This window comes from Balaenoptera physalus (genome assembly GCF_965194825.1).
Source record: "Balaenoptera physalus genome assembly, chromosome: 10".
Classification (NCBI taxonomy): Eukaryota; Metazoa; Chordata; class Mammalia; order Artiodactyla; family Balaenopteridae; genus Balaenoptera; species Balaenoptera physalus.
This window is the reverse complement of record NC_138889.1, coordinates 9267611-9339081: the sequence shown is the minus strand read 5'-3', so window position 1 is coordinate 9339081 and position 71471 is coordinate 9267611. Positions and strand designations below refer to the sequence as shown.

The following is a 71471-nucleotide window of genomic DNA, read 5'->3' as shown; positions in this document are numbered from 1 at the left end:
AGGTGAAGCCTGGTACTCAGGCCTGGCCTCGGGTTGGAATCACCTGGGGAGCTTTCAACACCCGCCCCCGCCCCCCCACCAAAAGCCCTGGCCACACCCCTGACCAATTAAATTAGAATCGCCGGGGATGGAACCTAGTTACCAATACTGGAACTTGCCAAGTGAAGCCAAGGTGGGGACCACTGGTTTATGGGATAATTTATGTCTCAGGTTTGCAGGGGAATGGGATGGCTAAATGCATGACTATTGTTGGTTGGTTTTTTTTCAGATTGAGCCTGCTTATTCACACTTTCTAGGGAGCCATGAGAATTGCTTTCTGGATTTGGGTCTGGGAGGAGCAGGAAAAGGGAGGAGGGAAGGCAGGAAGGGGGAGGGGAGAGGAGAAACTTGGGGCTGTGGCATCTAAGCTCTTAGTGGCATTGTCACAAACCACGCCTCCCTTACTGCCAGGACCTCCTGCAGAACTCCCCCAGTTCCATGTCTGGAGTCTCCAATAACCCCCAGGGGATTGTGGTCCCAGCCTCAGCGCTCCAGCAGGGCAACATCGCCATGACAACTGTCAACTCACAAGTGGTGTCAGGTCTGTGCAGCGGATTGTGGGGAAAACCCCTGGGAGGAGGCCGGGTGGCCCTGAGGGAATTCCAGGGTTGGGGGGCAGGGCACTGAACAAAACGTCCTAGGAAATGGGAGAGGTGCCCCCTGCCAAGGGAGGGGCTTCCAGCTGAGTTTCTTGACTAAAGTGTTCTGTAAGCTTATAGATGGTTAGCAAGACCTGATGGTGGTGGTTTGGAACAAATTTGGGTCAAAGTCTCATAAGCCCGTCAGAGACCCTTCCGCCAAACACACAGACAGACTCTATTCTCTGGACCCCATCCCCATCCCACCCCTCCTCCACAGGGGCTGAATGCCTCCAGAGTAGAGAGTGTTTACACGTGAGTGCCAAGGCCATTGGGAACCCTGCTTGCCCTCACTCCTACCCACCCCTATGGCAGGGGACTCCAAAAGTGGTTGTCTCCTCAGGTGGAGCCTTATACCAGCCGGTTACCATGGTAACCTCCCAGGGTCAGGTGGTCACCCAAGCAATCCCCCAGGGAGCCATCCAGATCCAGAACACACAGGTGAGTGTGTGTGTACAGTGTAGGTGTGTGCACATGTGAATGGGTTTGGGGGAGGGCGACCGTACGCTGTACTGCCTGCTAGGCACTTTACACCAGTAACTCCTTACATCCTCATTATTCCTCTAAGGGGTATCATTACCCCCACTTGACAGAAAAGAAGGTGGGTGTTGGAAAGGTTTTATCAGCTGGGATTTTGCTGCCTCTCGGGGTTACATCGAGGGATCCTGCACTTCCTATTGCTGGTCTACATACACTCCGAGCCACTCTGTAGCTCAGTGAGGTAGAGCGTACACAAGGGGGCCAGGGTGGGAGTGAGAAGATCTGAAGTCAGAGGCCCGAGATCTGACATTAACTCTGCCATCTCGGATAAGTCACCTAACCTCTCTGAGCCTCTGAGTTTTTATCCATAGACGAGGGATTAACACCAGCTGCACACAGCCCCAGCAGCCTACAGAGCTGATGTGAGGGCTGACCACGGCAATGGATAGGAAAGCGCCGTGCAGACTCTAATGTACCCCAGGAACGCTACTAACTATTGGATGGTTTACGGCAAATCTCTCTCTCCTGTGCCCTTTGCATGACCCTGTTTCCTCTGTCTCCTCTCTCATCCCCTTCTCCCCCTCCCCTCTTCCTCCTTCTTCTCCTTCTTCCCTTCTCCCATTCTCCGAGAGGCTGGCGCTGGGTGACAGGAAAGGGAACCTCCCCCGGGCCCTCAGAATGAGTTGGGAAAGGGGATTGGCAGCGAGAGGCTGCCGTCTCTATGGCAACAGGTCCCTAGCCGCTGGCCCGCCAGGCTGCTGATGCTGGTTTTTTCTCCACGTGCCCTGAAGGTTAACCTTGACCTCACCTCCCTCCTGGACAATGAGGATAAGAAGTCCAAGAGCAAACGAGGAGTCTTGCCCAAGCACGCCACCAATATAATGCGTTCTTGGCTCTTCCAGCATCTCATGGTGAGTGTGTGTGTGTGTGTGTGTCGGGGTGTGGAGCTGCAGCGTGGGATACGAATAAGCCCTTGGGCACCAGGCCATCCTCCCTAGATCTGCAGAGGGCGTGGCCTCAACGAGAGGCCCTCTGATAGGGATACCATCTTCCAGAGGCCAGGGCAGAGGGAGGCTTAAATGGGACCTACAGCTGGGAGTTCCAGTGCTTGCGGCTGCTGCCTCAAAAAAGTGTGGCATCGATGAGGGAGTGGGGACAGACGCATTCTGGAGAGAACGAAGTACTGGGCAAGCGGACAGGGTGGTCTCAGGGACAGGGCGAGACTCCGTGGGAGCCGGGGCTGTGCTCACTGGTTCAGGACCTCCCCCCGCGGTCGGCCATGCTCACCCCTGCCCTCTCCCGTGGAAGAAAATGCTGATTCTCCACCAGGACTCTTCTGCTTCCCGAGTCCGCAGTGCTGGGGGAAGCAGAGGGTGTGCGTCCATTTCCCTCTGATCAGAGGAGGCACAGGCTGGGGAGCCGTGGGTGAGCCCACCCCCCGGGGGAGCAGCCCAGGCCGAAATCCTGGCCTCACGTAACCAGCCGAGCTCAGAAACGCAGAGCAGCTGCTTTCATGAGCCTCTTTCGTAAAATGACGACACAGCCTCAGATTTAAGTATAATGTTTATAAAGCACCTGCCGTGTGCACCTAACATGACGGTAGTTGTGTTTGTGTGCAGTGTAAGTTGCAGCAGACAGGCCTTGAATATCAGGAGTGACTTCAAAACTGCGACCTCCTAGTATCATTCAAGGGCTGGAGCAATAAAGAAAGCCAGTGACTCTGTCTGGGCTGAGTGTGTGTGTGTGTGTGTGTGTGTGTGTGTGTGTGTGTGTCTGGGGTGGGGAGGTAGATTCTTCGAGCACAGGCGGGCTCCCAGTGGTCTGCAAGCTCTTGGCCTGGCACGAGTAATAGACACACAGACAGAAGACAAATACCAAGCTTGGGGCTGTAGATATATTGGTCGGAAAAGTGTGGGGAAGAATCAGGAGTTAGGGGGACTCTTTCTTCAGAGAAAAGGAGAGAAAGCCAGTAGATCGTGGGAACTAATTAATCAGTCAATCATCAGCCCTTTATTTGAAATGGAAGTGCCTCCAAAAGCCAGGGCGCCCAGGCCCAGGTGCTCCTAGGATCTGGGGATCTTAGGATCTCCTGCCCCCCAGCAGATGGCCAGAACTGCTCTGAGGTGCTGGATGTGGCCTGAGCTCTGCACCTCCCACCGGTATGTACACCCTCCCCGCCGACTCTGGGGAATGAGGACTCGGGGCCGCCCCAGCGTTTGCTGAGGAAGCACATCTTGAAGGCACCACCTTGGGAGCAAACAATAACCAAATTTGGAGAGAAAGCGCTGGAAGGCTGAGGGTTAAAGCGAGGAAAGGAGGTTAGATAGACTCCCGGAGCCTAGTGATGAAACCAGGCCCAGCCTCGGCCTCTTACTCTGACTCAGTATCTGGAGCTCGTGGTGGGGATGCCCAGGTCTCCTGCCTGTTCTCTCTTCCATGTTGTTAGAGAGCCAGAGGGCTCGGATGGACTTGGTGGCCCTGAGAGCCCAGTGTCTGTGAGAAGCTCCCAGCCCCAGCGCCGGGAAGAGGGCCTCTGTAGGGGAGGTTCTGTCTCTGTGCACTGACCCGTAACACCCAAGTTGGGGTCACCCCGGCTACCTCCCTGGCCCCAGCCATGGACCTAGAGGAGGCCATGTGTTATGCTGTGATGCTGTGTAACTGTAGGGCTGTGGGTTTGGTGGAAAGCTCGTGGGCTTTTGAGGCAACCAAACCCAGCTTCACATCTAGGCTTTCCCTCTTCCTCTGTGATCTGGCCACACTCACCTCTTGTGGCGATCATGACAGAGCAGTGAAATGAGTGCAAAGACCCTAGCACACTGGGTCTTATTAAATGTTCGTTCCCTCCCTTCTCTTCCTTTCCCTACCCCCATCATGAAGACTGATGTGAACACACCTACAACCTTACTTCTGAGGGGAGAAAAGGCAAGTATAGGAGGGAGAGGAGCTGGGTGTCCAGGCCAGGGCCCCCCACTGACTCCTGTCACTTCCGGTGCCTCCCGCACCCGATGGCAACTCACCCCTGAGTTAGGTCTTCAGCCTGAGACGGAGGGTCACACTATCCATCCCTCTTCTGACCTTGGACTCAGTTCATGTCCTGCCTCTCGCCCTGCCCTTCGCCCCCCTCCTGCTGAGCCCCCTCAATAGCTCAGGGTCTTTCCCTTCCACTCCACAGCCACCTCCAGCCAGACGTGGGAAGGCAGAGGAAGGTGGAGGCAGGGAAGAGAGGGTGTAGCAGCTGAGCACAAAGCAGAGGGGAAAGAAGGACCCAGGTTAGAGCTGCAGGAGGGACCTGGAACGATGGCGGGGACCTGCTGAACAGCGTGAGTGAGGCCGTCACCCGCCCCAGGCCCTCTGCCTCTCAGAGTGCACTCAGTGTGGATACTGTTGATAAAGCACTTGACATTGGCAAGTCCTCCGCCACTTAATGCCTTCCCCACAGAGGCCACGGAGAGAGGACAAGAGAGTGACCCGTGGGCCTTTAAAGTCAGAACTCAGAACTTCTGGAAGAGGGGGAGGAAGAAGATGGGGAGAAGTCCAGGCTCTAGGGACTTAGCATGACGCAGTTGTCCCCTGCAGGCCAAGGCTGGCTCCCCAGATACAGGTGGGCACACATTTCCCCTAAACCCCAGCTCAGGAAACAGCCTGTGAAGGCTCTTGGTAACAGGGCACAGTGGAAAGAAGACAGGCTTTCAAGCCAGACAGACAGGAGTATGAATTGAGGCCCTTCCACTAGCTGGGCAATCACTTTATTTCTTTGAAAAAGGAGATAATACCCATTTTCCATGGTTGAGAAAACTAAGTGAGATAACTTATGTAAAGAGCCATGCCTGATATACAATCACACTCAAGAAATGTGAACTTTCTAGAACAGCAGACCAAGAGCAAGTTTTTGAGGCCAAGGCCCAACATCTGTGAAAGTTATTTAGAGGTAGATGGCTGTTGTTCTGTTGTTCTGATCTGTAATACCTCCTGATTATCCCATCATTTGACCCTAAGAATACATTGACTAATACTGTTACTTACCTGTTCTGTGTGTATATGTGTGTGTCGAATCTACATGTTGTATATCTCTGACTCAGCTGTCAATTGTTTAAGAATAGAGATCATACATGATACCTCTTCTCTTCTCTGGGCCCCAAAGCATTGCTTCCCAAAATGGGTACCTTTATAGGATGTTATAGGTGTTGCTCCCAAGAAAGGGTACCCTGATGAAACAGATTTGGGAAAATCTGGTTATACGAAGTTTAGCTTATTTCTTTACCCTTAGTATACTAGGGGGGCGTCATGAATTTGCAAGAGGGGGCATGGCTTGAAGCTTTTCCCAAATATTTGATCACTCTGAGTCACTCTTGTTTTCATTGTTGCTCTGAGGAACAACTCTGAGACTGTAGTTCTTGGAGAACCCCACTCTGTGGCAACGTTGTATTAGGCACATAGTAGCTGTTCAGTCTTAGAAAAGGTATGAAAAAGGGCAGATCTCAATATCAGTCGATGTTCTCATATCCAGTGCAGGGGAGACTAATCAACTAATCTGTTGATTGTTTAATTAGAAAAGTTGATTGAAGAAAGAAACAACCATTAAAAAGATACATTTTATTTTTTTAATTTATCTTATTGAAGTAGAGTTGATTTACAATGTTGTGTTAATTTCTGCTGTACAGCAAAGTGACTCAGTTATACATATATATATTTACATTCTTTTTCAGATTCTTTTCCATTATGGTTTATCACAGGATATTGAATATAGTTCCCTGTGCTATACAGTACGACCTTGTTGTTTATCCATCCTAGTTTACATCTGCTAACCCCAAACTCCCAGTCCTTCCCTCCCCGACCCCCGTCCCCCTTGGCAACCACAAGTCTGTTCTCTGTATCTGTGAGTCTGTTTCTGTTTCATAGATATGTTCATTTGTGTCATATTTTAGATTCCACATACAAGTGATATCATATGGTATTTGTCTTTCTCTTTCTGACTTACTTCACTTAGTATGATAATCTCTAGGTCCGTCCATGTTGCTGCAAATGGTGTTATTTCAGCCTTTTTTATGGCTGCGTAGTATTCCATTATGTGTGTGTGTGTGTGTGTGTGTGTGTGTGTGTGTGTGTGTGTGTGTGTGTATACCACATCTTCTTTATCCATTTATCTGTCGATGGACATTTAGGTTGTGTCTGTGTCTTGGCTATTGTGAATAGTGCTGCTGTGAACATAAGAGTACGTGTAAGATACATTTTATTTTGATTTAAAAGACATACATAATATATTTGTTTGCTAATGTTTTGATATAAGGACAAGGTCATTTTCTGATTAAAGTTTGTCATTTTACTTGCACAAACTTCTCCTATAAGATCTGTAAATTTCATCTTTACTTAAAATGGAATAAGAACTTTGGCTTTTGGGAAGTAATCTGTCTGCAGGATATTTCTAGATTTTTATTGTGTATCCCAGTCTCTTATACTTGTCTCACCCGATCTCACTTTTAAGCAAATTTGAGTCTGGAGTCTTTCCAAAGCACTCCACTTAGTTTTCTTAGCAACAGCTCTTGCTTTTTGCACTCATATTTTATTGGTTTACAGAATAAAGTTACATAATTACAGTAACACGTATAACTGGCATAAACTAGTCAACACAAACACTGCTGACTTTCTGACAAGCACATAAATTGGCTAATGAACATTCTACAAAGTAACCTATTCATCTCAAGCCTTCAGGACACTGTAGACAGCAGTTCTAATGGTTGACAGCAGAAAGGGAGAGCGTGGTATAATCTGCAGACTTGTTTAATAGAGATCGGTTATTAGAACTTCTATTGTAGATGCTGGCTTTCCTGTTTTCTTCTTTCCCTCAGGCAGAAGTTAGTATTCTTTGATTCCTTTTGCCCTGGGTCCGAGGCTTCTTGTGGCACTAGCAGCTATAGAAATGTATTCAGATGACAGCGTGCTCCTGAGATGGAGGCTAAACCCCAGAGCCTTTTTGCTGTTAGGCTGCAGTGAGACTGGGATGGTTTCATCCATTAGTTCCTTGCTTCTGGGTCCCTGAAGAATACAGTGAGATTTTCTTGCTACTGCATTTTGGCTGAAAGCAGCTAAACTCCTGCTGGAAGCAATCATTCCATTGTAAATCCAGATAGGGTGAGAAACCCTGGCAGAGGGTCCTCTCCGTGGAGGAGAGAGGGAGGGGGGCAGCTCAACCCCCGCTTCTGCCCTCATCCCCTCTTGTCCAGATCCCAGCCTCCCCCTGTCCTGCCTGGGTGATTCTGTTTATTCCCATCAAAAATGTGACTGTTCTCTGTGCTGCTGTTACCCAGGCACAGGAGCAAGTTTACAGAGTATTTTCTGTGTGGGGGGAGAGGGTTGGGGGAGCCTAGAGAAGAAACCAAGCCCCAGCGGCCCTGCCACCATCAAAGGAGCCCCTCCTCCCTTAGCTACTTCCGTGTGCCAGGTGCGGGCCAAGCATCTTCCTGCATCATCTCGTTTCACCCGCCCAGCCAGCGGGTGAAATGATCCTTGTTTTACCAATAACAAAACTAGGCTCCATGAAGGTAACGCATTCCCCAAGGTCCCGCAGGATTTGAACCCAGGTCTGTGTGGCTTGAGCCTCTAATGTCTCACCCACTAGGCTGTTACTGCCTCTGCATTGACGCAAGAAACCACAGCATCTCTCGGTTCCCGTGCAAAGTCTAGGTAAAGCAAAGGGGGACCCCGACCCTCAGCTGAGGCCCAGAGCCCCGTCCTGGGACAGCTGCAGGATTTTGATAGCCTGGCCCTAGTTTCAGATACAGTGAGGCTGTCTCACTATCTCATCCCTTCCTCTTCCTTCCGTATCCATCACATTCACAAGCCTGGCACGCATCCAGCCAGGGTCACAGTTGCACTCTGCTTGCAGCCATCTCATCCCCGCCCCACAGAGCTGAGGACCTTGCTCCAGGGCCCTCGTATAAACTCGGCTATAGTCACAAAAGCTGAGTGCACAAAAACACCAGGGGCCTTCTCTGTTTGATTCTTTTGGTATTGAAATATAACTCACATGCCATAAAATTCACTCTTTTTAACTGTACGATTCAGAGGTTTCAAGTATATTTACAAAGCTCTGCCATCATCACCACTATACAATTCCAGAATATTTCATCACCCTGGAAAGAAACCCTGTACCCATTAGCCGTCACTCCCCTGCCTCTAGAAACCAGTGATCTACTTTCTGTCTCGATGGGTTTGCCTATTTTGGATAATTCACATGAATGAAATCGTACGATATGGAGTCTTTTGTGACTGACTTCTTTCATTTGGCGTGATGTGTTCAGGGTTCATCCATATTGTACCATATAGCAGTGCTTCATTCCTGTGTATGACTGAACAGTATCCCATTGTGTAGATAGACCACATTTTGTTTATCCGTTCATCAGTTTATGGACATTTGGGTTGTTTCAACTTTTGGGCCTTGAGTGATGTTGCTACACACATTCGTGTACACCCCACGATTCTGAGCCCGTCCTTATCTTTGAGATTCTTTGTCAGATTCCCAGCCATCCTCACCCACAGGGCTAGAGCCTCACATGCTGGGCTCATCCCCGCTGGAAGAAACAGGGTTGCTGCACAGCCGGGTACAGCGTGTGCCCTGCACACAGGCTCCCAGCCAAGGAAGGCTCGTGGAGGTGAGATCCAGTTGGTTGCCTCTGCGCCTTGGTGTTGCCTTCAGTCACTCAGCAAACATTCTTGCCCCCTTCCCTGTGCCTAGCATTGTATTAAGCTCTGAAGGAAGCATGCATCTATCCCTGTCAGAGGCCCACGTACAGGCTTCATCGACAGCTGACTTAGAACAGTGGTGGCTCTCACAACAGAGAGAGGCAGTCTATGGAAAGGGCATGGTACTCGGAGGCAGGATCTAGATTTGAGTCTCACTGCCCCCTCTACGTAGCCAGCAGACCTGCGGTGAATTGCTTAACCTCATTAAGCCTCAGTTTCCTCTGCTGTAAAATGGGAATCACGATACCCAGCTCAGAGTGTTGTTGTGAGGATAGAATAAGATGATGGATGTGAAGGTACTTTGTCCTGATACAGACACAGATGCTGCTACAAATACCCACAGTCTCCCTCCAGGAATCCCCACAATCTGCCCTGCCTTGAAAAACGCTGAGAGAAAACTTGACACTTCCAGGGAATCCGTGGAGGAAAGTAAGAAACCTTGAAAAGCAAGAAAATGGCCTAGGGAGACTGAACCATTCTTGTTCCAGAATACCTTGTCTGCTACTTTTTCCTTTAACTTCATCACCTTATCTGAAATCTCACTCATCAGAGACCCACTTAAAATTATCCAATCCTTGTCAAAATACCTACAGCGAGGCCCTGAGGCCATCACTCCTTCACAGCTTAGGTATGAATTAGTCCAGAAGCTTGGTTTTCTATACCCACTCAGCTAAGATCACTTTCATGGGAAAAGTGCCAGTGCTTATTATTGGTAGAAGATGAAGATTAGAACATTTTTAAACACAGCATTTTGAGGAGGTAAGCCAGACTGGGGTGCCAGAGGAAAGGTTCCTAGCAATTGTTTTCAACCTCTTCTAGGTCCTTGACCCTTTTGAGAATCTGATGAAAGCTTTATCTCCATCATCATGAACATAGTTGCAGGGGATTTGACCGTGAAGCCCTAGAGGCCAGAGGCCTCCAATTCAGGAAGCTGACTGTAGGATAACATGAAGACCCGGGGACTTGTGAGAGGGGTGCTGGAAAGAGTCAACAAGGCACCAAAAAGGGAGAAGCTGACAAAGTCTGTGCTCTCCAGTCTCAGCGTTTACCCAGGTCTAGTTCTGTTCCCTGAAAGTAGAGGAAGATCTCTTGTTTGTTCTTCCTGAATCCCGGGGGCTTCTCTCCACCAGAACACAGATCTTTAACTCAACTGTCCACTAACACCTAAGCTTCAGGTAGGAGACATGGTTTCAGCACTCAAAGGGCTGATAAATTAATCGGGGGAATAAATCATACACATACTATGAGCGGTCAACCCATGATGTAATCAAGTGCTGTTACACAAACACACACGCAAGGGGTTGGGGAATAGACGACTCGATAGAGGTGAGGGGGCTTTGCCCATCCTGCTGGTCAGACACATCCAGCATAGTGTGTCCAGGACTGAGCATCAGATATCAAAAGGTCCTTCGACAAGTTGTGTCCAGAGAAGGGCAGCCAGGATGGGGAAATGTCTGTTCAAACGACTTCGACAGGAAACGTGTCACATGATGAATGGTTAAAGGCTGGGGATGTTTGGTCTGTAGAAAAGATTAGTTCCTTTAGGGCAGCCTGGTACAGTAGAAGGAACAAGGCTTTGGAGGCAGACAGACCTGAGACTGAGCCCTGCTCCATTTTTTACTGACTATATGACCTTGAGCGGGTCAATTAACTTCTCTGATGTCAATTTCCTCTTCATAAAATGGAGATAATAATACCTACCTATGGTGAAGATCAACAATATGTTAAAAAGCACAGTAGCTGACAGAGGTGGAATGGACGTGGTTAAAGATACAGGGGGTGTGGGTCCCAACTCTGCCACGTACCCCCAATATAACCTGGGGCCAGTTTTTAATGCCTCTGGGCTAGTTTTCTCATGTGTAGAAGGTACCCCCCTCCCCGTCCCCCTTCCCCCACAAATATGCTTCAAACAATCAGTTGTGGGAATAGCACTGTTAATACGTAGGCAGCCTGATACAAGCTAGAATTCCCCCACCCTCTCCTACGCATTGTCACACCCACAAACACACGCAAAGGGAATGGTGACAAGTACCAGTTACCCCCTAGGGTCCTATGATCGGTCAATGAAGACATACTGAACACTCGGCACGGGCCAGGCATTTTCCTCGGCACCAGTGAGGTGGGGATGAAAAGACAGGTGTGGACCCTTTTCTCAAACATTGCAGCCTGTCTGGTTGGGGTGAAAAGCAACAGATCATCCTTGTAGTGTGTGGAATCCTGGGTAGGGTGAGGGCTCAGAGCTCATGGGGGGGACTTAAAGGGTTGGGGGCAGGTTAAGAAGGACCAATCTTGCTGCCTTGAGAAGGATGGATTGAAGAAGAAGCCAGAGGGAGGGAGAGTGGTTTTGTAATTGCAGGAGGGTGAACATGAATGTGATTGTTACACAGAACAGCCATAAGTGGATCTCACACCATACTGTGGAGTGAAATACTGCATGCTATATGATTCCATTTATATAGAGTCCAAAACCAGGCAAAACTAAACCATAATGGTTAAGGATGTAACATAGATAGTAAAACTATAAGGAAAAGCAAAAAATGTAATTACCATAAACATCAGGTTATCTTTGGGGAGGATATCTTTGTAGGTAAGTGATTGGGAGGGGGCAGAAAAGGGGCTGCTGGGGTGCTGGTAGAATTCTATTTTTTGACCTGGCGGGTCCAATACATGGGTATTTGTGATACTACACCAAGCTATGCATTTCTGTTCTTTGTGCTTTTCTGTGTGTGCACAATTGTAAGTGGGGAGGGGAGTTGAAAAGAGAGAGAAATGGAAGAGTGGGACATATAAGCAAGGGCAGCTACAGCAGGAAAGGGAGGGTCCTTGGGTGACTTGTGTGCTCCTCTCCATCCCAAACTGCTCCAGCATCTCTGAAGTCAGGGTGTGCCCTGCATCTCCGATGTGATGAAATGTGGTTGTTTCAGGGCCCGTCACCATCCTGGCTGCCTCCCTCCATCTGGTCTCTGGCCCTTCTAGAGCAGCGGCCACGCTATCAAGCTGTGGCCGCAGCAGATCACGTGCCCACAGTTGGTCAGGAGCGAGAAGGGAAGGAGGGTGTGTTTGACCCCAGTGCAGGAAAGTGGGAAAGCCAGCTCCAGGCCCTGCTCCAGCGGCAGCTCCGACTCACACCTGCAGGCCGCTGCTTTTCCCACGCGCTGTGTCCCTCCGGGACGCGGCCGGCCTCCTGCTGGTCTTCCTGGGCTAGGAGGTGCGTGCACCATCTTGGGTGGGCTTTGAGTGAAAGACGTGGCCGGGGGCCCATGGGCCAGCCTGGCTGAGCTGCTTTCAGACCCGGGACACTAGGGGGAACCCGTAGTTCAAACTGAGAGATGCCTTCAGCTTCAATTTAGCCCAGATGAGACTTGAGTTACGGGGCCAGAAGGGGGAGGTGTCAGGGAAAGAGTTTGGTTAGACGTCAGAGGAGCGTCCTAATGCCAACTGTGGTGTTGTGAAACGCCTGCTCAGTACACATCCTGCAATTCCCTTCCCCAGAGACTAAATATTCAATGATACCATGTCTGGGAGTCTTCGCCATGTGGCGCAGAGTGAGTCAGTGCAGCACACGTGCTTTGCCTGCATCATTCATTCAATCATCCCTGAAGTCCAAGGAGTAATCACCATCTTCTCATTTCTATTTTAAGCCCAGGAAACTGAGGATGGCATACATCGAACGATAAATTGCCAAGGTCACGCGGCTGGTTAAGTCGTGGGTGCAGGACTTGACCTCTGCAAAGGCCATGCTCTTAACCACCAGGCAGCACTGCCCGGTCACCTGAGGCTCCCTGCTGGCCCTGAAAAGGAGCTGTAATTTTCTGGTCCATCCTCTGTCTCTTCTAGAGGGCTGCTGTCTGTGCCCTTCCCTCCCGACTCCAGAGGAGTTCCTGCAAATAGTGATCAGAGAGCAGCTGCCGCGGCCTCATGGCTCACCACCGCCTCGCTGGACTCCTCTCCCCGTCCCTGGCCTCGAGCCGTTCCGATGGTGCTAAAAGTAGCACTGACCAAATCGAGGGCTGTCCAGGGGCCAGGACTATTTTGACTCTGTCCTCAGGAATCATCTGGTGTGAGGCGTAGACAAGCTGGAGGCATGGACAAGCTGGAGTGCTTCCATGAGCTCTCAGACGTGGCGCCAGGAATGTTCTGGCGACACACCTGTCCCCAAGGCCGTGCCAGATGCTGCCACTCACCCCATGGCCTCCCCCGCATGCCTTACGAGACACTGGTCCCAGGAGCGCTGGGTGGTGGGACTTGCCCCCCAGGAGGATAAGGGCTTTGTATCCCTACCATAAGAGGACAAGCAGCCAGTTTCAGGGACCCTGCCTCTGCTCCCTCTCCATTAATTGGGAGCACATTACTCTGTGGACTGATGGCATCCACTCAGAATGGCGGCCCGCACCAGAAGCCTCCTTAGAGACAGCAAACATTATCTGGGTGAGCCTGAAGCATTTCCTTCTCTGGAGGTTTTTAATGGTGGACGAGATTTGCATCTGACTGACTTGAATGTAAGTCCCAGTGCAAAGCCCCTGTCTGGAATGCCCAGGTCCTCCTTTACTGGGATGGCTTGGCCATTCTTCAAAATCCAATTGAAGTCCCTCCTCCCTAGGGAGGGCTCCCCTGGCTTCTCTTACCACCCGATGGGTACTTACACACGACTTTTTTTTTTTTTTTGGCTCCAGAATCTGAGCTCTTTACTAAGACAGTTTACAGACTGCAGTGCTGAAGACACACTACTTTCTAATAGAGGCTTTTTCCTTTGCCTGTAGCGTTTCCCTCTAAGCTGTGAGCTCTACGGCCGGGTATTGTTCGCTTGCGGGCACCTCTGGGGTAGCAGCTTCCCAGCGTTTGTGGTTGATGAACCGGCAGAGTTGGCGAGGCTCTGGGAACAAGTTAGCCATCTCCTTCTTGTGCTGGTTCACTCATCTGTGTCATGCACAAACGCTGAATATCCACTCTGCCTGTTACTGGTCTGGACACTGGAGATGCAATGTCTAATAAGACTGGGTCCCTGCCTGAGAGCAACTCCCAGGAGAGGGGGAGATATCTATCACCATGTAGTGGGCTAAAGGCAATTATTCAAGTGCAGCAGTGACTAACTTTGCCCCGGGGAGCTGGGGGGAAAGGCCTCACAGAGGACTGGACCTGTGAAAGGTCTTTGCAGAAGCTCAGAAACGCATGCAGTGGAAAAGTGTGAGAAAGAGCATTCCAGCAGAGGGAACAGCATGTGCAAAGGCGTGAAGGTATGAAGGGCCTAGTGGGGCCCGGGAAGGCCAAAAGGTTACTATATTTTTGCTGTGTTCTCAGACCGGTTGCCACGGGTGACAGGGAAGCTGCTCGGCTCCTTATCAGGGCCGCTGAGCTTGGAGCTCCACGGGGCAGGGGAGGAGGGCTGGGCCACCACCCCTCCCGGGAGGGTGTCAGATGCATGGAGCCCCTGGGAGGCTACAGTCTCCTCCCCACCTCCCTCGGCTCCTTCCCAGTTAGATGAAACGGGCTCCTATGACACTGACGTGCTTTCCTTCTTGTCACAATCATATGGATCACGAGTCCCGGCTGCCCTGGCGTTGTGGTCAGGGTCAGAGGTGTGGATTAAAACAACACACGACCCTGACTGCTTCAGTCAAGGGGCCCTGAGGACACCGAAGAGGTTCCTTTCCTTTGTCACCCATAATGAGAGTCTGTGGAGGTGGTTGGTCTCAAGTTCATCCCATAGAGAGCTTTAAGCACCTTGCCAACGTTGTCCAATAATAGTATGAAGAGCGATCTCTTATCGAGCGCTTTACAAGTATAATTTCTTTTTTCTTTTTTTTTCTTTTTTCTTTTATTTATGGCTGTGTTGGGTCTTCGTTTCTGTGCGAGGGCTTTCTCTAGTTGCGGCGAGCGGGGGCCACTCCTCATCGCGGTGCGCGGGCCTCTCACCGTCGCGGCCTCTCTTGTTGCGGAGCACGGGCTCCAGACGCGCAGGCTCAGTAGTTGTAGCTCACGGGCCTAGTTGCTCCGCGGCGTGTGGGATCTTCCCAGACCAGGGCTCGAACCCGTGTCCCCTGCATTAGCAGGCAGATTCTCAACCACTGCGCCACCAGGGAAGCCCCCGTATAATTTCTTTTAATCATTAGATGACTTTATGATGTGGGGTTAAGTGATGGGCCTGAGATCTCACAGCTCTTCATGATAGAGCCAGAATCTGAGTCCCGGTCTTCAGGACTTTGGAAAGCCCAAGCACCACTATCTCATACCACCTCAATAAGGGGATGATTCTGACCTGAGGACAGCTTGGCCCTCTACCCTGAGAGCTCCCAAACCTCCCGTAGCTGCCAGGGCAAGGCTCTGACCCATTCAGACGCTCATCACACCTGTATTGCAAGCCTGCTGGGTGCCAGGTGTTATGCAGAAGCCTGGGAAAGACACACAGACACATAGACCCAGACATCATGGGGCTCACCACCCAGTGGGATCCAGAAGGTCCCCTAACCCACTGCCACCCCAAACTTTCCCAGTCTTTAATGTGACCTATTCAGCCTCCCCGGCGCTTTGGCCAACACCCACTTCTCCTAAGCTTCTCTGGTGCTTGTTACCCAAACCCCGGCACCTACCGCCTTGTTTCTGCTTTCTTTTGCTCGGCAGCCATTTGTACTTCAGGTACATGTGGCGGGTGTTGGGGATACATTAATAAGAGCTGGTCTCTGCCCTCATGAAGCACGATCCAAGAGAGAGACAAACGTGTAATCAGTGCAGGACTGAAGGCCCTGCCCCACGTCCTCACTCACCCTCACAAAGACACTGACTCCGTCTCACAAAGTGGCAGCATGAAGTGATGGGGGGAGCCCGGACCAATGTCAGAACTGAGTTCCGAGCTGATGCCGCCATCTGGGGGACAGTGGAGATAGTCCTTCAGTTTCTTCACCTAACCTGCCTCTTACCAAGTTTTACCGATATGCTTTATTAAGTGAAATTAAGTGCATGAAAGCATTTCATAGGCTATAAAGTATGACACAAGTCGTAGTTATCATTATATTTATCTTCTGTCTCCTAGGATGCCTGCATGAATCTGCACACGTAGTAGATATTCAGTAAATGTCAGTTAGTTTAAATTAAATGGATTCGTTCACCCGTTTACCACCTTCTGAGAGTCCTATGGGCTTTGAGGCCATTGTCAATCCTAATGTTGATAATGCCTGACCTGCCTGTTTGGGGGTGGACCAAGTGAGAATGTGACGCTGCTTTGGAAGCGATCAGTATTGAACTGTACCGACCCTTGGGAAACCACTTGGTCCTCCGCCACGGGGGGCTGGGCTCAGGGCAGGTGGCCCTCCTCAGGCACAGAGCAGCCTCCCTCCAAGCCCTTGGCCGTCCTTTCTGGGGAACAACATTACACTTTCCCCTTTTTGGGCTTCCAAACCACTGGGGCTACCTGGCCCGCGATGCTGCCTGTGTCGTGGGCATGGTCTCTAGGGGGACCAGGCCACCACGTGCCCACCCCTCACTAGCCCGTCACCTCTCATTTCAGCACCCCTACCCCACAGAGGATGAGAAGAGGCAGATCGCAGCCCAGACAAACCTCACCCTCCTGCAAGTGAATAACTGGTGAGTTAGTATCGCCTGCCCAGAGGCTCTCAGACCCAGGGGCCACTTGCTGGGCAGGGGAATGCATAGCAGGGGAAAGAGGCTAGAGTGCCCAGCCTGGCCTCAGTCTCAACCTGGTGACCATGCCAGCCGTCCCATGTGGGCTGGAAGCAGATATCTGGAATCAACACCTATAGCTTTATCTGCAGCTTCTCAGCGCCCTCTCCTGGGAAACTGTGTCAGGAACATCACTGGAAGCTTCTTGCCTAATAGAAAACCCAGCCCCACCTGCACTACAGACACACAAGGGTGCCTGCATCCCACGACCCGAGGCCACCGGTGGTCATCTGGTCTACTCACCACCCATGTAAAAACAGCTCAAGCTGAAACACTCTGCAGGGCTGGGAGCAGGAAGGATAGGGAGGAGTTGGCAGTTCTCACCCCACAGGGCTCCCGTGCTCCCCTCCTCTGTGGCCGGCTGGGGTGTCATAGAAATCTCAGAGGGCAAGTTCTGGCTGGATGGGAGCAGACCCTTGGCCCTCTGGAGAGAGGTCAGGTCAGAGGTTACTGCCTTTGACTGGGGGGGCTCTTCCTTCCTCTGTTCAGTCCTGACCGGTCTGGAGCAGAGATTCCTGACCCTTCTCACGCATTCATCCCACGCTGGTTTGTGGTCACCAAGCCCCCTGGTGACGTCACGAGCTCCTCGGTGCCCAGGGCTCATCACAGCTGTGCTTCCACACCCTAGACCAGACCCCGGTCTGTTCCGTGCAAGGACCAGCTGCTGAGAGTCTGGAAGCGGCTTGGCGCTCTCTGCACACACACGCACACGTGTGCACACACATGCACACACGCACACACAGACACACGTGCCTGCGCACACATGCTCCCGCCCCCTGGTGGTGACTTACCTGTCTCCGTCTTACCCCTGGGCAGGTTCATCAATGCCCGGAGGCGTATCCTGCAGCCCATGCTTGACGCCAGCAACCCCGACCCTGCCCCCAAAGCCAAGAAAATCAAGTCGCAGCACCGGCCCACCCAAAGGTTCTGGCCCAACTCCATTGCTGCAGGGGTGCTGCAGCAGCAGGGCGGTGCCCCGGGGACAAACCCCGATGGTAAGAGCTGGGGCTGAGGGTACTGTACACGGGGGCGGGGCGCTGGTTGGGAGGGGGCTCCTGGAGCTCCTACGGGTGCAGCTGTGCACAGAGTCAGGGGCTGAACGTCTACACACTTGAGTGGCCGTGTCAGCTCTGTCACAATAGTTATCCCTACCCGATCCCCATCAAACGACGTATGTCAGCCTGAAAGAAAGGGATTTTTTTTTTTTGCATATATTTTAACAAGCCAAAAGCAATCTCACAAAGACGAGTGGGAGTCAGCTGGTGGTCATCTGAGTCAGTGGTTTCTCAGCAGAGTCCCCCCTCCTCAGTCCCACACCCACCTGAAGTCCCTCAGCACCGGTGAGTGTTTGCACAGTTCCCCAAGAGCCAGGGCCATCTATACATACCGAAGCAGGCAGCTGGCTTGTGAACGGAGGCCAGGAAGAGCTTTGTTTTCCCAGCTTCTCCATCACACCCTCCGTATACACGTTTCTAATTGCCGGTCGCCTGGTGCACAATGAATAATTCAATGAGCCACGAGCCAGACAACATTTTATAGCTTAGCATGTGAAGCTAGCTCTGTGTGGGAAGTGGAGTGGAGGTGCACACGTGTGCAGGCGTACCTTCATGTATGCGTGCATTTACGTGACTGGGTACCAGTTCTGTGTGGTGGGCAATAGTCTTATGAGGTAGAGTAGAAATCAACAGATTTTGAGCTTGACCAACCAGGGAGAGAATCCCAGCTATATCACGCCTGACTGACTGTGTCATTCTGAGCTAATGACTCAACTGTCTGAGACTGTTTCCTCCTCTTTAGGATGGGGATGATAATACCTACTTACAGAATTCTTCGAAAGGCAACAGTGTTTGACATACTTACCCAGAAGATGCTCAGGAAGTGGTACCCAGGAGTGCCGCTGCTTGGGATGGGGCAGGGAGTGGCTGACAGGGGAACAGACAGGAGGCTTCACGCCAGGGGACTGTCCAGTGTAGGAGCTCACCACTGAATCCACTGGCTTTCCTGGGCCTGACCCCTGCCTTCTTCTCTCACGTAGGTTCCATCAACCTGGACAACCTGCAGTCCCTGTCCTCCGACAATGCCACCATGGCCATGCAGCAGGCTATGATGGCCGCACACGACGACTCATTGGATGGGACAGAAGAAGAGGATGAGGATGAGATGGAGGAGGAGGAGGAAGAGGAGCTGGAGGAGGAGGCCGACGAGCTGCAGACAACAAACGTCAGCGACCTGGGCTTGGAACACAGTGACTCCCTGGAGTAGTCGGGCAGCCCAGATGGCACTGATCACCGAGCAGGAGAGGAGTGTCGTCAGGAGGGCTTCAGGGTGGGGGGGAAGGAGACACGGGCAGACAGCACCGAGGAAGTTGGACCCTGGCTTCCCAAAATCAGTAGCTGGAGGAAATGCAGAGGAAACACCTGCTCCTTCCCAACCACCAAGCTTCAACCAGTACCCTGGCCCCACTGCCCTAGAGCTGCAGGGGACTCCGTTTGGCGGGGCCAGTCGAGCAGCCTAGACAGGAAGGCAGGAGTGAGATCTGGACTCACCAAATCCCTGAGGACAGATGGCACCCAGGCCCCCCAGCCCCCGCCACTGAAGGACTTGCGTTGTTTCCAAGCCCTGCGCTGTGAGGTGGATCAGTGCTGTCCACAGAGTGAGCCTTTGCCAGGGAACAGAGTTAGTTAGGAGGAAAGGGAGGGATAAGGGGGGTCTGGGTTCCACCTCCAGAGGGTTCTCAGCTCCTCTGAGAGACATTCAAGGGCAGGAGGGAGCTTGAACGTATAACCCATGGCTGGAGGAGGGGAACGGCCTGAGGCATCACATCCGGCACCAGAGTGGGACCTGGATTCCCTAGAGCTCCTCTCAGTCCTCCAAGGCCCTGTCTCTGGGCACAGGCAACCGTGGACTTGGGAGAGAGGGATGGGAGCCACCAGAGCCGCCTTCTCTCTCTCCTGGAAATCAGTGGTAAGCTGGTGGGCTCATTTATAGGAGGTTAGGCGGAGTCCCTTCACCTGGGTTGGCTCCAGGACCCAAGGAGATGGCAGAACCTGGGCTAGGAGCCATATCAAGGTGACTTTGGGGACCACAGCTGTCCCCAGTGGTCACAGAACTCAGCTCCTGTAACAACAGGACAGCAGTGTCTTATCCCAGATGTTCCAGCCCTTGGATGGAGCTCCCAGACTTCCCACCCCCTCCAGGGGCCATCAGAGAGGGTGGAGACGGGTTAGCTTGGAATCTGTCCACCCTCCCCGTCCCTCACTGCTGTCCCCCTGCTCCCAGGCCGGCTCCACCAGCCTTCATCCTCTCGTCTTCACTCTATCCTTCAGAGGAGGCAGAAGAAACATTGGAAAGCAGCATCCAGCCCAGTGGGAAGCCAGGGGTTGGAGAAGGTGCTACATCCCTCTTCCCATCAATATCCAAAGTGTGGAGGAGGTGCCCCACCCCCCACCTCACTGTTCTACACACCATCACTTACACAGCACTGGAGGAACTGGGGCTCCACCAGGAGGAGGAGTCTTCCCACCATCTGCCCAACACACACCCTCCCACCCCAACATCCGGTCCCCCGGGGTTGGCACCCCATCCTCCCGGTCCCTCCCACCCCTATGGCTGTGAATGACGGGACTGATCACACGTGTGTTTTCCATTGAATTTAATTTAATGGACTTGCAGCTTCATTTGTCAGTTGTGCGTTGGCCATCTCCGTCAGTGGCAGGATGTAAGCGGCTGCCTGGCTCAACTCGAGGGCCCCCGCAGGGCCCCCTAAGGAGGAGCAAAAGGATGGTGGCTTTCCTGAGGTCTCCCTGAAATGAATGTATTTCTTCCCCCAAAAGAGCTGATATTTAATGTTTTAATAGGGATTTTTGAGAAACAAATAACCTTATTTATAATCTGGGTGATCCAATCATTTTTTACTCCCTTTTGATGCCATAGGTAGAGGAAAGTCTAGCTTTTTTGGCGTGAGACTTTTGCAACGTGAAGTGGGATAAAATACATTTCCTGTTCTGGTTCATTTTTCTTGTTCGCACACACACCCTTCCACTTATCACTTTGGACAGGCATCCCACCCCAGCACAGGCACACCTGCACACACGTGCCCACACATCCTCCTCCCAGCCCCCTCCACCTGCCTAATGTTATGCAACCTCTTCTGATGTATCCACCAAACCAGTACTGAATGTGGCCGAGTTTTCAGTAAACCTTATTACCTACCATAATTCTGGCATGCGATTCTCTTTTTCTGTGATTAGGGGTTAGGGGGACCCTGGACCAGAGAAAACTTGGAGGCCTCAGCATACTCCTTGTTGACCTGAATACCCATGAACGGACCAAGGAAGAGGGCTTTCTGGGTGTCCTCAGTTTACCTGTCTGGGGAGGAAGACGGCCAAGTTCGGTACACTCAGCACAGACGTGTCTGCTCCGAGACAAAGAGATGGAGGAGGGAAGACAGGAGGAGGCTCTGCACTGCCCTCTCCTGGCAGGCTGCCCCCATAGCAGGGGAGCTCTTCCACCACACTCTACCCTTAAAGCCCCTGGCTTTTCCGACCTCCATGCAAGCTGGGGCCACCACTGCCCCTCCCCCAGCCCTCACATGCCCTATCCCTCAGGTGAAAGGTCCCGGGAATAAGGAAGGAGAGGCAGTCTTGACTGCCACATTGAATCCAGGAGCTGTGTCCAGAGGGTAGCCTGCCCTTTGAACCCCATAATTCAGCACTCTATTCCCTAGGACGGGAAGAAATTTAGAGGCAGCTATCTCCCCAACTAAGTGAGAGGCAGTCTTTCATGTTACTTTCAACCTAGAGGTTTCCTTATCTGGGCCCTGTACTGGGGTATCGGTTTAGAAGCAGGAGGGGGAGTTCCTTGTTCCCATTCAAAAAGGCTGCAGAGTTTACACTTACCCGTGGACACCCTCTGGCCAGGCTGAAGATGGGAAAGGGAGCGATTCCACAGGCAAAACGGGCCTCCACGCAGCGTGGATAGCGGTCCCCAGGGTCACCGCCTCCCAGAGCCCAACCCCCAGTCACACCTGGAGATTCTGCAAACACAGCAGAGACACCGCCTCTGGGCAGTGAAAAAAGTCTCAAGAGCCACAGGACGATGATACCTAGAACCTCACCTTCCAGAGCCAGGAAGACAGCTTTCAAAGCAGTGATTTCCAAGGAACACAGTCTTAAAAGATATGCTATCAAAAAAAAAAAAAAAAAATCCACAGCCCAATTAGTCTAGGATTAACTGCATATTATATTTTGTTAGAGGAGTTTCATAATGTGCATTAGTACATTAAAGCCTCTGAGAAGTCCTGCAGGAAAGAAACCTGTCTCTGTTTAACATGTTCCCCAAATGTATTTATCTTTTCTTTCAAGTAATGTCTATTCAATTATACTAGTTACACACAAAACACATTTTAGGAAACACTACTCTCAGAAATTACAGTGGCCTACCCCAGCCTCTCCCATCCCTTGCTAAGTTTTTCTCTCAAGTTCTACCATCTTTTACACAATGCTTCTAACTAAAAAGTGGTTTCCTAAATCATTTGAGATGTGGGTGGTTGTGTTTTGAGAAGGCAGCAACCTCTGCCTGTGCATGACCCCAACCCACGGAGAAGATGTGCCACAATCCGTGCGGAAGTAAGAGAGATGGGACAATGCGGGGTTGGGGGTGGGGGAGAGTTCCTTTACCCCCAAAATGGAGCTGTGGTATCAGGGCCCTGGGAAATGTTCAGACTAACTTTTAGCCCCAGCCCTGAGCCCATCAGGGATGACCTGATTGGAGATTCCTGCTCAGGGAAATTCATGACCAGAGCTCAACTTCCTCAACCATGGGACCTCTCTGCTGCCTTGGACGTGACCAGATGAGGGCAGTGACTGCCACACTGCAGCCGGCACGGACTCATTCATTCATGTATTAATTGAGCGCCAACTCTGTCCCAGGCAGTTCTAGATACTGAGGATATAACTGTGATCAACAAAGAGATAGTCCTTGCCTTCAGGGAATGCACATTCTAGGGGAAGATTGAGACTGAAGTGAGCTCCTAACATCCCCATAATGGATGAGTTACGATCGCATCGTAGGACAATGACCTCAAACTTGATCATTCAGAGTTGTAAACAGGAGGCACTCCGGTCAAATTCAGCTCACGGCCATGTTTTGTTTGGACCATATATTGTTTTGTAAAATTTGGGGGCCAACATTTAAGTTAGAAGGTTGCACATAAAAATTCAGATTCCTGGTTTCTCTTCAAAAATCGGGCAATCAGGCAACTCGGGACCTCTATTCCCACCCGGCTACAGCTGAATGTAGTTGAGTCACTGTGGCCCCCGATGATGTGGCCTCCAGGTTGTCGTGACAATGGCAACTCATGTGGTCCCCCAACCCGAAGGCTGAGGGTCATTTATTATTGGGCTGCCACTCCTTGGTTGGCTCGTTGACTAATTATGCTTCCTCCTCCCTTTTATTCTTTTCCTTTTTTGCCTTTCCCTCCAATATTTGAGTGTTTTTTTTAAGAAGGAAAATACATCTCTATACCCATTGCTCCAGCAAGAGTGATGGTGGCACATCACTGGTGGCGCATGGTTAAGAATCCGCCTGCCAATGCAGGGGACACGGGTTCGAGCCCTGGTCCAGGAAGATTCCACATGCCACGGAGCAACTAAGCCCGTGCGCCACAACTACTGAGCCCGTGCACCTAGAGCCAGTGCCCCACAAGAGAAGCCACTGCAACGAGAAGCCCGTGCACCGCAACGAGGAGTAGCCCCCGCTCACCGCAGCTAGAGAGAGCCAGCACACAGCAACGAAGACCTAATGCAGCCAAAAATAAATAAATAAAAGTAAATTTATAAAAATAAGACAATGGTTCCTTTAAAAAAAAAGGGGGGGGGCTCTGCCTTTGAAAAAGGGATCTGCCTTTGAAAAAATTGGGGAGAATATATTTGTGGAAGTGAAGAATCTCCCACCTTTAATTGCAAAGGTACCTGCGTCTGACATCCAGATACCTTCACTCATATGTTGCCTGCCTACCTGGCCTTCAGAGGCGATCATGAGCCTTGGGGCATAAAAACCACCAGGTTGCTTGTTATATATGATTAGGCCCCACGACTAGATTTTTCCCAGATTCTGATCAAGATGCTAAAGACTTTGAGAAACATCGCTCTCAGAAAATAGTTCTCAGTTGCCTTTTAGAAGTTCCTTGTTTTACAGCTGCTCCCTTTAACTTCCTTTTGCTAAATACACTACAACTCCCTGAGCCAGTTAATCATTCAGTGAATATCCACAGGTGCCTACTATGTGCCTGGCATCATATGAGGGACAGAGGATAATTTAACTTTGCAGAGCATCCCAGACCAAAGGTCACGGAGGGCTGGCAGAAAGAATGCCAACAGCATCATACTCCAAGCATTTCTTTCTTCCTTTCTTTCTTCCTTTCTTTCTTTTTGGCTGTGCTGGGTCTTCGTTGCTGTGTGTGGGCTTTTTCTAGTTGCGGTGAACGGGGGTTACTCTTCATTGTGGTGCGCAGGCTTCTCATTGCAGTGGCTTCTCTTGTTGCAGAGCACGGGCTCTAGGCATGCAGGCTTCAGTAGTTGTAGCACGTGGGCTCAGTAGTGTGGCTCGCGGGCCCTAGAGCGCAGGCTCAGCAGTTGTAGTTGTGGCGCACGGGCTTAGTTGCTCCGCGGCATGTGGGATCTTCCCAGACCAGGGCTCGAACCCGTGTCCCCTGCATTGGCAGGCGGATTCTTAACCACTGCGCCACCAGGGAAGTCCTCCACGCATTTACTAAGGTAGCATCTTATTTCCATCCCACATACCAGGCAGATATTATGATACCACTGTCAAGTATACCCTATACTTTTATATTTCTCAGCCTCTCTCTGGGCCAATCTCATTTAGCCCCTTTGCAAATTAAATGCATCTCATTAAACCAAAACCATTTAGGACAATGCCCTTCAGGTGTGTGCATCTAAGTACATCTTTCATTTTAAGACAAGTGTTTGATTTATTTTTCATCTCATTACACTCTTTAAAATTATGTGCATCTCATTACACTCAGCGCACTGAGACGACTTATTTCAGGTGTAGACATTACACCCAGTATTACCAGGCAAGAATTTTTTTTCATTTCATTACAAGCCTGACAATTTATGTACATCTCATTACAATCAGCCATTTAAGACAATTCCCTTCAGTTGTGTATATCTCATTATACCTTTTCATTTTCAGATTTTTTTTCATCTTATTACACCCAAGCATTATCCAGAGAACTCACTTCAGGTGTGCAGATCTCCCACCCACCTGCTATTTCGTGAATTTCTGGGTGGTTCTTCCCCCCACAGTACTGCAACATTTTATGGTATCAGACTCATGTAAGGCCAGCTCTGCCCACCTGCGGGCCTCCCGTGACTCCTTTGCAGGGAAAGAAAGAGCACTGCCTTCCCCTGGATTTGACTGAGGCTCTGCCAATACTTCCCCTCACACACAGGGACCATCTAAATTCACTTCCTCACTTGCACAGCGAGGGGGTGAGAGGGGAGGGTCGTTAAATTCCCCTTTGGTGGATCTTCTATGAAACTCAGTCCCGCGGACGACGGTGTAGCGGATCCCCAGCTTCTCCTGCGGATGCTGCTCCGCCCTGCGGACGGCCCCAGCCCTGCTGGAGAAGCTGAGACCACATCCCTGCCCAGGCCCCCAGCAGCTAGCCTGCTCCACATTTCCTGCTGCCCCTTTGCCTGCATGGCGCTGTGTATGCACGTGGGGCCACATTTTGGAAGGAGATGAAATAACCTAGCTCTCTTGTGACGAAATCCCCCGAGCACCTCCATGCCCAGGGGCATCTTCGTCTCTCTCCCGACTCCCAACTCAGGAGTTCTCGGCAGGAGGCACCTCAGAATTGCTGAGCAGGCTTTCGGAGGTGCAGGCGCCCAAATTCCATTCTCAATCTGCTAGAGCAGGCTCTCCAAGGGTGGGGCTGAGGTCGGTGCATTTTGAATAGCACCCCGGAGATGCTGAACCACTGCCTCACCCAAGCCTGACTGCAGAAAAAGCTCCGCGGTGAGTCGCTCTGAGCCGAATGGGCCTTGTTGCCCTCCGTACCGCCCCCTCCACGGGTCTTTGCACACAAGGATCCCAGGCTAGTGTGAAAACACTGTTTCTCAGTCCTGGAAAGGGCACCAAGGGTCAGTAAACCCAACTTTCCCACTCCCTGTAGGAACCCCACCCACAGCGCATTGTAAATTGTCACCCACCTTTGCCGTCCACGTCCAGCCACGGGAGCCCGGGGCCCCTCCGCGTTGCAGAGATTCACCAGATCCCGCCAACCTCCGCCCCTCGAGCTGAGAGCTGCCCTCTGGCGGCGGGTGGAGGAAGCAGTGGTCTTCGAGGCTTAACTTCCTATGCGGGAGATCTGCAGTGCCTTTCTCCAACCTCTTGAATTTATCCTCGCGTCCCCACCTGATCGGATCACGTGCTAATCCTACAGCACGTGAGGCTTCTCTGAGTGCGTCTGGGGTGGTCCGTGTGCTTCCTCTTCTGTCATTCTACCTGTCTCCTTGCCAGTGAAAATAGAATCTTTTCTCAAGTGCAAAATAAATGTGACTTTTCACCGTCCCTCCTCCACCACCCACCTTGAATGAACCTGCTGAGAAATCAGAATATGACCCATCTCTGCCTCTTGGCTTTGTCGCCTTGTGCAGGAGAGCCCAGAGGCCACTGGTCCTAGAATCAGATGGGCCACCACTAAGCAGGATTTAGGGAGCCTAAAGGGAGGTGGTGAGGCTGATTTGAGGGGAACAGGCCACACCCTATCTTGTTTTGGTTTTGTTTTCAGGTGTTCCTGGTGCCTTCTGGATTGAAAAAATGGTGAGGCTCAAGAGGCCATAGGGCCCAGTCCTTTCTCTATGTTCCTGGAAGTTTACCAGCAACAATAAAAGTCACAATTTATTAAGCACTTAGCATATATGCTAGATACTGTAAATGATTCAAAAAAACCCTGGGAGAATTACTGGCATTATTATTAATATTAATATCCCATTTCTAAAATAAGGAAACAGAAATTAAATAATTTTCTCAAAAATTATTTAGCGGGGCTTCCCTGGTGGCGCAGTGGTTGAGACTCTGCCTGCCAATGCAGGGGACACGGGTTCGAGACCTGGTCTGGGAAGATCCCACATGCCACGGAGCAACTGGGCCCGTGAGCCACAATTACTGAGCCTGCGCGTCTGGAGCCCGTGCTCTGCAACAAGAGAGGCCGCGATAGTGAGAGGCCCACGCACCGCGATGAAGAGTGGCCCCCGCTTGCCACAGCTAGAAGAAAGCCCTCGCACAGAAACGAAGACCCAACACAGCCATAAATTAATTAATTAATTAATTTTAAAAAATTATTTAGCGAATAGGTAGTAGAGCTGGGATTTGAACCCAAGCCTCAAACCTATGCTCCTTCTATGAGGTAATTTGCCTCCTGAGCTTTGGCTTGATCAGGGCTGGCCTTCAAGGTCAATGGAAGAGACTCCCCTCTTCCCTGAAATCCTCGGAGGTGCCTGCATCCCTGCCCCTGCCTTTGCTTTCCTCCTCTAAGTTTCCCAGATGAAACAGCTTTCACAGACGTGGGATCCAAACCTTAGCTGCTTCTCCCGAAGCAGAGCATCTACCCAGTAGCCCACCAGCTCCCGCTGGAACCATTTACATTTGGGGGGAGGGGCAGGACCTAAGTCCTTAAGAAATTGCTCTGCATACTTTTCTAGGAGCGGTGCTGCGGCAGGGGGTTGGGGAGATAGTGTTGGGGGAGAGGCCGCTGTTGACTGTCAACAGACGGGGACCAAGAAGGGGGCAACGGCAGGTCCATCGCGCCGTTGCTGATGGCGGCTCAGATGTGTCGTAGAGATGGATGCGAGCGGTCAGGAACTGCTGAGTCCGAGTAACCTGTCAGTGATGACAACAGCCGTCCGAGCCTCCCTCACTTCCAGCCTGTGTAGGTGATTCCTTCCCTCCTGTTCAGAGGGCGAGGCCAGGTTCTTGGGTTTTTTAGGCTCGACTGTTGACAGTAAAAGCAGGTTGAAAGATGGAAGGACAAAGAGAAGGGAGCTCATCTCTGGGAGAGAGAGCAGAGAACGGGGCCCAGACGAAGTGGGGGAGGCCACTGAAAGCAGAGGGCAGGCCCGGGGCCCCGGGCGTTGTCAGATCAGGAACACTTTAATGGGAAAAACAAAATGGTTCTGTTCAAGGAGGAGGAGAGGAGAGGAAAGTGGAAATACACCGGACTGGAATGCAGACACCTGGCCTTTCATTAACTCGCTTCTCTGGTTCTGTGATTCATTTTCCTGTTCTCTGACAGATGGGGAGTGGAAGAGAGAATGAAGAGGGGGACACAGGATAGAGGAAGGGGAGAGAGGGAGGGAGGGAGGGGAAGAGAGAGAGAGAGATAAAGAGAGAGAGAGAGGAACTAGATGTGCACGTGTCTCTGGGGTTTGTCAGACAAACCTATTATCAAAATGCCAACCAGCTCCTGCCTGGCCAATTTGCATATTCCATGCTGTGCTCTTTGAAGCAGGATGAATATGCATGAGGGCTTGGGCAGGGGGGTGGGGGGTGGAGCTGCGAGGCTGTGGGCTAAGGTGGCCCATTGTTCTTTTAAAAGAAAGGCAGTAATATGAAGCCAAGCACCTTCCTGGTAAGCAGAGTGGCCTCTGCGTCCCCTCTCTCATGAAGGGAGGAGGAGAGCAAAGCTCAGGCTCAGACAGAAATCCTAAGGAGTCTCCTCTCATCCTCCCAAGGAAATAAATAATCAGGCGCTATCAAGAACGTGAGTGTCTCTTCTCCAAGAGCTGCATCTAATTACTCTCCCCTCCACGCATACTAATCGCGGAGGCTGGCCCGGGTGTCACCTCTCCCGGCTCCCTCCCGATTCACGCTTCTGCTGAAGGAGGGCTGGGCCCCTGGGGTGCCCCCTGCTCCCGGCCTTTGGTGAGACCGGAAGCGCTCTCCGTGACGGGGCTGTTGGGGGAGTCCCTGGGACACAGCGATGCTCAAAGCCCATGGAACGGACTCATCACGTCCGTTAGGACTCGGTTCATCATTCATGCAAAAACACCCACTGGATTGCACCTCATGCCTTTCCCATCTCCTCCCTGACCTCCCGCTGAAGGTAGCTATCGTCCAGATATGATTCCAGTGAGCCTGCAAAAGGTTTAGTTCATTTTAAAACTCCAATTTATCCCATAAAACTTAGTATCCCAATGTCCTTCCCTTTGGGTTTTCTTTTATTTTTTTTTAAATTTGTTTATTTATTATTTTTTGTCTGCACTGGGTCTTTGTTGCAGTGCGCGGGCTTTTCTCTAGTTGTGGGGAGCGGGGGCTACACTTTGTTGTGGAGCACGGGCTCTAGCCACACAGGCTTCAGTAGTTGCGGCTCACGGGCTCTGTAGTTGTGGCACACGGGCTTAGTTGCTCCACGGCATGTGGGATCTTCCCGGACCAGGGCTTGAACCCGTGTCGCGTTGGCAGGTGGATTCTTAACCACTGTGCCACCAGGGAAGTCCCATTTTTCTTTTTTAATTAATTAATTGATTTATTTATTTTCCTTTGGGTTTTCTTTCTGAGATACCACATCTGTCTCCCGTCTTGAAGCAGAGATACAAGGAAAGGGAATATGGGGACATAGGATAGTTTGTTTCAATTCTACACAACCAAAGGCTGGCATCGGGCCCTACAGTGGCATTTCCTCACCAAGACTGGATCAGATTAAGCTTCGCAAACCCACATGGAGGCTTTTAATTGATGGGGACGCACCTCAGTAAAGGAGCCTGCTGGCTGGAATAAGTCCTACCTGCCCAGGAGGGTGCCCTGCAGGCCTTGGCTCCCCGGTGGCCCTGGCTGAGTGCCTGGCTCAAGCCCCTAGGTCGACTTGACCTTTGCCATCGGGACTGACTGGAGTTTGAAGTATCCATCCGCCCTGGGACTCTTCCTGGACGTTACAACAGTCCTGAGGGATGAGTAGCAGAGAGGCGGGGGAAGACAGTGAGGCCACCTGTTAATCACACCATCCTTGCTTTCTGAGGGTTCAGTCTCCAAGAGTCAGCGTTCCAGCTTTTTACTGAAAGCTTAGTAAAGTGTCTCCAAACGTAACACAAACACCAATTGCCTGGAAATCTCGTTAAAATGCAGCTTCCAACGGTGGGGCGGGGGGTTCCTGGGTGCTGGGCCTGAGTTTTGCGTTTCTAACAAGTTTCTACGCGTTGTCACTGCTGGTCTGAGCCCCTCATGCTGAGTAGCAAGGACAGAGGAAAGGGCGAGGCAAAACCACGAGACACTGATTTACTATCCCCCTCAGCTCCTGATGTGGACAACAGGAGAGAAACTGCAGCCGCCGCTCCCAACCCCCGTCCTGCTAGACTCACCTCCTCCGAGATGGAGCGTCTCCTTGACACCTGAGGTTTATTTTTAACTGCCAGCAGCTTTGATTAGCTTGTCTCTGATGCTTCAGACACCTGCTGGCAGGATAAATTGGGGGAAAGGAGTGGCTGACCCAGATCTGACAAATCCAAGGCAGGAAGGAAGGCTCTTGGGAATTCACTGCTCCCCCTGCATAGCTGGCCAAGTGTGAATCGTGCCAAGGACCTCACCCTGCCAGTGGCCCTTTGCCCCTTGGCCGTGGCACCAAAGAATGCAGAGCTGCAGGTGCCCCTTTTTGTCAAAGCTCTGGTACTTAGGTCCACATGCTGACCCCTGAGGATTTGCACGGGTACCTTGTGGTGTTTCCACCTTCCTATAGCGGCCGGGGCTCTGTCCACACAGAAGTCCTGTTCTGTGTAGATGCCCGAGTTCGAGCTGCAGGCACTGGGGTAGTCTCCCCCCCTCACCCCCAGGGAAGACTGCTACTGCTCTGCGGCACCGCTCCTAGAAAAGCAGAGGCCCAGGAAGTGAGAAGCAGGGCAACAAGGATGCCTACTATTGTCACCTGTGTCGATCTGTGGCCTTCTGTGGAGCTGCCAGTGTGGCGAAGCACGGCTTTCCGTGTGGCACACAAACACCAAACTCCTAAGAGGGGGTGGAGATCTAACTGGATAAGAGGCCGAGGTGCCAGTCTGACTCCACCACTTTGAGCATCTCTGCTTCGTGGTTTCCGCATCCTTCTATCAGGGCAATGCTACTACCTACGTAGGGCTGCTGAGATGCGAGATGATTTGCAGAGGCGATAAAGCTAGTGGCAGGTGCATAGCAAGTACTTGATACAAGTTTTGTTTTAAGACAGGACTGTGGGAATCTGCAGAGTTAATATCATTCAAGCCAGAAGATGGAAGCCAAAACAGTTCAGGTCGTGGTGAAATCGAGCCCCCTCCGGATACGAGGACAGCTTTCACCTGCTGGCCCAAAGAAGCTGGCAACTGCCTGCCACCAATGCCGGGGACAGCACATGGGAGTCGAGGGCTGCAGGGAGGGCAAGGAGGGCACGCATGGCCAGAGGATACCAGGGGTTGGTGGGAGCAGTCAGAAAAGCAGCCGGGACCCCCACGCTGGGAGAACCCAGCGGAGCTGATGCCCTCCGGCACCCGGGCCTCTGGGAGTCAACCCAGCCATCCCAACAGGAGGCACCACAGCTGCCCAGCCGCTGCCCCCCGAGCTTCACTTGCCATGCGCTAACTTCACAATCTCCTCTCTAACCAGTAGCTCCTCCAACTCAGAGTGCGGCTCCCTGTAAATCTGTCAAGCAGCTAGATCTTAGGCGTCTGCAGATGGCCTCCTCCTTCCATCTGTACGACCGCAGCCCCGCCACAGGGCGTGGCATGCCCCACCTGCTGGCCCAGCCCTAAACACCGCGTTGGCTGTCACGGGCCCCGAGCATCATGTGGTTGCAGCTACACATCCTTCCTCTGGAGGTTTGTACCAGAGGGCCGGGGGACACCACACGCCAAAGTACATGAAAAATATTAATTAAATGAAGGTTTATTTCAAAATTAGTCTTAGGGTGGAAGCTGTTTTTGAGGGCTGGAGCCAGACTGCACCATGAGTGGCGACAGCGTCTACCTCCCTCCGACACAGGCAGAGAGGAGGTGATGTCACCAGCCCTGCCCCTCGGTCATGCATCCAATGGTTACTAGGACTAGAAGCCAACAGCAAAGGACCCCGCGCATTTGCTCATGTTTAATCCAGGTTAAGCTATACACGTTTAAATACACGGCGGAGGCTACGTGGTGTCATGCAGTCCCTGCGGTGGGATGACTCTTGCTCAGTGACCTCCGCAGCAAGGCTGCTCCCAAGGGCAAGGTTAGGTGGGACAGAGCACTGCAAAGAGAAGAGGAGAGAAGGGATGTCAAAGCAAGTGTGCGGCCAGACCTGCCGGCCCGGGGTGGCCGTGGCCGAGAGCGGTCACGCCAGCCTCTCGCAAGCGTCCTGAGCAGAGAACTGCCCCCTTAGAGCCTGGGAAGGATGGTGATCACGTGTCTTCCTTCCAGAAGGAGGAAGAGCCAGGGATAGGAGGTTGTTCAGTGTAATGATTCACTGTGTGGTCTCTGCTGCCCGTCTGCTTGGGTTCAAATCCTGGGTCTGGCTGTTACTAATTCTATGACCTTCGGGAAATAACTTCTCCTACCTGTGCTTGTTTCTTCATGTATACAGTAGACTGTGCCTCTGCCTACCCCACAGGGTTGCTCAGAGGCAAATAGAAAGTGCTCAGTAAATGTTAACTAGTTTTATAAATTCACTGACATTTCAGTGGATCGTGAGGGGTAAAGTCTAGCTCTCGGGCTCCCAGACTTAAAGAACCCATTTCTACACACCTCCTTTGAGAAATGGGATGCTCTTTTAAAACCTTTAAGAGTCAGAAGTTCTTCCCAATGTTTAGCCTAAATTTATCCTGCAGAAATTTAAGATTAATCTTTCTGAGCCTTATGGAAACAATACAGCTCAGAGGTTCTAAACTGAGGTCCACAAGCCTTTGGAAGCTGCGCCCAAGGTTGTGCCTGTGGAGCAAAACCTAATGAAAAAAAGAATCTGGACAATGAATGACCATTGATGGAGAGTGTTACACAGTCAATGTTTGTGTCCTCACAAGAATTCATGTTGAAGCCCTAACCCCCAGTGCAGCTGACTTTGGAGATGGAGCCTCTAAGGAGGGAGGGTTAAATGAAGTCATATGGGTGGGGCTCTGATCTGCCGGGATTAGTGTCCTTGTAAGAAGAAGCACCAGAGCGGTCTGGCACTATCTTCACACACACAGAAGAAAGGCCGTGTGAGAACATAGCGAGAAGATAGCTGTTTACAAGCCAAGAAGAGAGCCCTCACTAGAAACCCATTTTATTGGCCCCTTGATCCTGGACTTCTACCCTCCAGAACTGTGAGAAAATAAATTTCTGTTGTTTAAGCCACCTGGTGGTCTTCTGTTTTAGCAGCCTGAGCAGACTAATACAGATATTAATATCCTCCAAAGAAAGACAACCAGGTAATAGGTGTCTCTTAATGGAAGTTTACAACCATTGATAACCTAAAACTTATCAAAAATTTTGTGGACAACTGTACACTGAGTTCTCTGGCCCTGCCTGGTCTGGTCTGGTGTGGACGATCTGAATGTGATCAGTCCTCTAGCTCTACTGGGCAACAGGAAATACAAAAGGTTGAAGAACATATTAAATGAAACCATGAGGACTCAACTACCGAGCAAAACCGGAATGAGGAAATGCTATGGGGCAAATAACCTGGTTTCTCTAAGAAATAAAATTCAAAGAATGAGAGAGAGGAGGGAAAGGGGAACCTATATATATTAAAAGAGATTTAAGAGATACATTATGCAATTGTAGTGTATGGACCTTCTTTGGATCCTGATTCAAACAAATAACCAGAAAAAATTTTATAGGAAAACCAGGGAAACCTGAACCCTGGTTGGGTAATCAAAGATACTTTTTTTTTTTTTTTTTTTTTGGCCATGCCATGAGGCATGCGGGATCTTAGTTCGACCAGGGGGTCGAACCTGAGCCCCCTGCAGTGGAAGTGTGGAATCTTAACCACTGGACGGCCAGGGAAGTCCCTCAAAGATACTTTTACATTTTTTATTTTTCTAGTTGTGATCATGATATCGTGGTTATGTTTTAGGAATGTACACCGAAATATTCATGGATGAAAAATATATATAATGGCTGGTATTTGCTTCAAAATAACATGGTAGAGAGAAGTGATATAAATGAAAACTAGATTGGCCAGGAGTTAATAATTGTTAAAGCTGGATGTTAAGTACATGGCAGTTCATCATACCGTTCACTCTACTTTTATAGATATTAAAAATTTCCATAATAAAAGATGAAACAAAAAAGTTATGAAAGGATGTAGCTAATCATGACTCTAGTTTGCTGCCTTTCAAGTAGTTGAAACTGTTAAAGGTATCGTCTGGCTTTGTTTTTGCCAACTAAACAGCCCAAGCCGCAGAGAACTTTCACAATAAGTCTTTTGTTGGTTTGGCCGCTTTTTGTGTGGAGTCACTCTGGTGACTCGGGGGTGATGGAATCTCCTCCTCAGGCCTCCTAGCAACATCCAAAGGCGAGGGCCTCCTCACAATTGTCCACTGAGTTCCCTGGCCCTGGCCGATCTGGCCTGGCGTGGATGCCCTGGGAGGGCTGCAGTGTGGGTTCCACGTGTCCAGCAGGAGTCCTGGGGGAGGGGGCCCTAGAGGATGCTTCTGCTCCCAGAGGCCTGGGCAGCTCTTACCTTTTAAAATGTAGTCCGTCAGCAAAGTGGGCACCTTCTCATTATCCTCCTTCATGGCAAAGAGAACTGGGGAAGGAGAGAGAAAGGAGCTAAGATGCATCAGGGCACAGAGCTCACCTCTGGGGCCAGACAACCCACCAACCCAAAGTGAGCGAGAGAGGAGTCAAGGAAACAAGACAATCATTGAGTACTGAGCAAAGTTTAGAAGCCTCTGGCAAGAGTCAGCATTCAACCTGCTGGGGCGGGGAGGGGGCTGGTGGGAAATCCATCAAAAGAGTCAGGGTGGCCCTATGGATGAGGTGACGTCTCTTTTATCCTTTACTTTTTGTGTGTGTGTTCATCTATAATTTCCACATCACCTCCTAAGTATGTATCTTTAATGATCATAAAAATAAACAAAGCAATTTAAAAAAGGACTCAGCTTTCAGATGCAATCCAAATGTTAAGAATAATAGCTGTCACATCACCGAACCACCAATAAATCTGTCTTTAAAGACATTCTATTCATATAAACAGATATTATTAGCAAAGTTCTCACCTCCAGTTTATTAACAGCAAATGAATTTAATTTCACAAATATTTTCTACTCTATGCCCAGTACAGTGCTAGAATTTGTGGAAATGCAAGAGTATTAATGACCCTCAAGGAGCTTACAGACTTCTTGTTGAAACAGGATGTGACCTACACATGAAGCAAACAATAGGGAAGTGAATAAAGCCTAAAGGCTTTTTATAAAAGTTTTTAAAACAGATTTTTCTGTTATTAAACTAGGAAGCATCTTCTCATATTCCTGATTCATGTTGTAGAAGTCAGCTTTGTAGAAAATCATTCAAGAAAATACCTGGACCTTGATTATACTATCAAAAAGTGAGGGCAGGGGTGGGTTATCCAACAATAGAGTTATTCATCAATAGATGCCTTAAGTAAACTGTGGTGTATATGGTATATATGCAGTCTCATACAGCTTCATGAGAAATGAGAGCGATCTGTATATACAAGACATACTTATGAATGAAGAAAGAAGGCTGCAGAACTTTATGTATTAATTTTAAATGAGTAAATAATAAATGCTAATATTCATAGAAAAATCTGGAAGAATGTGCATGAAACCGTAAAAAGCAGATACGTCGGGGTGTGAGATACCCCGGGGGATGTTCCCTTCTACGTGATATCTCTACAGTGGCCAGCTTTTTTCCATGAACATGTATTACTTTTGGCAAGTGGAAAAACCACTAAAGATCAGCTGGCCCTGATGGCTGGGGTCAGGAGGCAACCATTACAATGGAGGGACCCCACAGTCCATTCCTAGGTCCTGTTTTCCATTGATTACCTTGCCTAGTTGCAAGTCAGGGTCATGGAACTTGACTCCAAAGCTCAGGAGTGGGTGAGGAACAGAGCCTGATGGTGGCATGAGTCCGTGGCCAACTCCAGAAAAAGACTGGACCTCAGGCCATCCAGGCAATGGTTTCTTTTATTTCTTCCGTATTTTTAGACATGGATTCATTTCAGTGTAATAGGCTGAAAATACTTTGCAACTGAGCATAAGCAGACTAAATGCTGCCCACCAAGAAGATAGGCGTAAAAATACAATAATTGCACTCAGTCAATATGTGACTAAGGTGGTCTCCAAAATCCGAAATTTATACAAATTGCCCAGTCCCCAGAGCCAGTCTTTGGCCTACATCCTTGACTCAGGAGTCGGGGAAAGAGGATTTGTGATTCACAAACCCATACAAGGATGTGCCCAAAAAGAGAGCTTCCATAACCTACAGGAGAATTGGTATTCAGGAAAGCAGGCAGTTTTTTTTTTTAAGGGATAAAGTATTGCAATGTCGTATGTCCATGTGACAGAAGAGAGAGCCATAAAAAGGATGTTAACCAAATGTTAACTGATGTGACTGAAATCATGATATGAAATTTTATAGCCAGTATAATCCCAACCATATGGAAAAGGCATAAAATACTATGGCTGAAAAACACCATACAGTAACCACAGTGGAGGGGACAGGAAGTTACTTATTTTCTTGTGTTCACATTTCTGTGTTTCCAAAGTATTCTAAATGATGGATATTCTCTAGCCCTAATTTTTAGAATGAACTTGAAATGTGTAAACAAACCCAGTGTTTCTTAATTAAAATGAAAGGATTTCACACTGAATTCCTGAATAGGTATCTGTAATAAATTTATAGCTCTTCCTTTTTTTTAAAAGAGCACGTTAGAAAAAAAAATAAAGAGCACGATAGAGTACTCTACATATATCAACCTTCATAATTTGTCCAAATTATTTTCCAAATGCTTACTCCTTGTGAAAATACAAACACCTATAAATGTCAGCTCGTTTCTATCTGCTTCCGTTAAAAAAAAAATCTTTGTGCATATGTATGCAAATAAAGGCGCTCCAAATGAGTTTAGAGGAACCCGATGCACTTTGAATTTAAAATTCCAGACTCTCAAGACCGCAGTATCTATTGATGTAGGCAAGATTTCCATTTACCAGAACCTCCTGCTTTAGTTCTCCAAAATGATAAAAATGAAACCGTTTGGGCACCTTTAGCACTGGGCCCAGGAGGTATCTATCTTCCTCAGCCAAACAGTTGAAGCTCCTCTTCCCATTCCCTAGGGTGTCAAATAGCCCTGCAGTGGTCCATTCCCACCGAGGCAGCAGCGCAGCAACGCCCGGTTAGTGTGTCACTCAATGCAGTGCACGGTTGCCAGGGAGATGGACGGTCTCGTGATTCACTGAGCCCGTCCCCACATCTCAGCCTAGGATTTTTCTCTTCCTAAAAGAATCAAGCTGACACTGATGGCTGACACCACGTGCCCCCCCGGCCCTTTGGGGGTTGTAGTGTTTGATGTCTATAAAGAGATTTTGCCTACAAAAGGCTCTTTATCACAGGCTGTTTTCTCCCATAGCTCAGAATGTTTCTTAATATTACTTGACACTAGAGTCAGAGTGGAAGAGAGGAAGCAGTCATTGCCTGGAAGGAAAACCAGACTCCATTCTCTCTCATCAGCCTTACCCCACCCAAGAAACCTGGCTTCTCATTAAATACAGCCAGTCCCTTAGAAGGAGCTCCCTGCTTTGGGGACACAAGGCAACCTCAAGCTGCAGAAGAGAGAAAGGGCAAGGCAGAGGGTGCACAGCCTTGAGACCTGTGGATGAACCACAGAAAGCCCCTGCACACCACTACCGCCCCGCCACCGCTCCAGCCTCTTCCACCAGCTCCTTTTCTCTGGCAAGTCTCTTCCCTTACGGGAACCGGGAAAGGACGAGGCAGCTCTGGGTATCGCTGCAGAACTCTTTAATTGTACCCCGTGCCGGGGACGTGGTGCAACGTTGTGGAGCACATTATGACCCATAGAAACTGCTCTGGGGACACCTCCGGACTGAGATGCCACGGGTGCAACGCACAGGGTGGGAGGGAGAGAAATGGGCCCCTGGTCCCGCTGCGAATGGGAGGAACTCACTGTTTGTTAGCATCTGGAGATCTTCCACCGACGGGGGCGAGGCCTTCTTCTCGTAAGGGATGACGGTGTTCAGGTACTAGAAGACAAGCAGGGTGTGCAGCAAGTGAGACAGAAGCCCGGCCCCCGGGGGCTGAGATACGGTTGACAGCTTGCGTGGGGATTGGGCTTTTCTCTAAAAAACACGCTCCGTCAAATTTGACGTTCTCGACAATACCCATGATGATGTGTGCACCATCGTTTCAGGACTTTTTTCCCATTTTTGGAAAATGTCTCTTTAAAAGTAAGACTTTACCATATTAGCTGGGAAAAATGTCCCTCCACTCCAACGAATATATTCTTCTGACACTAGAAACTTTTTGATTATTTAGGAATCCTGGTAAGCTTTTTCTCCTCCAGGCTGAAAGCAGACAGCATTCTAAGGGGCGGGGTGTGGGTGGGGGCGGTGATGGTTTCTTATCTTCTGCAGTGCAACTTGAGAATGAATGGTTTCTCTTCTGTCAAGATGACTGGTGAGAAAAGCTCAACCCTGCCCTGGGCCTGGGATGTCGGGTTTGCTCCCTCTGCTGGAGAGGAGGTGCCCCTACAACAAAATCATCTTAGGGTCCAGTGGGATATCAGAGAACACCAGCCAGAGAGACCTGGAAGGTTCGGAGAGAGCCTAGGGTCGTGAGTGAGAAGAGCTCTAGACCAGGGGGCCTGTGTTTCAGGCCTGGCCCTGCCACTAGCAGCATGGCCTTGGGGAAACGCCTAATCGCTCTGGGCCTTAGTTCTCACTGCTGTGAACTCAGGGGACTGAGTTAGATGTTCCTGAAATCTCTTCCCAGGCCATAGCTCCAGAATTCTAACACTTAGGATTGAGCTACAAATATGTCTAAAACATACACAGTTTTTGTGCACAATCTCAAAGGTGTCTATTGACAAACTGGCCTTCTCTGTTAGACTATGCATTGCATGAGGGCAGGACCAGGGCTTACCCATCTCTGTACTGCCCTAAGCAACAGAGCCTAGCACACGGCAGGCACCTGAGAGCCAGAAATGCAAGCCACTTCTCAGGTGAGAAGTGATTGACTAAATGGAGCTAGACAGGAGACCCCGCAGCACGGGTTACAGTCAACAGGGCAGCTGAAGTGAAGAGGCAGTCTTGGTGGGATTGGCTCACCTGGTGGCCCAGTGTGGCAGAGGTAATGAAGCTCTTGGATGGGATCTTTCATGAAGTGGATTCGCCTTTAATGCATTTGGTTCTGAAAACAACTGAACTCATAGGCCTACAAGTAGTGTTGAGTTTTAAGTTTTATCCAGGCCCTCTAATATTAAAGCTCAAACAACTTTGCCTTTAAAAAGACACTTTCTGTTCCTCCTTAGAATGGAAGAAATTGTCAGGACATTTCCCCCTGCAACCTGCCCCAGTGCGGGGATAATTCTAGTGACTCACCATCCCCTGCTCTGTTGGAGAGACCAAGTTGCTGGAATCTGGGAAGGAAGCTAGGAGCAGGGAGATGGGTTGTACCTGCTTGTCAGCTCCTGAGGGGCCAAAAGTCTGGCGGATGCCGCTCTGCAGGATGTTGGAGATGCCTTCCATGCTGAAGCGCTGGGGAGGGGGGGAGAACGAGACTCAGAAGGGCAAGTGCTTCCTGCTCGTATTCATCGCCCCGGGGACGCCTGTGTCCTCCCTAAGCTACCTGGACCCATCAGCTTCCATACTGTCCCAAATCCGGGCCCCAATTCTGCAACTAGAAAGCAAAGGTAAGACCTGGGCTAAGAGACAGGCCAAAATTTCAGCCTGAGCTTTGCAAGAAGAAATAGCAGAGTCTCAAAGACTCTTATCTGAGTAAGTGCCTCGGGTGACGAGACCCTCCGCCCCCTGCACTCCTGGGTTTCCTCATTTCAGCCTCCATTGTGTAAACAGAAAAATAAAGCAGCAGAGGGAAACTTCGATGGATGAGGATGAAAATGTCTCAGGGAAGAAAACAAAATGCCCAGCCATTGGGAAGGGCAGGTGTAAAACGACTGTCCTCATCTGGAAAGCTTTTTCCAAAATGCATATGCCCGGGCCCAATTCAGTAGGTCTGCGAGAGAGCCCAGGAAAGGGTATTTTGTAAAAGCTCCTTAGATGATTCTGCTGAGCTTCCCTGATGGAGAACCACTGGTGAGAAGAATCTGGTCAATATAACAAGGCGTCATAATGTGCCACCCTATGGACATCCTAAAGAGATGAGTCAGGACCATAAGCTGTGCTGGTAGCAGGCTTTTCCCAGGGCACAACGCCTTTCAATCCTAAATGCTTTCACCCCACTTTCTAAGATCTAGCTTAAGAGAGGACACGCCATAGTGACTTATTTTCCAGTGTTACATCCTGTCTCCTCCAGTTAGAGCGGGCGTCCTCTAGGGGAGCAGGGGACACGGGTGGGCTCTTCTCCCTCTCGTGGCTCTGCTGTCTGCCAGGGCGTCCCGCTCATTGTCACGGCTTAGGACAGGTCTGTCTGGGGCCACGGCAGGGCTGGTCCCGGGACCTGCAACCGGGAGCTCGGAGGCGCGGGAGCACTTGGTCCTCGGGCCGGGCTGTCCTCTTACCTTGAGAGGCATGTGGCTTCCCTTCTCTATCCGGCCGCTCTGCAAGCTCAGCCCTTTCTCTTTCCGCCTCTTCTTCATCAGCTCTCGCTGCTCCTTCTGTTTGTTCTGCACCTCAATGAGCACTGTGATGAAGGAGTTCTTCACTTCCTTCTCGAACTCCAGCTCGTCCCGGCGGGCCAGCTGCTGCACCAGCTCCTCTGAAAAGTCTCGGATGGCGCCCTCCACCTGGTCCAGCAGCTCTGTCAGCTCAGACCCAGACATGTGCCTCAGTCCTGCAGGGGAAGACCATCCTGCGGGGTCACTGCATCAAGCCCAGCCCGCCGGAGAGGCTCCCGGGGCCCTGGCCGCCTGACAGGTCTGGAGGAGACCCCCCCCTCCCCGCCCCAGACAGTTCCTCAAAGGGCCACGACAGACCTTCACAGTTTAGGGGCGTGCCGGCAGGGAGAGCCAGTTATCGACTGCGGGAGAGAACGTCATCTCGGGGAAACAAAGGAGGGAGGAAAAACAGCCCCCAAGGACTGTGGACTCTGTCCACAAAAACGTGTGTGGGCAGACGTGTGGTTTTTGATCCCTTGTTCCATCTCCCTATTTTTCCTCTGTCTCTGTAATATTCCTCATGTGAAATGGGTCAAGAATCGGGGGGGGGGGGGAAACATGACGAAGGGGTTTGGCATCTGTGCTGAGGAGCAATAGAGAGGTGGTGTTTATTCCCCAAACCTGATCAAGACACAGCCGACAGCAAAATAAGCAGCGCGATCTGAGGCCCTCTTTACACCTACTGTCCTGTGTCGCAGCGCACGTGCCCCAAAATACGTGAAACATGTAAAGATGGGGAACATGTACAGAAAAATGAAGTCTGGCTTGTTGGTACCGAGTCGTCTGCTACTGTCAGAGAAAAGGAAAGGGAACCTGGGAAGACAGGACACAGATCACTTTGTTTTAAGTTCTTGTCCCCTAAGACTTCTTCACCTAAAGTAGAGTCGGGAGCATATTTTTGAATGCGCCCCTTCCTAGTGGCATCTTTTGTTTCTACATCAGAATCCATTTTCCTTTCCCTTTCCGCTCCCGCTGTGCCGGGGTTTTTGCTGACTTAGTTCAACCTTCCCCGCTAATTTCGCTCTTTGGAGCCGTCCTCCTCCTTCTGTTTTTGCCATTTCACTCTGCATTTCAGCCGTTTTCCCGAGTCTTTGGCTGAGCAGTTCTATGTGTGGGACCTTTGTGTGGCGGAGAATGGCCTGATTGGAGCGGCGGTGAATGCAGCACCAGGGCCAAATCCACTCCATCCCTCCCAGCGGATTCCTTCCGCTGCCATCGCCCTGCCTCTGCTCTTCAGAGCCACAGGGTTTTACTTAGAGGGTGCAGCTTTTCAGATCACGCCTCTATTTTCACCACGATCCTAGTCCACGCTTGGACCTTTATACCCTGACCAGCCTGCCTTCCCTCTCCGTCGTTTATAAGTCCCGTCACCCCCATTCGGATCCACTCCCAGGGAACGTGTCCCCTCCGGCCGCCTGGTTACCACTATCCCTGCAGATGGATGAATTTTATACTCAGTTTTGCCACCGCTGTTACATCTTTTAATTTCACGCTTCATCCACCTCTTTCTCTGCAGGATCATAATTACCACAAACCTGTGTCAGCGAGTTAATACGATACACAGATTAAGAGTGTGGACTCTGCAGTTAACCTGCCTAGTTTCCAATTTTGACTCCACCCCTTAAGACTTGAATGTGGCACAGGGGCAACTATGCATTAAGAATAAGAGGCTTAACAAACACGTGAAAGGATGCTCAACATCACTAATCATTAGAGAAATGCAAATCAAAACTACAATGAGGTATCACCTCACACCAGTCAGAATGGCCATCATCAAAAAATCTACAAACAATAAATGCTGGAGAGGGTGTGGAGAAAAGGGAACCCTCTTGCACTGTTGGTGGGAATGTAAATTGACACAGCCACTATGGAGAACAGTATGGAGGTTCCTTAAAAAACTAGAACTACCATAGGACCCAGCAATCCCACTACTGGGCATATACCCTGGGAAAACCATAATTCAAAAGGAGTCATGTACCACAATGTTCACTGCAGCTCTATTTACAATAGCTGGGACATGGAAGCAACCTAAGTGTCCATTGACAGATGACTGGATAAAGAAGATGTGGCACATATATACAATGGAATATTACTCAGCCATAAAAAGAAACGAAATTGAGTTATGTGTAGTGAGGTGGATGGAACTAAAGTCTGTCATACGAGTGAAGTAAGTCAGAAAGAGAAAAACAAATACCGTATGCTAACACATATATATGGAATCTAAAAATAAAATAAAATAAAATAAGGTTCTGAAGAACCTAGGGGCAGGACAGGAATAAAGACGCAGATGTAGAGAATGGACTTGAGGACACGGGGAGGGGGAAGGGTAAGCTGGGACGAAGTGAGAGAGTGGCATGGACATATATACACTACCAAATGTAAAATAGATAGCTAGTGGGAAGCAGCTGCATAGCATAGGGAGATCAGCTCGATGCTTTGTGACCACCTAGAGGGGTGGGATAGGAAGGGTGGGAGGGAGACACAAGAGGGAAGAGATATGGGGATATATGTATACGTATAGCTGATTCACTTTGTTATAAAGCAGAAACTAACACACCATTGTAAAGCAATTATACTCCAATAAAGATGTTAAAAAAATAAAATAAAATAAGAGGCTTGATTCTCCCTGTTGAAAATAAGGGAAGAGACTTCCCCTCTTCCTCACCTCCTTTTTTCTTTCAGAATCTCTCTCTCTGTCCTTTTCAAATGTATGTGCATCATTTTAATGGCTAAATAAGCCACTGGCCAGTCTCAGGACTCAGATGTGCTTCCTCAAGGACCTGGGAGCCACTGCTTTGAAAAGTCATCCCCAAGAAAGAAAACAGGGGCCTAACTTGTCACCTGACTCTAAATTGCAAAATTGTAATGGGTTGTGTCCAGTTAGCTGTAGACACGGGTGAGATTTCTTTCCGGTTTTGCAATCCCTTTAGTGGGTTGACTGTGACATGCATCAATTCAATAATGAAATTGTTTTCATTTTCTCAGAAAGAAAACCTCTACTTCTGTGGAGAGGTTTTCTGGGTGGGGAGGAGATTTTATTTCTTTATTATATTTCCGTGACAGTGGCCTCGAAACAAGTCACTTACCCTCTTGGAAACTCAGTTAGCTCAATCCTAATGGGGTTGGCACGGGCGTGAAATGAGATTATGCACAGAAAGTTTTAGAACAGCGCCTGGTCCTCCAAAGCTCTCCAAAAATACGAGCTATTATTATCATTACCATTTGTAGGTTTTTTCATTGATTTCATGGTAGCATCATTGTGAATAGTGGGTTCAGATTTCCTCTACTTGTTCTCCTTTAGTCTTGTTCTTTGGTTCGTTTTACCATTGTTTTCATTAAAAAAAAATTTTTAATGAGATTATAGTTGATTTACAATGTTGTGTTATTTCAGGTGTACAGCAAAGTGAATCAGTTATACATATACGTATATCCACTCTTTTTTTTTTTTTTTTTAGATTTTCCCATATAGGCCATTACAGAGTATTGAGTAGAGTTCCTTGTGCTGTACAGCAGGTCATTTTACCATTTTAATCTTGCTTCCTCCCCCAGCAATGCTAACTTCTCTCCTGATGTCCAGTAAGAAAGGTATTGCCAACTCCCTAGATCCGAGGTTCTGTTAGTGGCGTGTGAAGCATGTGCCCTGCCTGGCAGAGCTGAGTTTGTCCTCCGTGAGCCCACCCCCAGGACACTCACCTTCGTAGGACCAGTTGTTGTTGAAGGTCTGGGTCAAGGCCTGCATCTCCTGCAGGAGGACCAAGTCCGCCTGGGAGGCGGTTTCTCCCCCATCCTCCTCTTCTAGAACCTCCCCTTCCTCCTCAGGGTCTGGGGAGTTCTGCATCATTTCCTCAATCTCCTCAATCACCTGGAGAAGGTACACAAGACAGTGCTCACTCTTCTCTGCCGCAGGGACATCCCAGCTTGAATTCTGATCAGGGAAGGATGTTCCTAACTTGCTGTCTGTAAAATTCCTAAAGCAATATTGTTACTTAATAAATATTGAGTAATAATAAAACTACATCTGACCAAAGGCTTACAAACACTCTTCCTTTGATGTAAAGTCCTCTTTAATGTCAAACCTCTTCCAAGAACACCATTTAGATGAGTGCTTTATTGGAAATAAACTGCTCTTTCAGGAAATGAAACAGAGCTTCCTGGAAGGGACCATTTACTTCAATTTGCTGAGCACTTTCTTTCTAAGTGGGAAGACATTTTATCTACCCAACTCAAACACAAAATCCAGTCCATTCATTGTGATGATGCTTAAGATGGGAAAAAAACAAAGTGTTCCTAGGATGACTCAAAATGGGGAGTTGCTTTATTACATAGAGGAAAACAGCTCTTCCTCCAGAATTCAGCTGGACAGGAACTAAAGCTGCCAAACAAAAGTGGAAATAAAGATAATGACATAATAAAAGGACAGGTAGGGTCTGGAGAGCAGAAAGTCGATCAGAAACCCAGCTGTAATCTAGACTCTTGTAGGGGACAGCTCCTAGAAGGGAGAGTAAAATTAGATAACTGCCAAGAGGAATAAGGCTGAACTACTTTGTACATTAATTGTTTACACATAAAGAAAATGGAATAAGCAAAGACCACTTCTGAAAGGAGCCATCCATGAGTCTGGTCAGAACAGTGCATCTATATATTTGTCTGTTCTCGATGCTGTGATGGGCTCCATCTCCAAGGCCAACTGGTCTTTAAAGTGGGTTCCTTTATGTTAGGCTGGATCACAGATAAAGGCACTTAGGTCCCCTCCTTTAGAATAATTTCTATTTTATTCCCAAGCTTTCCCATCTCCACTCACAAATTTAAGGGATACTTAGTTTTTGACTGCTGCAAGCCACCCATGGAACACGAGCAAACTACACGACCCCCCTTTAGAATTTTATGGCTGAGCTTCTCTTTCCAAGTCATTATCATTGAACTTGTGTCACTGAATTGTATTTCCCCCCAAATTCACAAGGTAACTGCTAGCCCCTATTCTTTCTAATCTGGTTCCCTTTAATCTCTTGATCCTTATCTGTTTATAGCCCACCTTTTTACCACAGATATGTAAGAGTTCCTTTTACTGAAAAGCACTTTCTGGAACCAAAAGCTCCTAGTGGAGCTTTTTCAGAACCACTCTGTGAAAACACCTGAAACGTGCCTGCTCAAAGCAAGTGTCCATAAATAGTTGAATAAGGAATCCAGAGACTCAGGAGTATTCTCCCTAAGAAACAAATTATTAAAACCAAAATATAAGTAACTCAATAAAATGTGAAACATTAGATCTTTTTTTAAACAAACAAGTGTTTCTAACACTTCTTTTGGAAGGCTCCACATTTTCAGTGTTCTATGAAATATGAGAAAACGTCCATCACTTGGAAGCCTCTTCTGCCATTTCTATTCTTGTGAGAACAGCTATTTGGGACCCTTGTTTAAGTGTCTTGACTCCAAATACAATGAGCTGCAATAAAGACGCTTAGCAGGAAATGAAGGCAGTAAACGCTGAGCCCATCTCTGGCTGTTATCAAACACGGACCCCATCCAACACACGTCAGGAATTACATCCCGAATTACAGCAGGTGCGTAAACTGAGGCTTAAAGAGACATGAAATTTACCAAAGACACAGCCACCACAAGACCATACATTTTTCTACTGCCTGAAAGGGATGTGACAGGTATGTATTCAGACTTTTTCTCTATCAAAGGAATTAAAAGTCCCAAGAACCGAGAGAGAGAGAGAGAGAGAGAGAGAGAGAGAGAGAGAGAGAGAGAGAGATTTGTACCTGATCTGCTGTGAGCAGAGGCTCCTCATTGATTCCAGAGTAATGTTCACTCTTCTCATTGAACTCTTCCTCTCCTTTCTCATGGATCTGAAAGAGGTGTGGGGTGGGGGATGGAATTCTGATTGACCATCAGCAGAGCTAGGATTCTCTCCAGTCTCTAGAATGGATGACACTGACAGAGGCCCCTCTGGCCATCCCCTGTGTAAAGAGAAAATCTGAAGGGGTGTGCAGAGTCTCATCCAATTCCAAGCGCACCCTGTCCACACAGCGTGCATCACTGGGTCCAGCTTAGAAAAAGACAATAAGGCATGTGTGGCCGGCACCATTCTGACCCACGGGGGCAGCACTGTTCTTTAACCCACAGACAGGTCATCTTTACATGAACAAGGAACCTTCTTGAGGGGAGTAACAACGGCAACCAACTCCTGCAGCAAAGGCACACTTGTTTATATGAGGAATTTCAATCTGGGGATCGGTTTCCAGATTTTCTTTTATTAGGCATTTTAAGGGGTGGGCTGTTCCAGTGCAAATAATCATGTTTTTAAAATTTGATGAAATGTCATCGTGTCATTGGAATCTAGGCATGGTGTCATAGCTGATGAAGGATGTACCGAAGCTCCGTTGGACATGCCAACAGAACAACCTAAGCACACAAACCAAAGGACAAACTCAACAGCAACAGCAACAGCAAATACTGAAACATTTGCCACGTGTCTCCAAAATTCCATCCTCCCAAGTAAGGCTCTGAAAGCTCACAACCATTGAGATTCTAGATGTTGAAGTCCAGCAAGGTATTCACAGCATATCTGACTTTACTGTCCGTGTCCCAAGCAGCCATAGCTTGGTATTGATGTTCAAATCCTGCACAGGATAAGTCCCTAAACCACCTAACAAGCTGTCTGTGTCCAGGAGTCTCATTTGAAAGTCATCTAGGGTCTGGCAAGAAGTGCCTCCAGGAAATCTTTCTGCAGACACCTCTCATCCAGGAATCAATTTCACTTGTGCACCAACAGCTGGCATGCTGATCTCCCTCTTTCCTGGGGATTACACTTTTCCTGTTCTAATTAGCACCCCCAGGAAACACCCCAGTTCCAATCCAAGCAGTCATGTCAGAGGGAGTCCATCCTCAGAAACTTCTCCCCTCTTCCTTGAACTCCACCTTGGCAGGTACCCCCAACAAAACACATCACCTTCTATCTACATTTGCTTAAAACCAGGACTATGTCATAAAGAAAAAATCAAATATATCTCAAAGGCCCTCTGCTCTCAAACTGGATAAGGGGTAGGACAGGGAGGTAATGGGATTATTTGAGGGGTTTTGTGCCAGATGGTGACATCTATTTCTGCTGTCGAACCCATATGCTCCTCTCTCCGCCAAGTCCACCACCTGTGGTACCTGCCTGCTTTCTGCAGCTCCCCACCGTGCAGAAGGAAACTCCTGTAGCCACGGTTTGTTCACAACTACTCTCATATGGCAGAACTTTCTTAGGGCTAGAAAGTCCTGTGGTAGAAGTTAGGCTCATGCTGGGAAACAAAGTTTTCTTTTCTGTTTGGATTATTTTTTATAAGCATCTGACAGCAAGTGTTAGTCTATAACCAGAATCTTTTTCATAGTAATTCGATTTTTTAAATGGAATATTTACATTTTCTGAGATGGGGCCAATTTTAGCGAGTTTACCTCACTGGCTGTTAATACTGCATCTTTCAACTACACCACCCCCCTTCCCAAGGTCCTCCCTCTGAGCTCCTGGTGAAGGCAGGGGAGAGCTTTTAGGCACAGACCCTTCTTGCTGTTCAGACATTAGGGAAGCCAGGCAGCGGCATGGATGATCCCTAGTTAGAGCCTTCTCTCCCCTCTGGTACAAAGCCTGCTGGTCTGATTTTTCAGGCGTGGGTAAAACGAGATTTGAAAATGAATTATAAGCTTGTGAAAGTTAGCGTGAGTTCATAGTATCGTGGGAGCTATACCTAACCCATATGTTCTCAGATCTCAGAAGTCTGCCGCTACAGAATGAAATAAAATAAAAGGAGACACATTCACAAAGTCCTCCAGAGAAAGCCCTGGCCCCTTCATTCTTCCCCACGTGGATCTCTGCCATCCTCTGCTTTCACTGCATCTACCCTGTCCTTCTCCTTTTCTCCTCACTCTGTAACTTTTGCTCTGGTTCCCTCATCTTCCTCACCCTCTCTAAGCCTGGTCCCATGTTTTGTCTCTATCTAGTGGACCTGTTCTGCTCCCGTCACTTCTCAACAAGCCCTCTTTCCTTTCAATGCTATTTACAGACTCCCTCCCTTCCCTCTGTTCCCAGGACAGCATCTTGTAGAGTGTGTGGAAAGCTGGTGAGAAAGATTTTTGGAAAATGACAGCATTTACGTATATTGATAACAGTATTCGTCATATATATTCATACACATATGTATATGGACGAGTGTATGGATACTCTTATTCTTAATATATGACACATGCAGAGAAACTACTGCAGGGAGTTCTTTAGCCTCTTGTGTGGAAACGAGAAGGTTGTCAAATTGGGGCTGAATTTCTCTGTAGACTAAAGCTTCAAGTTGTCTCCATATTATTGAAGTGAACTATGGCTCTTCCAAGAAAAAAACTCATTCTTCCAAGTGACTTCTTCCCAGAATTGAGACTAGAAGACCAAGATCCAGAAATGAGCCTGGCCATACTATTCAGCAAGCTGTTTCCTCCTCCTGCTTTTGGTAAAGGGTGTGCCTTTAGGGCTGTAACTTGGTCACTGAAAGCTTAAAAATAAATGCAGAGAATCTTCCCTGGAGACTATGAGAGTGCTAAATCTAGGTGCACAGGAGTCTGAGTGAGAATTAAAATTAAATCAAGTTCTTGTGTCCGATAATGACTACTAACCAGTGTTGTTTGTTAAAGCATTCCAGATGATTCCATTCACAGGAAAGGGAATTTCTACTGCACAATATTTCCCTCCCCTTACCACGATTGTTTCACATGGGTGGTTGCCTTCTTGACCAAATTTAAGAGATAAAGATACATTTTCACCTCCAGTCAAAAAGTAAAAGAAAGAGAAAAAAATCACCAATATGTACCCAGCCCAAGAAAGGGCAACTTAACCCATCTGTGTGGGTTAAGTCAGTGCTTCCATATCCCCAAAGGGAGATGCACCAGAACACAGCAAACAGCACATGGCAACAAATATTTGTTGAAAGAAGGAATGAAAAGGAGAGGACTGAATGGCAATACTATCACCTCCTATATTCAGTCCCCCCTCCACAGATAACTGAGCTGCTTATTCACCTGGAAAACAGAAGGATGTAACTTACTGTCCTAGACTCCCATTTCCTCTTGTCTAAGAGAACCACCATCTGCTATCATTTAAAGTTACAGGGATAAAAGAGACCATCTTTTACATCACAGTCAGGAACAGAATAGGTTCATTAACTGAAAAACCCAATTAAAAGTGGAGAGTTGTGAATAATAATAATCATACATACATACATAGCTCGAGCATATTATTTTGACCTAAAAACATAAATGTACATTTATTCATTCACCAAGCTCCTAACGTAAGGCCAAGGCCTTTTCTTCCATGATGGGCCTCTGAGTAGAATTTCATGTAGTCTTTCTTGCATCATCCACATTACAACACAACTTTTGTTTCCTGTTTCTGTTTTTGTAATAGTAGAAGGAAGGTACGTGGGAGATTGAGCACACACAGTTATCTCCCGAAACTCTGCTAAAGTGAGAGTAAAGGGATCAAAAGAGAATACCCCACAGGGACAAAGAGAACTGGAGAAAAGACAACAGCAAAAGAGATGCTAGAGAGCAGATGCCAACCTAGCATCAACTAAAAAAAAGGTACACAAAGAGGTATAACTAAAAATCCAAAGGTAGAAATAAAATGGAATACCAAAAAGTACTTGATTAACCCAAAAGAAGGTGAAACAGAGGAACAATAACAACAAAAAACCCAGATGGAACAAATAGAAATGCAAGATGGTACACCTAAACACAAACTAGTAATGTTATGTTAAATGTTAATGAACTAAATGCTATGCAAATGAACTAAACACAATAAACTAAAAAGCACAGATTATCATTGTCAGACTGAATATAAAAGACCCAACTACATACAATCTATAAAAGACACATTTTAAAGATGCAGATAGATGAAAAGTAAAAGGATTGAAAAAAATGTATACCTAACAGCATAAGAAAGCTGTTGTGGTTAAATTCATATCAGACAAAGCAGATTTCAAAACAAGGAGTATTACCAGAGATAAAGAAGGATATTTCATAATGATAAAAGGGTCAATCAGGAAGACACAACAATAATAAAAGTGTATGCAGTTAATAACAGAGCTTCAAAATATATAAAACAAAAACTAACAGAACTGAAGAAAGAAATAGACAAATCCACAGTAATAACTGGAAATTTTTAACACTCTTGTCTTGATAATTGATAAAATAAACAGACAAAAAATCAGAATATAAAGAATCCAACCATACTATAAACCACCTTAATCTAGTTGACCTTTTTAGAACATCACAACCAACAATTGCAGAATATACATTCTTCTCAGTGATACATAGTACATTCACTAAGATACAACATATGCTAGGTCATATATCAGTCTCAATATATTTTAAAAGATTTAATTTGTACAGATTTTGTTCTCTGACAAAATTAAATTAGAAATCAATGACAAAATATCTATAAACATTCTTCTAAATAACCCATAGGCCAAAAAAGAAAGAGAAAACTGGAAAATATTTTGAACTGAATGATAATGAAAACATACCACATCAAAATTGTGGGATTCAGTTAAGGCAATGCTTATAAGAAATTTTATTGTTTTAAGATGCTTATGTTATTACTATGGACTAAATGTTTGTGTCCTCCCAAAATTCATGTTGAAATCCTAACCCCCAATGTGATGGTATAAGGAGGCCTTGGGGAGGTGCTGGGGAGGGTGGAACCCTCATCAATGGGAGTGTATTCCTATAAAAGAGGCTCCACAGAGCTCCTCTGAACCACGTGTCCTGTGAGGACATAGCCAGAAGTTGACAGTCTGCAAGCTGGAAGAGGTCCTTTACCAGAATCAACCATGCTGGCACCCTGATCGTGGATATCCAGCCTCCATAACTGTGAAAAGTGAATTTCTGTTGTTTATAAGCCACCCAGTCTGTCGTATTTTATTATAGCAGCCCAAATGGACTAAGATCATTTTTTTTAAGTTTAAAATATGACCTAAGCTTCCACCTTAGAAGCTTAAAAAATAAAGGGTGAAGTAAAACCCTATTTTAAATACAGAGAAGGATACAATCAAGTTAAGGGAAGAAATCAACAAACTAGAAAATGAAAAAACACAGAGGAAAAAAAAAACAAAAGTGGTTCTCTGGAAAGATTAATAAAAGTGATAAACCCATAAACAGACTGATGAGAAGGGGGTGAGGGAGAGGGACAGAAGGAGAGAGAAAACACAAATCAACAATAACAGTAATAAAAAAGGGAACATCACTATAGATCTTACTAACATTAAAAGAGTGAGAGAATATCATAAACAACTTTGTGGTCAATACTATGACTTAGATTAAATGAATAAATTCCTTAAAAAACACACTTTACCAAAATCATCTCAGGAAGAAGTGGAAAATCTAAATAGCCCAATATCTATTAAAGGAATTGAATCTGTAATCAAAAACTTTCACGGAGAAAACCTCTGGTCCAGATGGTTTCATTGGTGTAGTCAATCAAACATTTAAGGAAGAGATAATACCAATATAACACAAACTCTTTCAGAAAATAGAAGAAGAAAAATTCCCAATTCACCTTATGACATGACAAGAAAAGAAAATTAAAAAGAAAGATTCCTCATGAACATAGATGCAAAAATCCTTAATAAAATATAAACAAATCGAATCCCACATTATGTGAAAAGGATATCTATCACAACTAAGTGGTATTTATCTTAAAAATGAAAGGTTGGTTTAATATTTGAAAATCAATTAGTGTAATTCATCACATTAACATTGATCTACATACATAAATTGTTCTATAGATTTAAAACAATCACAGTTGAATGTCCAGCAAGTTTCTTTGTACAAATTGATCAGGTGATTCCAAAATTTATACAGAAATGCAAAGGACCTAAAATAGCCAAAGCAACTTTGAAAAAAAAGAACAAAGTTGAAAGACTTATGCTTTATGTCAAGACATTATTATAAAGTAATGAACATAGCATAGTATTGGCATTAAGATAGACACATATATCAGTGAAACAGAACAGAGAATTCAGAAATATATCCACACATTAGGTCAACTGATTTGCAACAAAGGTGCCAAGACAATTCAATATGGAAAGAATATTTCCAATGAATTGTACTAGAACAATTGGATAGCCATACACATGAACCCTGACCTTAACCTCACACCATATACAGAAACTAACGTGAAGTGGATCATAAACTATATAAAAGCTAAAGCTACAAAACTTCTAGAAGACTTAAGAAAAAAATCTTAGTGACCCTGGGCTTGGCAATTTCTTAAGTACTACATAAGAAGCACAAACTATTAAACACAAATGAATAAACTGGACTTCATCGCATTTAAAAAACATTTGCTCTTCAAATGTACTGTTAATAAAGTTAAAAGGCAATCCATAGACAAGAAGAAAATATTTGTAAAACATACAACAGAAAAAGGACTATATCTAGAATATATGTGTTAAAATAATTAAACAAAGAGGCTATTAGACTGAGATGACTTGAATGCTTCAGGAGCCTCCTAAGCAAACCAAAACCTCTAATGCCTCAAGGTTAAGAACTCAAACCAAAGGACAGCCACTCACAAACAGCCACCCAGGCTTTTCCAGATAATACAACCACTCAAGCTACAGCCAATCAGATAATTTCTTTCCTTTGCTTCCACCTCTTCTCTGTAAAAGTCCTTCCTCTAATTCCTGTCGATGGAGCACTCCTACCCACTTTGGGTTTGGCATTGTCTGATTCGAACAGAATTTTGCTCAGGTAAACTCTCAGAAATTTAATATGCCTCATTTTATCTTTTAACATGAGGAACTCCCATGACTCAATACTAAGAACACAAACAGCCCACTAAGAAAATGGGCAAAAGACTGAACAGGCACTTCACCAAAGAAGATGCATGGGTTGTGAATAAGCACGTGAAAAGATGCTTAACATCATCTGTTACCAGGAAAATGCAAATTAAAATAAGATACTACTATATACCCACTCAAATGACTAAAATCAAAAAGGCTGTCCATTCCAAGAGTTGGTGAGGATGTGGAATAATTGGAACTCTCAAACTGGAAAACAGTTTGGCAGTTCCTTAAAAAGTGAAACAGACACTTACAATATGACTCAGACATTCCACTCATAGGTTTTTACCCAAGAGAAACAGAGACATGTCCACAAAAAGACTTATACAAGAATGTTCATAGTAGCTTCACTGGCAATATTCAAAAGCTGGAAAAAACCCAAATGTCCATCAACAGGTGAATGAATAAGCAAATTATAGTATATCCATATAATGGAACACTACTCAGAAATAAAAAGGAATGCATGTAGATACATGCAATAAAATGGATGAATATCTAGATAATTATATTGAGTTTTAAAAAACGGACCAGAAAAAGAGTACGTGCTGCGTGATTCCACCTATACAAAATTCTAGAAAATGCAAACTAATCTATGATGACAGCAGCTAGTTGCCTGAAGATTGGGGGGTGAAAGGGAAGGGTGATGGACATGCAGACATGCTTGCTATCTTGATTGTGGTGATGGTTTCACAGACGTATACATATGTCAAAACCTATCAAGCTGCACTCTTTAACATGTGTTGTTTATTGTATGCCAATTATCCTTCAGTAAAGCTATGATTAAAAAGGAAAAGAATAACATACCATGACCAAGTTGCCTTTAATCTCAAGAATGAAAGGTTGATTTAACATTTGAAACTCAATTCATGTAATTCATTACATTGACATAATAAAGGAGAAAACCATATAATCATCTCAATAGAGGCAGAAAATGGAAATAATTCATCTTCAGAGAAATAACAAGAAACCATGCCACAATTTAAAGTCATGAGCTTCCAGGTCGAAAGGGCCCACGGAGTATAATTCATTTGAATGAAAAAATAAAGCTCACTCTAAGACACATTACTGTAAAAGAAATGAGAAAGGAAAAACAGAATATTCTGAAAGCTTCTAGAGAGAACCAAAAGAGAGTCACATATAAAAGACAAAGAATCAGAATGGATTCTAAATGGGGCTTCTCAATCGCCACTGAAAGCTAGAGAAAAAGAGAATGATGCCTTTGCAATTCTGAGTAAATATTCACTTGCAGCCTAAAATAACTCTATCAAGTCAAATTCTCAATCAAGTGTATGACGGGAGAATAAAGACACTCTCATCTATTCTAACCAATATATTCCTCTCTACCCTTTCTCAAGAATATACAGAATTTTTTTCACCAAAACAAGGGAACATACCGAGAAAAATAAAAACATGGCAGTCAGAGGACAGGAGAGGGAGACATGCAGATTTCACCAGATCTAGAGTACAACCAGATTACTTTATAGCAGAAAGATGGAGGGTACTAGTTTGGATTTTTTTTTTTTTTTTTTTTGATTGAATTGAAAGACTATCTGATTTTTTTAAAACATAGTATGAGATGTAGAGTTCACTCAGAGTTTGGGGTTGAACTAATGATAGATATACAGGAAACTAAGCAAATGAAAAAACAAGGCAATTCTTCACTCCAGGTTAAATAAGAAGTTGTACAAGAGAGGAAATATTCTTACAGAACACTACATGATTCAGCAAGAAATAGTATTTACACAGTGACCCTAGTGTGTACTTGTAATATTGATTTAATTGGTGACAAGGGGGAAGGCCAAATGTGAGTATTTGAGGTGATGCCAAAGACTTAAATCTTATCTTCCATAATGGATAACAGCCAAAATTATTCATTTTAGATAATCAAAGAAATAGTACCATAAATGTGTTATTTAGAAAATTGTAGGTACACGCCAAAAGAAACAGCAATAAGAAGTCGAAGTGGTTGCCTCTATGGAGCCGGGAAAGATAAGTCAGAGACTGCTGTTTATATTTTTTGTTGTCTCGTATTATTTTAAAAGTATTATTTGACTTTTAAAATTACATACATGTGTTACTTTGATTTTATAAAAGCAAAAATGACTCTCTTTGCAGTCATAACCCTACAGTTTCCATAACATTTCATTACGTTAGTTACAGTCACAAGGACAAGCATGAACAGGTTTGGGAACAAACACAACTGATTCTTGGCAATGAACTAAGTGGAAGAAGAGATAAGACTTCCCAGAGAGAAGCCTACCATTCGTGTGCATGCCACATGCCAAGGGCGTTCGGTTGGCATGTTTTACAGAAGGAATACAGAGCACTGGTTATATAGCAAGTCCTTTAAACTGATGTCAGTGAAAAGAGCTTCTACTGTAATGAATCCAGATAATAAAGGAGGCTAAAATAAAACAACCTTAATCCATCCACTTTTGCTACCCCGTCCTTTTCCCGTGGGTCAGATGGAGAAAACTCTACAAGGAGCAGAGCTCAAGATCATCCTTCTCAGGGTCATTCAGTTTGCCCTGAAATATTAACCCTCTTGAGGGAAATCTGCAAATGAGGATAAATTAGAGTCCTTTTGAAGGGTAGGCTATCTTATATATACTTTGGCTTAATCCACAAAATGAGTTGGAAAGGTGGCAAAGGAGATAACAAAGCAAAATCTGCCTTTTGCACCATGACAGACCTGATTTCATTTCAGTAACTAGGTTTATTCCATTATTGCCTATCTTCTCCTTTGCATTTTGGGTAAGTACTAAATACTATCCATATAAGTACCGCAAGAGAAATAAAGCGCTCGGGAGTTCAAAACAGGACCTGAGACATCCCACATCCATGCTAAGTAGGGTTGTAGCGAATCTCTTTGTTTCGAAGTCTATTCTTGAGGTTTTAAGTATCTTGGATGGCTAATTATTAGAAGAATTAAAAAGGATATTCAGCCACCTTTTCAACAAATCGGCCAATTGCTGATCTCTTTGCTGTGCTATTTTGGCCAATGATCTGCAGAAATGTCGCCCAGTAAGGGAAATCTGGTTCTCGCTCTTCCTTGGACTCAATCCTGGAGCACCTAGGAAGATCAGATCCACCTCCCACCCTCATTTGCTGTGCAATAAAATTGCACAGCCCTTCCTGATAAGAAATTGTCAAATTTCCTTTATAACTGAAACTAGAAGACTAAGCAAGGTAGAAACAGGCTTTTAGCAAGGACAGAGCCCTTACGTGATTTAGCTTTCTATATGTATATTCAGCTAGGAGGGGCACTTTGGATATTCTGAAAGGTCACGTTCCATAACCTATGCAAGTCAACTCAAAATAAGTATTCTCTTTACTTTTTCAGAAGTCCGTAGGCTACTTTCCTCTTCGGCATCAGTAACCACAGACTGTGACTCAGGTCCAGCCATATAAGTGCCTGTTTAATGAGTTTCATAAAGAATCCCTCCCCGTTGCATGGTCACCTCACTATTATCTGGGTCCCCACTCTGGCCATTAGCCAGGCCCTGAGCTTGTCACAAGTCTGTCAACACTTTTTGATGGGACTGAACTGTCCACCTTAGATGGGAGACCCTGATTTTTTTTTTTAACCATCATTATTCGAACACAAAAAAAGCCCATTATATTCACTCTCCTCTCGTACTTCAGATCACCTTATTTTGCATGTTGTAGGCCGATGATGAGCAACAGAAGTGATCTGCTTTTACAGTCTTTACAATCATTCCAATCACCTCATATACCCTGGATGTCCCCCTTCATCTTATTTTTCACTTCCTCCACAAATCCTACTTTCCCAGCAATGATGTTGAGCTTCATTACATAATGGGGAAGACTGTAGCATTACTGAATGTTTTTCTGACTGGAATCCACAGCTTCTCTAGCCCTGCTAAGCTGGGGGCCCCAGAGAGGTACCTCAGTTTCAGAGCTGTTGCCATTCAGAGCCTCCACGTTTGGGTCCCTCCAGTCTTCTGAGAGTGAAGGGATGTAATTGTCTGTCAGAGCATCCCAAACCCTGTAAACAAAGAGAAGCTCTCATTAGCACACATCTGTGGCCTGGCCTGGCCTGGAGGAAGGAAGAGCTGGGCCAGGGGAGGAGAGAGGCTTCTGTGTGTGCCAAGCTGAGATCATCTGCCTTCCAGCATGCAGGAGCGAAGTAGCTTAAAAACTGAATTTCAGGCATTACCAGGAGAGAAGGAGCCAAGAGAATGGACCCTGGCCAGGAGCTTCAGTGCCTAAGCTGATTGCTTAAGAGAAGAGGAATTTCTCACCATTGAGAAACCAGTGGTAGCGTCTACAAGTAAAACACCTCTGGCAACAGATAAACTGCCCCTGAAACTAAATCTGCCCCTCAACCAAATGGCTCCTGTCTCATGAACCTAAGAAATGCCCATGTCTCCTTTCTTATGGGCAGAGAAGAATGAGAAGAAGGGGAGGGAGGGAGTAAGAGAGAGATTGATCTGGGCAGATTTTCTGGCTGAATCTCATTAAGATCAGGGTCATTGTCTAGTTTATATACACAGCTGACCCTTGAATGACACGAGTTTAAACTGTGAGCATCCACTTACATGTGGATTTTTTTTCCAGTAAATATTGTAGTACCAATATTTTCATTTTACACTTCTTCACTTTAACTAAGTGTGGAGGAAAGTTTGTGTTCGATTAGAGATCACAATATGTGGACTCAAAAGAAGTAGGGTGTGAGTCCTGCTTCTATTCAAATTGTTTCAGCTTATTGCCCTTGTGGTTTACTAATTCCTTTGTTTTTGAGGCAGAAACAGCAGGAAATGGATTTTTCGACTACTCAGGGGGTCAGCGCCCTTAATCCCCCATGCTGTTCAAGGGTTAACTGTATTTCAGTTTCAGATGCCTGCAATCTAAAAGGTCAAGAATTAACTCCTTGACATCTAATGTAGGTAAGGGGAAGATGCCAATGCTATTAAAAGTTACTTATTACCCAAAATGTTCTAGGGATCCCAGGGTGGCACAATCCTGTCCTCTAGCAATGTAGAGTCTAAGTGAGCCCTGTCTCTATCATGGAGACTCCAAAGAAAATATATGAAAGGAACCAATAAATACACCACTGTCTGCACAATTAGTTTTTAGTGGGGGAAGATGGGGTTCCCTTTATTACATTTCTTTTTTACAGTTCTGATAGGTACATTATAAGAAAGGGTATTCTACAATTCTCTTTGCTTAGCTCACTTATTTCAGAAAGATTTTCTTGGGGAAAAAAATGGGGAGGGGATTGGGGAAAATCCTGAAGTCACAAACTCTCACACACAGGAAAATGAATAAATTAGTCAACACTAAGAGATTAATGTAAACCAGTAAACCAAGCTCCTAAAATAATGAATGCCATCCATGGAAGCCAGCAGCACTTGAGTTAATATTAGGTAATGAAATAATGAGGGCTCAGTGCAATCTCCTTCAGGTGCCTGTGCACATCAAACATGAATGATACCTGTGAAACAAGGTATAAGAAGGTACAATTTATTTAGATATACTAATATAAGGAAATGGTCATTTAAAAATAAGCAACTATGTACACATACGGATCAAATCCAAAACATGACAAAGTATGGTGCAAGATGCTGAAAAGATAAGTGTACATTTTATATATATAGCAAGATGTGTATATATATATATGTATATGTATGTATATATGTGTATATATATATATATATATATATATATATATATATATATATATATCAGAGCACAGACACTTGAAACCAGATACATAAAGTGGGGGAGGGGAGTGTTCTTAACATATATAAAATCTGGAATGACATATGACATACGGGTATATAATCAAGGAGATTTTCCTATTTGGTGATAAAAACACAATTTGGTGATTAAAAAAAAGCAACCCAAGAAAACACAATTTAATGGCACTGCTTTGGTTATCCACTTATTCATTTTCTGTAGTACGATTACAAGAAGGCACTTGGAGAGACCCCATCAAGTGTTCATTCGACATCTCTTCAGCAGGATTTCAGTCTACGTCTTAAACATGGGTGATAATCCAGTTTCCATCAAGCACTATTAGAGTTTCATTAATCCAGCCTAATTCTAAATCCAAGTCTCATTAGCGTTCTAAAGCCAAGAGGCAAATATGATTTGCTGTCTCCAAAAGTCCCAGCGCCACACCCACTAGGCAGGTCAGCAGTCAAGTCCTCCGTGCATCACTGCATTACACTCTCTGCGTCGAGAATGAACAACACGCATGCAGGCACTGACCTTCGGGTCTGACCCTGCAGCAAGCGCCTGGAAAAATAAAATTCAGCAAAGCCCAAAACAGGCAGGAGCCTTTTGTACCTCTCCTAGATAGGATGGAAGCTGGGACCTTAAACGGACAGCACACTTTCCAATGACCTTGAAACTGTTTATATCCTTAAAGTGGCAACTGGAGACTGCCTTAAATCATTTAGGGTGGCAACTTTTCTCACCTGAGCCTTCACTGACATACTCTGGATTTTATCTTCTAATTCTAGACTTTTAGTGACAATTCCCTAAACCTTTATCTCCTCGGGATATCAAGCCATCCTTTTTCTGTTCCAAGTTTTCTTCTTGCTTTCTGATGGACATACTTTTTATCCTTTGAGGTTCATAAGCAACCCTTAATAGAACGACTCTCATCTCTTTGTCATCACTTGCACACCCTTCCCATATTCATTCAGTGCCCATTTAACAATAATAACCATAGCAGCCAACCTTACTGAGCATTTACTATGAATAAGCCAGGTACTACCCTAAACTCTCTGTGGATTAATTCATTCATTCGTCACAACTCTATAAGGCAGATACTGAGAAAAAAAACCCTGAAACATAGAGAAGTTAATTAACTCATCTAAATTCACACAGCCAGTAATGACAGAGGTAGGATTTGAACCCAGGCAATACAGCTACAGAGCCTATATTCCTACCCACTTAGCTATTCCAATTCTTTATGAACTTTACGATGGGCATGGGCATCAGAACAATATGCCAAGTTCCAAATCACAACCTAGAACAGCAGTTCAGCAGCCGGCTCTGCGTGAAAAGTCTATAACTGCATTATTCTGGACCTGGTGCTTTCATCAATCTATGAAAGGAGAAATGGCAAGGTCAGCAAGGGTACACGCCTGCTTTCTGTCTCGATCTCCAGCCCGAGGAAGGTTAAATGGACGGCAAAGGCAGGCACCCTGGCAGGGAGGCAGGCAGGCACGGGAACGAAGAACGGCGGTGGGAGGGGAAAACACAAAGCTTTCTGTGAGGGAGAGAATGGGACGGACTTTCCTCCCCAGAGAGGTTATCCATCTTATCCTAAGCAGGGTTCTTGGGAAGAGACATATTCCCTGTTAGAGGCATCCTGGGTGGCCTGTAAAACTCCACTTCCTGAGAAGCGTCCTGCTATTTACTCTTATCTCGGGGAAAGGAGACTTTGAAAGCTATCCACTATATCTTTCATCAAAGAACTAAGATTAAACAGGTTCCCTCCATTCTCGTCATTACGCTGCCATGGCACCTGAGATCCAATTTGCTCCCTCAGTCCCTGTAATAACAGAAAAGCCTTTTCATGTGCATATTTTATATCTTGGGCTTAGATGCCTATAGAAACGACTGTATCTATCTTTCACCATGGAGGGCTAGGGATTTGGAAAAGGATGCTAGCAGAGGATGAGCAAACCAAACAGAACAGGTTGGACAAGACACGTATCCAAAAATCTGGGTCTGGAACTGGCAACATAGCTATCAAGGCTACATCAATCCTCACACACACACTCACACACACACACACACACACACACACACACCCCTATATACCTATTCCTGACAATATGGTAGACAGCTTATAGTGCTTATTAGAATTCCAACTTGGGAACATTTCCCTTAAGCCCCTCTAGGCTGGCTACTGCCCTTGTCCAGTTTTATTTGTGTCAAGTCAGGCCAATATCCACACTTAGATGTGTGTTAACATGAGTATACTTTTGCTGTTAATACTTAGGAATTACGAATTATTAACACATCAATGACTTTGAACAACTTTTTAGATTCTTTCAAGTGCTTCAATAGAATCCATACTATCTCTGCCTTCCACATGGGGAAACTGAATCTCTGAGAAGAGAGTTAACTTTCCTAAAAATCACAGGCATCTGTCGACTTTCCCTATCTGATTATTTGGGATTCACCTCTCTTCGACTTAAAGCATGGCTGACTACAGGCTGTTTATTTATCATGCGAACTTGATTTTTAACATGACCTTTAATCCAGTAAATCTACCAGAAAGACAGGAAACTGTCAGTGTTCTCACATGTTTGGCCCCTCTGTCTCCAGGGTCCTTGTAAGACAGGGACCCCAGTGAAGTAGGAAGTGGGGTGAGGGCTGACCATTCCCACTCTGTAGGCCTCCAGGTCGGATCTCTTATGACGAAGGAAAGGGTGTTCCTACATATGCAAAGAAGAGATTCTGGAATATTTTCTAAATTTAGAAACAAGAAATACATATTGATACACATTGACTCTCTTTTAATGCCTAGGACTTCCCTGCCCTGACAAATCGGAGAAGAGTTAATATCTCAGCCAATTCCCTCTGAGACACATAGTTCCAAATGAAAACTAAAGAAGTCAAAACTTCAAAGGGAATCACTGACCCTGCTTTCTGATTTGTGCTATCTTTCAGGAGGTTAGTTTGACCAAGAATTTCATTGTTTTTGTTTGAAGCCTCTATTGTGTAGTTCTAACCCACCCAAAACACTTTCCACTCATTGGTAAATGAAATCTCTAACTACTAAACCTAAGCAAGTTTATTAGAACACCAGAGCTGGGCTCAGGAGACTATTAACCGTGCTGGATATTAAATTATCTTTTTCTTTTACCTCATCATAATTTTAGAGTTGAAATAGCTTGATAGGTGTCTCTAAAGCAAAGTGTGTAATTTAATTCAAATTTTTATTTTAAGTTGTAAAGCTTTAGATACGTGGAATGCCTAGAAACACTGTTACGATTTCTCTTCCCAGATTCTTCCCACCACACTATCCCCAAATCATATTTTACCTCTAAGGAATTATTCAACCTTTGGTCATTTAGCTGAGGCAGTCAATGAGGCAGGCAAGTCAGAAAAATCAGGATAAGACTAATAATCCCATGTGATGGTAATTAACATTGAGTGGCCTCTGCTAATGTGCTAGGAAAGAGTAAGAACCTGCTTGCTGAGTCTCTGTCCTTAATGAGGCAAAGGGGTGGTTTAGACAGGGGAGAAATGATTTGTTGGAAGCAAAAGGAATTTTCCGAGCACAGCCTGGGTGAGGTGAGAAATTAGGTTATTGGCAAGTCCTTAGCCCTGCTTCATCAAGATCGAGCTCGGGTGGTTCCAAAGATGAGGACCCACGCAGTCAACCAGAGTTAAGTGACAAGCCCAAGGTCACACAGCGAGTTAGTGAGAGTATGAAAATCACAGTTCATCGTGTGTCTAGTCCATTGCCTGGTGCAATGAAGTAGATAACAGTAAAAGCTACTCTGTATAATAAAGCCCCAGAGCCATTCTTTTTTGACCTCGAGGAGCTGAGCAAATTATAAAAGGCTCAGAATCTAAAAGAATCAATTTGAAACTTAAGATTGAATTGAAACACGTAGCCCACAGTTATAGTACTGGTCACCAGAGTGAAATGTTCTCTGTGATCATGCCTTCAGGCTAGCATTAATTAAAAAGAAAAGAAGGAAGTGGCGTGGGCCTAGAAGTACATTACATGCACCTACGAGGCTAGCTATTACTGCTCATCCAGGTCATTCGATATTCAATATTCACTCCAAAAATATTATTTGATCACTTACTACACACCATGTGCTGAATCACACAGTGGAGAGATAATAATGAATAAGACAGATATACAACCCTTGTATTCACAGAGATACAGTCTCGGTAGTCATCAAATAAGCAACTACCTGCCCAATACAATCAGGTTCAATCCTGTGGGACAAACCTCTTCCCCCACTTACTCATGGGCAACTTTTCCCACCCAAGTCCATAAAAAGAGAAACCAAAAGTGCAGTTGCTCCAAACTTCTACTGCCAACTACTTGACATTTCTTGTGTGATCCCTAAAGAACAGTTGATGCATATTTTATCCCTATGGGGAATTTACGCCTATTTTTACTAAATGCCCCAAACACCTTTCTTTAATTTATATGACAAATTACCCGCTTCTTCTCTTTTTTAGTCCCTCCTTGAACAGCACTTTTCTCAAATTCCTTTTCTTGACTTCTGTTAAGACCCTGGAAGGTGGCTGGTAAGTGACACAGGGAAGCTGCGTACTCAAAAGCCACTTCACCTGGTTATCACCTTTGTTGTGTCCAGGGCAATTCCCTGTTCTCTTGGTTCAATGTGTATGCTTTCTTATTTGGACATATCTTAACATTTGTAGATAATTTTTCCAGTCCTGAGGGGTTATAAACAATTTGGAGATTTTCACAATCCTGGTGTTTTGTAAAGCAAATTGTTCCAACAACATATATTCCTCTGTCACAGTTAATTAAATTTTTTTCTGGTCCTTATTTCTAATATCTGGGTGGGTTACCATGGATATAAAGAAAGCTGAAGATAGACAGACCCCCAATTGTACCATGCTCCTGAAATTCAATTTTGCATCTAGGAAAACCCATTTCCTAAAACTCCTTCATTCCTTTGTGGTTTCAACTTAAGAAAGCTCTGTGAGTAACTGTAAAGGGACATAACTGAACAATGTCAGCAGTTACCAGGGCACTGCCTCACAGAGAAAAATATAAGTAATATGCCATGAACCCAAGGACAGAAACTCGTTCTATGTCAAGGAGCCCCAGATTCCAGGGCTCTAATCTGAGGCGAGAGAGGGCAATTAAGACAGCTTACTCTTCATCCTGCAGGGTCTCCTCCTCCTCTTGGATCTGGAACTGGTTCTTCACGGGAGCTAGGTTCTCGGTCTTGGCGTTGTAGTTCCGAAAGCAGACATTGAGCTTCTCATCAAATTCATTCACCAGGTCCTCCATGGACTTGAAGCTGATTATTTCAGAAGAAAAATTCTCAAGCTCAGAGAGGGAGGGGTCCTCTAGATGGTGGGGAGATGAGCCGTAGAAACACCGTGACTTCTCTTCTGGGTCCTCCGAGCAGCAGGGCCGAAGGTCCTCAAATTCTTCATCCAAACTCACCAGTGGGGCCTCCATTCTTGCAGAGCAACAGGACAACTGCAATGTTCCGGATTCGTTTATCTAGAAGAATTAAACACGGTAATGTGAGTTTGGACTGGACTTTTGTGCCACCTCTGCTGAGGAACCATAATCACTGATTCCATAACTCTCATCCCTCTAAAAACAAAACTTCCACTTTACTGGTCCATCGCTTCCGTACTTCCTCACCATTATACCCTTAAGGAGTTCAAATATCATTGTTAGTGTGAATAATGCTAACCTAATTAGCATACATTTTGGAGGCACACCGGCTTCCAATTCCCTGCTCCAAAAAACAAAGCCTAATGGTTAAGCATGCAGCCTCCGGACCAGACTGCCCAGGTTTGCATTGGGCTCTGCCCCTTACCAGCTGTGACCTTAACAGTAACTTAACTTCTCTGTGCTCCCTTTTATTCTTCTCAGGACAGAAATAATAATAGGACCTATCTCAAAGGACTGTCCTAAGGGTTAAGGGAGTAAACACTGGTAAGTGCTTAGAACAGTGCCTGGTAGATAATAAACATCTATGTTGTTCAGTTTATGTTCTTTATTATTATTATTATTATTATTATTATTATTATTATTATTATTATTATTATTATTACTATTACGATAGGTCCACATCCCTAACCATGTGCTCTCAAAACTGGAAGTTTGGGCTCCCCTGGTGGCACAGTGGTTAGGAATCCGTCTGCCAATGCAGGGGACGCAGGTTCGAGCCCTGGTCCGGGAGGATCCCACATGCCGCGGAGCATCTGGGCCTGTGTGCCACAGCTGCTGAGCCTGCGCTCTAGAGCCCATGAGCCACAACTACTGAGCCCACGTGCCACAACTACTGAGGCCCCTGCGCCTAGAGCCCATGCTCCGCAACAGGAAGCCACCGCAATGAGAAGCCCGTGCACCACGATGACGAGCGGCCCCCGCTCGCTGCAACTAGAGAAAGCCCGTGCACAGCAACGAAGACCCAACATAGCCAGAGATAAATAAATAAAATAAAATAATTAAAAAAAAAAAAACTGGAAGTTTTTCGTAACTTATTTGGTGGTAAAACCTACCCTGACCTAAACACGTTTGGCAACTAAACCTGATCTACGTGAATATAGAGCTGTTCATGGTTTTAATTTGTCCCATTTAGTGTGTTTTGCTGCAGAAATATTAATTTTTTTAAATTATAGAGATTGCTGCCCCAGGCCCCGGGGGATTATATGCAGAATATGCACTCTATTATTGCCTTCCAAAATCTGAGATAATCTAAATTCTGAAACATGCCTGGCCCCAAGGGTTTTGGATAGGGCTTCATGGACCTGGATATTATTACTCTCATCAATAAATGATAGACTAATTGAACACTAATACAGACTTTCAAACAAGCACCTGAGTTTTTCCCAGACACACAGCATATGTCTGAAACTAGAAGAACAGATTAAACGACTTAGTACCCTGTAAGAGACAAGACCCAGAGACTCATGTGCTCCAAAGCCCAGACTCCACAACCACCTTGGGCACTACACCCTGGAAGGCTGTACACTCACCTCCCTTCATTTCCCAACAGCTCCGGGTCCTCTACATACATTGCCTTTCGCTGTGATTTATCCATCTGTGTGTACATCCAAGCCCTTCCCCAATTTTAATTTAAATTCCTCGAGGGCAGAGATGTCCTCTGGATACCCTCCATGGTTTCTAGCACACACTGCCTGCGGCAAGGCAATCAATCAATGTGTGCTCACTGACAAATGATCTTCCGTCCCCCTCACACAGTTTTCATGTTCCATTGCAGGCAGCACAAGCATTATTGTCTATCATACCCTTCTCTACCTACTCAGCTTCCTTCTCTGGGACACGGCGAGGCAACCAAACTTTTCCCTCCTATCTACATGATGACTGATCCAGATAGATGCTTAAATTGGAAACACTACCTCAAGAGGACCAAACAGACAGCAAAAACCACGGCTTCTGCCCCAGGACTGCCATTCTCCACCTCTACCCACAAAACTAAAACTCTAAATAAGCGAGGCAGAGGGCATACCAGGTAAGAACCTGGATAGTTCTTACTGGGATTTTACTGGGATTAAGTCATTTACCACCACATCTCATCAAAACATATTCTGAGTATTTACAGTTTGCAAAGGCAACATAAAATACAAAAATATCTTTTTGGAATACAAAAAGATATAAAAGCAGTATTATGACAGCTTGGAAAGAACACAGGCTCAAGAGCCAACAGACCTGCCAAAGGCTGGCTGAGTGACAAGCATTGTGGGTCCTGATTTCCTCGTTTGTTGAAATGAAGGTGTTGGTATAGAGCTAATACCTCTGAAAGTTAATTTTAATAACATATTAACTTAATACTTTTAATTGATATATGTTAATAGTATAGTTTATTTAATCTAATATATACAAAATGTTGCCATTGCAAAATGTAATCCATATTTTTAAATATTAATGAGACATTTTACATTCTTTTTTCATACTAAGTCTTTGAAATCCAGAGTGTATTTTACATTCACAGTATGTCTCCATGTGGACCAGCCACATTTCAAGTGTCCAATATCCACCTATGACTAGTGGCTACCATACTGGACAATCCAGCTATTAAGTAATATACACACAACTAATTGCCAGCTAGAGGTTCTTCACCTATGGTCGACAGACCCCTAAGGGCTCTTTGAATATAACCATATTTTATTTTATGCACTTAAAAGCATATTCAGAGAAGGATCCCAGAGGTTCCTCTACATTGCTAAAGTGGCCCATAGCACAAAAAAGATTAGGAATCCCCAAGAGCCAAAAAAGTGAGTTTAGAAAAGATCACTGAGTGCAACTGAGAGTAAGGAAGGTTTTACAGACAAGGGATTTGTACTGAGAGAGGAAGGACTCTGATGGTTAAGTGCCGGGCCCCAGGTTCCAATCCTGTTCCTATTACTTCATAGCTATGAGACTTTGGGCAAATTATAAGCCTCTCTGACTCAGCTTCCTCATCCATAAAATGGGGTTTAAATAGCACTTATATTGGAGGTTACTTTGTGGAGTAAATGAGATAATCTTTGAAGTGCTAAGCACAAAGTGTGGAATACATGAAGTACCCAGTAAATGTCAATAATATTAGGAAAGCGAGGCTAACTTAGTTACGTGGAAATGTGGGGTGAGAGTGCTTCAAGGAAAAGAAAAACTATCCTTGCCATGATACTCCATGTGCGATGCTTCAAAATGCTTATCAAATGAGAGAACTATTGCTGAATGAATGTTACCATCTTTTTTACTAAGGCACCCCTGCTATTTTCAATTCATGTGGTCAAAGCCACTCAGATCACTGGTTCCATTTCAGAGAGACGTGAAAGCTAACCAGCTGGTATTCCAGATATTTACACTTCCTTTAAATCTGTACTCTTCCTGGAGGGGACAAGGGAGCTGGTGTGAGAAGGTGATATCAAGGAGGGTGCTGATTTGAAACAGCACAATCTATATCATTAACCAGTAACAAGAGGGCGAGCCAAGTGGAACCTAGGGCTACGATTGAGTTTTGAGCGTTGGCAACAAAGAAGATTATCCTGAAAGCACCTATCCTCAGCCCAGGCTCTAGAGAAAATAGATTCACCTAGATGATTATAAAAGAAGAAATGGATATCACAGCTCTAAAGTTCAGAAATGTGATCATTTGAACAATCTGCAATATAGCCTGATTTCTCTTTATCAACTCACTCACTACCCAGGAGCCAAGAAGCTCCGCATGAACGACCAGCTGGGGATGAAGCTAAAACTGAGAGCCTGCATTGAAAATCAAAGTCACTTGACACCCAAACTGAGCCCAGAATTTGTAGAAAGAGCCCAGGCTGGGGCAGAGGAGGTGAGAGCCAGGCATCTGACTGACCCCACCAAGGCCTCAAGGAGGGGTCTCTGGGTTGGAGCTGGCAGTCCTTCTTAAACGGTTCCCCTTCTCTCCTTCTTTTGCTCTTCTCTCTTGGTGGGGTAACTTTGCCCCCGAAATGAGATGTCCTACTCTTGCATCCTGGCAAGCTTGCCCTTGTCTTCAGTCACAGCTCATTTCAGAAGCTTCCTTCCCTTAAAAGCTAGGGATAATTCAATTGAGAGCTTATCCTCTTTCTCTATACTTCCAAAATCAATTTGAAGAAAAAAATATGTGGAGAATGGCAGAAAGAAGGAACCATAGGAGGGTGGTCTTGTCTTTTTCTCTTTATCATAGAACAAGAGTGCAGGACTATAGTTTGCTTATGTCCTATAATCTATTCCATTTATTTTGGTTCCCAAGAGATGGTGTAATTTGGAAAAGAAAAGACGGCTCAGAACTTAACAGAGACCCAGTAGGAAACACACGGTAAGCCTCTCGTGCAGCACAGTGATGCATAGTAGCTGCAGCTCGGGGCTGCAGTACCATTTCCCAGTGCCTGCTTTGCTGAGCGGAGCAGCAGAGAATTCACCATGCCTCCCCCTGCTGGGCCTCTGCACCTCCAAACAGGCCCCATTCCATCTCCCCTTCTTCCCACTACTTGCCCCACAGACCAGTTGATTCTATGCCCACCCCACCCCCCATACCATCCCTAAAGCTGCCCTCCACTGACCCACCTTCGGTTTCCCACTGCTCCTCAGCAAAACCCAGTCAGCGTACACGTCCGTGCCAAGCTGCCCATTTTGACGGAAAGAGCGTATTTCACCGCATAGAAGTCAGCAACCCCTTTGTGGTTCTGCTTCCCCCTTCCCCCTCCTCCTGCTGCTCCATTCACCCTCATCTCACATCCCCCTCCCCCAGTCTGTTGGGGTAAAGAAAGGCTCCTCCAAGCAGCACAATGCCTGGAGCTCCGAGAAAGCCGGGGCATCCCGCGCAGGCCGCACGCATACTCCAAGGGCCACGGCCCTTTTAGCCAAACAAGACCGGGACATGGGAGCGGAGGGGGTCAGGAGGTGTCGCGGCGAGTAGGGCAGGGATAGGGAAGAGGGAAGAAGAGAGGGCTGTGATATACCCCCTGGGGGCTCCGTCAGATGCGCTCCCAGCCCCAGAGGCCCTGGGCCCACAGGAGGGCAGGGTGCCCCACCACCATCACGCCCGTCCTTTCTCCGACCTGTTCGCGGTAAAACAATCGCTCCGCCAGCGTCTGCGGCAGCTGCCAGCGGTTGTGACACTGCAGGAATGCGCGGTCCCTGGGGAGAGGCTCGGCGTCCCAGGGAGGGGCACGGGCGGGGTGCGGAGTCAGGTTCTTAGAGGCATAGATGATTCTGGGGCGTTGAAGGGAACCGGACCAGATAACGGTCCTGGGAGAAGGTACCGACCCACTGCTCCAGCACCATCGGGCTGCGTTCCCTGCCTCCCCCAGTCCCCAAACCGCGCCGCCTCTCGACACACACACACACACACACACACACACACATACACACACACACACACACACACACACACACACACGCACACACGCCTGGCTGGGGGGCCGAGGCTCTGACGATGCTTGAAGTGCCCATCATCCGGTATCTCCCGGCGCCGGGCGCTGCGCCCCGCTGCTCTCCCGTGAAGGGCTGGGCAGGAGGGCGACGGCCTCCCGGCTCTTCCTTTCCGATTCCGGGATGGGACCGTCCTGGGTGCGGAGCTTCGGCGCCCCCAGACCTGCCGGCCGGAGCATCCCAAGTCGCGGGGCCTCCTTCCCCACCCCCGTCCACCCCCACCCACGGCAGTGGGTCGGTCTGGATTAAGGTCGCCCCCCGCGACTGCACCTGTGCGGGTCCTGGAGGAGGGAGGCGGATCGCGGGGCTCAGCTGGACACCCCCATCCACTGGCCGCGGGGAGCGGCCGGTGCGCAGCTCAGCGACAGCGGCAGCCGCGAGCTAGCGAGCGCTCCCCTCGCAGCTCCGCCGGCGCCCGGCTCCGCTCCCTCCTCCCCACCCCCGCCCCCTCCGCCCCCTCCCCCACCTCCCCCGCGCTCGTGCCCGGGCTCCGGGGGCCGCGCCCGCGCCGGGCACCCGCCCAACGGGCACGCGCAGGCCCCGGACGTCATCTTCTCGTTAACATTCCTAGCCCTACTTGGTGCATGTGGCCTGCCTTTATTAATATTTATGAATTACTATTTCTCCCCCCTTTAGCATTGGCCTTTCTGCTTCCCTCATGAATATTCAGAAGCTCAAGATGTGCGCTTGCAATAACTCCCAGTGTGGATTTCTCACAGGGAGGGACTGACACTGTAGCTGCTCCATAAAAGCGTAGGCGGGTGGCCGAGTGGATGGGCAGGCGGATGCCCGCAGACACAGTCAAAGACCTCCCTGGGCTCTCTGGACTCCCCCTTCTATTCTGCTGGGGGCTGGGGTGAGCAAGTGAAAGGATGCCTGCCACGCCGAACCGGGTTCAGACCGCGAGTCAAAAGTAATAAACGCTTTTACCTCCCAAAGACGCAGGATGGGGCTGGCTTCAGGCCGAGAAAGCTGCGAACGTTTCCACTGTGCATCTACAGAACTTTTTCATGGATCCCAAACTGAAACTCTGTACCAGTTAAACATTAACTCCCCATTCCTTCTTCTCTGCAGACCCTGGTAAACCACCATTTTACTTTCCGTCTCAATGAATTTGACTATTCTAAGTACCTCTTGTAAGTGGAATCACACAGTATTTGTCCTTTTGTGTCTGGCTTATTTTACTTAGCGTAATGCTTTCAGGGTTCATCCATGTTGCAGCGTGTGGCAGAATTCCATTTCCATTTCCATTTCTATTTTAAGGCTGAGTGATATTCTCTTGTATGTATATAACACATTCTCTCTATCCGTTCTTCCTTCTGTGGACATTTGGGTTGTTTCTACCTTTTTGCTATTGTGAATAATGCTGCTGTGAATGTAGAGGTATGAATTCCAGGCAACATTTAAAAAACAGCATTCTATGACATGTGCTAGAAGCTGGGGGTGTAAAAATGCAGGCCTGCCTTCAATAGGTGCAGAGTTTAGTGCATTGATTTCCAAACTGTGCTACTTGGAACCTGTAGGGGGTTGAATAGTGTCTCCCCCAAAATGTATATCCACCCAGAACCTCAGAATGTGACCTTTTTTGAAAAC

The 71471-nt window shown here is 46.9% G+C and overlaps 2 protein-coding genes across 10 annotated transcripts in view; one reads left to right on the top strand and one right to left on the bottom strand.

Moving 5' to 3' along the window:
• Positions 1-20788, top strand: part of PKNOX2 (PBX/knotted 1 homeobox 2) — a 257918-nt gene extending 237130 nt beyond the window's left edge. For 5 of the 6 annotated variants that reach the window (XM_082475901.1, XM_082475900.1, XM_082475903.1 and 2 more), the window contains 6 exons: positions 451-580; positions 1021-1118; positions 1949-2068; positions 16399-16475; positions 17388-17566; positions 18607-20788. In XM_082475901.1, the coding sequence (XP_082332027.1) occupies positions 451-580; positions 1021-1118; positions 1949-2068; positions 16399-16475; positions 17388-17566; positions 18607-18833 (831 nt within the window). In that variant the 3' untranslated portion in view covers positions 18834-20788. The remainder of the gene's footprint in view (positions 1-450; positions 581-1020; positions 1119-1948; positions 2069-16398; positions 16476-17387; positions 17567-18606) is intronic. The other variant, XM_082475905.1, reaches the window with a different exon arrangement.
• A 10695-nt stretch (positions 20789-31483) lies between these two features.
• Positions 31484-70894, bottom strand: FEZ1 (fasciculation and elongation protein zeta 1). 4 transcript variants are annotated; one of them, XM_082475914.1, is made up of 11 exons: positions 70149-70308; positions 69012-69068; positions 64117-64472; positions 57164-57263; positions 46151-46237; positions 44079-44247; positions 40290-40561; positions 39226-39306; positions 37719-37794; positions 34251-34316; positions 31484-31838 (listed from the first exon to the last, which is right to left on the bottom strand). In XM_082475914.1, the coding sequence occupies exons 3-11, from the start codon at positions 64425-64427 to the stop codon at positions 31822-31824; spliced, it is 1179 nt and encodes a 392-aa protein (XP_082332040.1). In that variant the 5' UTR covers positions 64428-64472; positions 69012-69068; positions 70149-70308; the 3' UTR covers positions 31484-31821. The 4 variants fall into 4 exon arrangements, with proteins under 4 accessions (XP_082332040.1, XP_082332039.1, XP_082332041.1 ...); XM_082475913.1 differs by lacking the exon at positions 70149-70308 and adding an exon at positions 69407-69425; XM_082475915.1 differs by lacking the exons at positions 69012-69068; positions 70149-70308 and adding an exon at positions 70809-70894.
• Between the last annotated feature and the right edge of the window lie 577 nt (positions 70895-71471).

Coding starts and splice junctions, on each gene's coding strand:
- FEZ1 (XM_082475915.1), bottom strand. CDS start 64,427: ATGGAGGCCCCACTGGTGAGTTTGGATGAAGAATTTGAGGACCTTCGG. Junction 57,264..64,116: donor GAGACCCTGCAGGATGAAGA/GTAAGCTGTCTT, acceptor CTTTGTTTACAG/GGTTTGGGATGCTCTGACAG. Junction 40,562..44,078: donor CAACAACTGGTCCTACGAAG/GTGAGTGTCCTG, acceptor CTTCCCCTGCAG/GACTGAGGCACATGTCTGGG.